The sequence below is a fragment of the Dendrobium catenatum genome, unplaced genomic scaffold, assembly GCF_001605985.2.
Source record: "Dendrobium catenatum unplaced genomic scaffold, ASM160598v2 fragScaff_scaffold_1580, whole genome shotgun sequence".
Taxonomy (NCBI): Eukaryota; Viridiplantae; Streptophyta; class Magnoliopsida; order Asparagales; family Orchidaceae; genus Dendrobium; species Dendrobium catenatum.
Window position 1 is genome coordinate 90,341 of NW_021320042.1, and position 72,089 is coordinate 162,429.

At 35.4% G+C, this 72,089-nt stretch overlaps 2 protein-coding genes and 1 non-coding gene across 3 annotated transcripts; 2 read left to right on the forward strand and 1 right to left on the reverse strand.

The window, feature by feature from the left end:
• The first annotated feature begins 4,095 nt into the window (after nucleotides 1-4,095).
• LOC114581181 lies at nucleotides 4,096-4,202 on the forward strand. Its single transcript, XR_003703045.1, has one exon. It is a non-coding gene; the product is annotated as a small nucleolar RNA R71 (small nucleolar RNA).
• A 9,806-nt stretch (nucleotides 4,203-14,008) lies between these two features.
• LOC110099356 (translin) lies at nucleotides 14,009-55,819 on the forward strand. The gene is made up of 8 exons (XM_020826475.2): nucleotides 14,009-14,446; nucleotides 14,524-14,620; nucleotides 14,709-14,824; nucleotides 27,078-27,122; nucleotides 42,915-42,940; nucleotides 55,048-55,183; nucleotides 55,327-55,429; nucleotides 55,527-55,819. Exons 1-7 carry the CDS (start codon nucleotides 14,041-14,043, stop codon nucleotides 55,410-55,412), a joined length of 912 nt encoding a protein of 303 aa, XP_020682134.1. The 5' UTR covers nucleotides 14,009-14,040; the 3' UTR covers nucleotides 55,413-55,429; nucleotides 55,527-55,819.
• Nucleotides 55,820-62,307: 6,488 nt separating this feature from the next.
• LOC110099359 lies at nucleotides 62,308-62,925 on the reverse strand. Its single transcript, XM_020826477.1, has one exon. The coding sequence runs from the start codon at nucleotides 62,923-62,925 to the stop codon at nucleotides 62,308-62,310; it is 618 nt and encodes a 205-aa protein (XP_020682136.1).
• Between the last annotated feature and the right edge of the window lie 9,164 nt (nucleotides 62,926-72,089).

Genomic DNA, 72,089 nt, shown 5'->3' on the forward strand with positions numbered 1-72,089 from the left:
ATGATTCAATGCTGAAGATAGAACATTTGCTGCAATAACAGAGCTCGAACTAGCCTTCTTCCCATGGACAATCTCATTTCTATTTTTCCAACACAAATACACCACAGTGCAATAAAGTTTGACCATATTAGGAGCAAAAACAGTAAAAGTTTTAAGCTCTCCAAACATTCTTCCAAAGAGTAAAATGTAGGAATATAAAATCCCCACTCTTGAATTTTTTGAAAGACCTCCAGCAGATACTTACACCGAACAATAATATGCTCAAAGCTTTCCACCTCTTGACAGCCTCTTGCACATAAATCATGATTTTTAAGCTTCTTATAATTCAAAAATTCATTAGTAGGAATTGCAAATTTGCTCATTCTCCACCAAAATAGCTCCACCCGAGAGCTTAATTTCAGCTTCTTTAACCATTTTGAGAATCCAAAATCTTCCTCCTTAATATCACGGTATATGTAGGATTCATATGCTCTAACACTAATAGTTCTTCCTGAAAGATGGCAAATCTCCTCCAAATAATCATCTTCAGCATTGTTATAAATCGAAACTTGCAGTATTAAAGAGATGAGATTCTCATGGAAGAAACGTTGCAACTCCTCCACCTTCCATCTTCCATTTAAATTAATGAAATGATTGAGCATTACGTCTTCCAATCCTAAGCAATCAGCAGTTGTTGGACAAACATCAAGGCATTTGTCTAACAACCAAATGTCTTTTAGAACATTTATCTTCCTTCCATTAACCATTCTCCACCTTAATAAAGGTTTTAAGTATCCAGCACCTTCTATTAAAATTTTTCAAGCAATTGAGGATCCTTTTCGGTAATCAGCATTGAACATATTGTCACCATATTTAGCAATAATGTTTCGATGAAGCAACAAATATGGATTTTGGATCAGCCGCCATGACAACTTGATCTAAGAGTTCCATCTCTACTAGCAGCTGAATGAAAATTCAGCCCACCAGCTACTTTTGGCTTACAAAGTTCTTCCTAAGATATGTAATGCATTCCTCTTTTACCATTTCTCTTATGCCAAATGAACTCTCTACAACATTTGTCAACTTCATGAAACTCTTTCTTTGGAACCAAAGTATGTGTATATATGAAACTTGGAAGAGATAGAAGCAAAGATTTGGCAAGAATAATCTTACCAGCCGTAGAAAGACATTTGCTCCCCCAAGCATTCAGCTTTTGTAGAATATTATCTAGTAAATAATGAAAATTAGATTTCATCGGTCTTGTCAACATCATTTTAATGCCCAAGTAAAGCATCTCCTTCATGATTTTGAACTACAGAATCTATTTAACCTGTTGTTTGTTGGATCTGCTAGCTGCCATGCTGAAAAGGATTTGTGATTTTAAATTATTCACCTTTAGCCCCATCTAGGAGCAGAAATCTGATACAATATTCTTCAATATATGGAAATATTGTTCCAACATACTTGAGTAGTGTGCTTGTCATTCCCTACTCTTCTCATACAATTCAACCATCCCCCTCTATCTACTTCCTCAATTCATCCACCTACACAACTAAAGATTTAGGACTTCTAGAACTCCTACTACTACTACTATTGCTAGGCCTACTAGTCAAATAAGTTTCACTAAGGCCACACTTATATACACCAAATCTTTTAAAGATCTCATTTTTTTTAAGTGAGGGATAAAATAGGCAAAATTTTCTCTTCATCAGGATCTCCCTTGACACTAATATTTATACATAAAGCATAAATAAGAGAAGGATGCCCCAAGCCCATAGAAGTAAAGCATCTAATAATGTAAGTCAAGAAAGAATGAATAAGCATTCCCACATCAATGGTATACCCAACATAAATAACATAATTAAGAACAACATGGTCCTTAGTTACCACACTAATGTTTTTGCTAGACAAAAGTCTAGCAAAAATAAAGTAATGCGAGGCCTTTGAAAATTGGGTTAAACAAGATAAATGAAAACTAATTAATTTTTTCTCCCTCCTCTTCCACACTGCCTCACTATTGTGCTTACATAACACTCTCAAAAATTTTTCATAATCAAAGGCATAAGAAAAAGAGGCATGCTCATCAAACTAAAAAATTGAATGTTTAAAAAGATGGTTGATGGTTATAAGATCGAAGTGTCACTTACCTCGCACATAACACTTATAGTCCATAACCTCTTTACAATTGGCAAAATATCACCTAACTACATTGACAACTGTTGCATAGGATTCCTCAATAAATTGTCCTAACTCTTGTTTATAATCACTTGTATTAATTTCCCTCCTTGGTTTTGGAAGTCTCTCTCAGGGATCAACTACATGGATACCACTATCATCCCATACTCATGCTCAGCCTCAATAGAAATGAATATGCTTTTATAATAGGATGGTGAAGATCAAATTTTGCCAAACATTTTTTGTGCCATTTCTTATAAAGCTCAAATAAATAAAATATAGAAAACTTGGAGAGAATGAATGAAAGAAATAATGCAATTAAAAAAAATTAAATAGGTACTAAACATATATATACACACATCATGAGCATGAAGGTGCTCAAGAGAGGAGTGTTACATACTTAAAAATATAAAAAATGATAAAGAGCCAAACAAATAGACATTGTAGTAGTACAGGACACACGGTGCTGCAACACAGGCGTCAAAAATGAAGCACCAATTTTTTTATTAGAAAAATGCGGTGGTGCTACACACACGAGCGATGTGATGCTTAAAAAAACTACCACCATAGTGCATTAGTTGTCATAATAATGATTTTGACCTAACATTGAAATGATAAAAATAGTTTTTTAGTGCTCAATAAAGTGTCATAATGTTAAAGATATGAAAGTATGACATATTGACTATACTACTATAAGCACTATAGAGATAATAAACCAATGCTGCAGCGCTTAAGAGAGAAGTGCCAAGGAGCTCAGTAAGGCAACATAGCATTGTGGCTTTTAATAATACAACACTACCATGGTGCAATTTTTAAACTTTTCATATGAATTCAGTACTATAATGTTATTTTTGAATGCTGTGGTGCTTGGCTTACAAATGCTGCAATGCTTCAAATAAAAACATTGTGGCATTACTTCAATTTTTAATACAATATTTTTTTTGGAAGAAGCTTTTCATAACTTAGTCAAAATTAATATTAATAACTCTCAAAAACAGTACCACACACACATAACATAAATTAAAAAACATAACATAAAAACATAAATTATAAAATAAAATATAAAAACACATAATAAGATTGGGTTCCTCCCAATAAAATGCTAAATTTATAGTCATCAGCCAAATTTTCTTATATATGTCACTTTGGTTGTAATGAATAATAAACACTTCTCAAGTGGTCTCCACCATGCTCTTTTTTTTCTCCTTTGGAATAATTTCAATATTATTTGGTAAAATTTCATGAGGTCTACTATCAAAAAAAGGTTGCAAACTATCCTAATTGATTTTTTAAATTTTTAATTGAACTAGCCTAACTTTGCAATTGGGTTCCCAACTAAATCTCAATTTCTTCCAAAGGTGATTTCCTCTCTCTTAATTGATTATTATGGTTAAAACCTTGGGGATACAAAGGTATAAGATTTAGTATAGATTGCCAAGGATTATTTTAATTTTCTACTTTATTAGATTAGCTTGTGTTCCATTGATTGTTACCACTAATAATATTATATAATCAGCTAAAATTAGGGTGGATCCTCCAACCAAGATTATATGTATTAAAATAGAGATTTTTTTTCCAATCAAATTCATATTCTCAATTCATAGTGCATTAATATCATCAATAAAATTTGAATCATGTTCTTTCAATTGCATAGATGATCCTGCTTATAAACTAATTCTAATGGCATCTAACTTTTTTGAAGTTATAGTTACATATGTAGTTAAAATAGATAATACATTTGATTCATACACACCTGCTACTCTCTTAGGATTCACCCTATGAGAAGGATGCTAAAAATTATTTTTAGTAATTTTCTCAATTAATTTATAGGCTTTCTAAGATAGCTTAGACATTAAAGATCCTCCAGCTTTTGCATCTATGATAGACCTAAAGGATCCTACAAATCCATTATAAAAAAAATTGAAAATCAACCAATCAAGTAAAGTATGATGAGGACATTTCTTAAATATTTCTTTAAATCTCTCACAACTTTCATAAACTGACTTTCCCTCAAACTGAACAAAAGATGTGATATCATTCCTAAGTTTGGCAATTTTAGAAGATGAGAAATACTTAGGTAATAATTTATGTGCCAACTCATTCAAAGTGGTTATAGAGCCTAGGGGAAATAAATTCAACCACATTTTAGCTTTACCCTTGGAGAAAATATGAACAATCTAAGTCTAATAGCATCATGACTAATACCATTATACTTAAATGATGCATATCTTTCTAAGAAGCTAGCTAAATGTAGGTTGAGACCATCAATAGGAGCTCCCCCAAACTAAAAAATTTGAATTATATATGTTATGATATGTTTCAGTTCAACATTATTGGCATGGATAGTAGGTTTATTGATACTCTAATGAATTCTTTCTACTGCATGGTTCAATCATCTCTTAAAATTTTTTAATTTTTGAAATTTTTATAAGGTTATGTTCTATCTTAGAATCAAATAACAAGGGCTCCTTACTAGATCTACTAATTATGCAATAGTGATGAAATAAAATAAAAATTATAAACTAAACATTCAAAAAACAATTTTTTTTTACTTTTTTTTTTTAAATTATAATAGACATAGAAAAAAATAAAGATTCATGATATAAGTAGGGCTATATATACACTTATTTCAATAATATAGTTTAAAATTATAATACGCATGTTACTTCCCTCGTAATGACTCCAAAAACTTGATTAATTATGGGTTGGACTATGCGGCCAATGGTGTGAGCTACATACATAGCTAGTGTACAATATGAATAAGCTTAATTTTTTTAGTAAAAAAATAATGAAGTTCCACTAAATATGTAAGTATACTTTCCAATCAAGTAAGAAAGTGATAGAGAAGAGTATCGATTCCATAAGAAAGTGTTCTGCTTAATTACAATTAAGCTATTATTATTTATTTTAAATGCATAATTTATGCTATTGAATATAACATAGATATTTTTGAGTTTTTTTTCCCACTTAGTGGAGACTTGCAAGAAAATTGGATTCTAATGTAAATAAAGTATTTTGAACTAATGAATGCAAAATAAAATAGTTTCCTAAAAGAATTTTAATTTAGATGTGGATCAGAGAATATGCATTCATAGATATATGTCAAAATTATAGAGATGAAAAGGGAGGTTTATGGCCTTCCTCTAATTATAATATCTCAATAGAAGCTAGAAGGTTTAACACCATATGTCTATGTATAACAATATTCTATTTCAATACTTCTATTTATTCCAATATTATTTCATCGAGATAATGCATCACACTAGATAGTAACTACACACATGGATATTATATGCATTAAATTAAAAATGAGTGATATTGAAAACATCTATAAAATAATTCTAATCATAAGAGTCTACATTAATACTTGATATGCATTTACATTATTAGCCTGAAACTTAGAGATTCTGACATACATGAATAATACCAAAAGCAAACTCATGTTCACTTCATTCATATAAGAAAAAAAATACATGAGAATTAATAAGATAAATGTTACCCGAAAGGATCAATTAATATTATCCACACACATTCTTCCTCCAACAATAACATTACTTATATAATATAGGCTAATATCTCCAAATGAAAATATCTTACATTTTTTTTGCCTCCCTTAGACTTTACTTCAAAGGAGAACAAAAGGAATACACTTAAAAGTACAAGACAAAACTAAAAAATAATAGAACTCACTAATAAAATAATCGAAAACTATTTATACAAGTATAGAAATAATCTCAGGAACCGCAGTGCATAGAGTATGCGTATTGCAGCGTTGTTAAATAAATTAGCACCCCGGTGTTATAAAACTTGCTCTTCTGCAGAGCTGTACTAACCATGCATGGTTAATGGTTGAACTATCATGTATTTTGGCTAAGTTAGCATTGCTTTTAATTTTGGCAATAGCACTATCTCAATGGTGAAAATGTTCAGCATTAAGACACTTGAAAGTGTAATATAACACTATGGTATTGTGATGATCAGCACTCTGACATTCATTTTCCTGAGGCTCCAGTACTGCGGTGTTGATTTCTAGCGTGGCATTGCTAACCTTATCTCTTTCACAACGTTAATTTTTCCTTAAATTCATGAGAGGTCGGTGCTAAGGTGTTGTAGATAATAATGCTATGGTGCTAGATCTATGGGCATTATAATGCTCATTTAATTCTGATGAATATTTCCTATATAATAACAACTAAAATAATATATTTTCACTAAATTTTAATATAAAACATGATAAAAAATTTATGCTTAATAATTAATTACTATTTAATATTTCACTTTGGATATTGATATTTATGATGAGTTATGAAAGGAAGTCTACTAAGCTAGTGGTGCTTATCCTATGATGCTTTCTAACATTTCAGGAAAAGGAAAAGGGCCAATGGAATAGAAAGGTATAAAGGACTAACCTTTTGAACCTATTTGATTGAGGTATTATTTTGTAATCCATTTTAAAATCATTTTAATGTATTGATGAGTAAAGTTAACTAGGTATTTTACATATACATTTCAATAAAATGAAGTCTGATGAGTTTCTTTAATTATATGGATTTTATAATATCTTTAATTATTTCTATTTGTGGTTAAGAAATTAAATTATAGGTTTAGGGTTTCAATCATTCCATTAGATTTTAGGGAGTCACAATTGATCAGGTTAGGCTCTAGGTCTAGGCATGTTCAATATGTACATGTATTATTTTGTCAATCATGAGTACATTTATATTTCGATGAAATAAAATTGAATTATGATTGATACACATTATTCTTTTGAAATAACAGTTGATGAATTAAGACTTATTTTTTTCATTTCTATGTATATTGAATGATTATAAAATGATTATGTGTTGTGTATTGAGAAAAGTGTGATGTAGGAAAATAATTCTTCTAATCAGGTTTTGGGAAGTGGTAAGTCCACTGTCATGACTTTTACACGTTACAAATTATTCAGTTGTAGCAGGTTATGATAATCTATAACTCCAATAAATGGTTACATATATCCGCTTCAAACCCCTTATATATAAAATATCTCAAATACTTATTGGGGGGGGGGGGGGGGGGGGGCTCTTTCTTTTACTGGTAGACTTTTATTTGTGATATTTAGCACTTGGGCTATGCTTATATATAGGAACAGAGGGGTAGTTATACCAAAGTCCTTTTATAAATTCTGAAATAGAACATGTGCTAGATTTTTATGTCATGGGGTCATTAATGCTAGAAAATTACACCTTATCTTCATGGAAAAGCACTTATAAACATAGGTATTTAGGTGGTATGGCATTCCTGTATACTTAAATTCATGCTTATAATTACTCTCTTAGCTAGCATAAAATATCTTTTGATGGTCTTTTTTGCTTGCTAGTGGAAGAATAGTCCTTCAAGAAATTAGATGTTCCATTGCTTCAAGAACTTAAAATTGGTTGCTGAGTCTATTAAAGGAAACATCTCTTTATATATCTCCAATTATAATAATCATTCACTATTCTAGGGCTCGTGGTGCAATGAAAAAATTTTATATGAGATTTTATATATTACCTATATACCCCCTTTTTTCCACTAATTCCTTGCTCTATATGACATCATACTAAATCACAGCCAGTGTAACACTCCACAATACCTCTTAACAATACTGTAGAATGAACATACATTACATAACATTTTTCCTCTCTTTTTAAATTTAATATAATTTCTCACATTTGATTCCATATAAAACATCCAACCATATTTCATTTGATACATCAACATAAGTAACTAATAAATTAAAACTTCAATAAAAAAACTTAGAAACCCACTAAGGAAATCCAAATAAAACCCATTTCTTAAATATTTTCATACCTCACTAGTGGACTCACTAACAAAGATAACTTTAACATGAAAAGAAGAATTAACATGCATCTATTAATATGCAACAATCTTCTCCTTTCCTTTTTCTATAACAATAACTAGTAATTTTTTTTTTTTGGTGAGCTATGAGACTTAGTAAATTATGGCAAAGTAAATAATAATTATAATATAATATTATAAAGAAATGGAATATTAAGCAAATCATTGAATTAACTTACTATCATTTGGAAAACATTATAAAAGCATACCAGACATCATCTTTTATTTTATTTAAAGTTGATACTGATTTATTTTAGTCTTTTAAAAGATATGGCTATACTTTCATAAATATATTCAATGGAGCCCAAGTAGCCCAACATTATAGCCATTAAAAAATATAGAGGTCCATTTTACCTCTTTAGGGATTCCTTTTACCCCACCTATTATATAAGTATCAAATTTTATAGGGTCCCTTTTTCCCCATCCACAATATAGGTTTTATATTTGGGTCCTTTTTGCCCACCTGATATTCCAGATATGATAACATTAAATAACCAATATTTACTAATTGAATATTCATTAATTCTCATGATCCATAATTCATATTTTTACATTTATATGGTTATACAAGTGTTGCAAGAAGAACTTAATATGCATTACCTAAATAATAGAACTTCTTTAACATATTACTAAAAATATTGAAACAAACATGCTTGTTCACATAAAATGGAATTTCTTATACATAAGGACTTCAATGAATCCTTATGGTGATGCATAAAACCTTCATAATGTACCTGAACCCAATCATTCTTAGAGTAGATCAATATGTCATCAATAAACATAATTACAAATTGATTCAAATAAGGTCTGAAAATTTTCTACATCATATCCATGAACACTGTAGGGACATTGGTAAGACTGAATGACATAACAAAAAATTCATAATGCCCATATATGGTACCAAAAGCAGTCTTCTTAATATCACATTATTTCACCCTAACCTGATGATAACCATATCTTAAGTCAATCCTAAAAATACATAAACATTTGCTAACTAATCAAATAGATGGTCAATTCTTGGAAGATGGTACTTATTTTTATTTTAACTTTATTTAATTCTCTGTAATATATAGATTGTCTCATAAATTCATCCTTCTTTTTAACAAATAGCACTGGTGCACTCTAAGGAGATGAACTGAGTCAAATAAAAATCTTTTCAACCAATTCAGCTAACAAACTTTTTCAACTCTTGTAATTCCTTGGTTGCCATTTTGTAAGGTGATTTCACAATGGGATTTGTTCCAGGTTAAAGATTTACAGAAAATTTCACCTCTCTTTCTGGAGGTAAATCCTTCTATTCCTCTGAGAATACATCTACAAATTCATTGACTACAGAAATAGAATTTATATCATCACCTTTCTCTTTAGTTGCTTTTAACTTTGCTAAGAAAGCCAAATAACCCACTTTTAGACTTTTATATACCTGACTAGAAGTAATCGATGAGGAAACTACTCCTCTTTCACGGTAAAAGTAAAATACTTCTTCCCCATGCAATTCAAACTTGACCTTTTTCTTCCAATATTCTATGGTGGCAAAATATTAACCAACCAATCCATTCCCAAAATTACTTCAAAATCCACCAATGGAAGTACTATTAAATCTACTTGAAACATTCTACCAGCTATCATAAAATTAATTAAACATAATACATTGACATTTAAATAATTACCCGCATGTAATCTAAAACTCAACCCATGAGTAAAATTGATAGGTTTCATAAGTAAATTTTGATAAAATATCTCATATACGAAAGAATGTGAAGCACCAAAATAAAAGAAACACTCTAGTAGGTAAATTAGAGATGATTAAAGTACTTGTCACCATCTCAGACGATTCTTTGGCCTCTTGAAAAGTTAAGGTAAATACTATAGCTAGTGGTGATCTAACTACTTCACTCGAGGCTTCTCCTTTTATCTTCAAAGCAGGTTGATTGAATTATTTCCTTGTACCTCAATATTGATATATCCTCTAATTACCTTTGAATTATTTTCCCCCTTGAACATTCTTGGGACATTTTCTCTTAATATATCCTGATTCCCCACACAAATAATATTTCCTTGAGGTCATCAAACATTTTTATGGATGTGGTTTTCCACAATTTGCACAAATTGGTATTATAAGAAATTTCATAAATTGCTGTTGTTGACTCTATTGGAATTTCTTCCTTTTTGATGATCCTTCCCTGTGATCACCTTATCTCTTTCTATCATTATTATCCTATTTCTGCTTGATTTCCTCTATATCATTCTCTAACAACCTATCACTCTCAACCAATTCAAAAAATTCCTTTATTTGAAGAGGAATTAATGCCTATCTCAATGAACCCCTCAAACCTTTTAAAAATCTATAACATTTTTCCTCCTAAGTATTGATCAGTTGTGGAGCATAGCTTGATAACGCTAAAATTTTTGCTTCATATATTATAATATTCTTTGCTCTCTGCTTAAAGTTTATAAACCTTTCCTGCATTGCCTTCCTTGTCGATGGAGGAGCATACCATTCTTTGAAAATTTTCTCAAATTCTTCCTACATAATCTGTTCCTTTGATCTCCCTGTGAACTTCTTCAGTTGTTGTCCCCTCCACCACCTTTCTGCTTCACCTTCTAGCATAAATATTGTTAGGGATACATGTCTATTTTCAAGACATCTCATTCCATTTAAAACTTTCTATATCTTGATGATCCAGTCTTCAACACTTCTAGCATCCATTCCTCCCTTAAACAATGAAGGTTTTAAACTTTGAAATAACTTTAAATGCTTATCCACTTATGCTCCCACAGGGTCACTTGCCTCAACATTTGCAGTACTAACAAGAGTGATATGTGTGACTTATGTAATAATAGGTGGAACACCAGGTGTTGTAGATCCTACCATAGACTGCATCTTTTCCATCATCTACATCATCAAATTTATCATCTGGTGTTGCATCATATTCCCTGATATCATATTAATAGAATAAGGCATTACTAGTGCACTAACCTTCCACTACTATTTCATTTTCAGGATATTTAAAGATCCTAATAAGCTAAGATGACTGACCCTCTTCCCTTTAAGGTATTCTTTCAGCCATTATATCTGCAATGCACTACATCAATAATTATGCATTTATGTAATCATGTCCTTTTATTTAGATACTAATTTTCATATGCTTATATATAAGCTAGATTGAATTTAAACATGTTTACAAATAAATTAAATGAACTTAGACATATTACTAAAACTACACTTTCCTAGACTCTGTAATAAATCAATCAGATTCAATCTTATTCTATTAGATAATTCACTTTATTTATGCTTTCATAGTTAATCCCTCAGAACCTTAAACATTTGCTCTGATAACAATTTTATAACACCCCACAATACCTTTTAGCAGTATTGTAGAGTGAACATACATATCATAACATTTTTCATTTCTTTTTAAATTTAATACAATTTCTCACATTTGAATTTCATATAAAACATCCAACCATATTTCATTTGATATATCAATGGAAGCAACTAATAAATTAAAACATTAATAAACATACTTATAGAGCCACTAAGGAAATCCAAATAAAATCCATTTCTGAAATATTTTCATACCTCATAAGTAGACTCACCAACAAAGATAACTTTAACATAAAAAGAAGAATTAACTTGCATCTATTAATCTACAACAATCTTCTTCTTTTCTTTTCCTGTAACAATAACCAATAAGAGAATACCAATGAGGTGTGACTTAGTAAATTATGCCCAAGTGAATCACAATTATAATATAATATTATGAAGAATTACAACATTGAGCAAATTATTGAATTAACTTACTATCATTTGAAAAATATTATAAAGGCATATTGGACATCATCTTTTATTTCATTTAAAGTAGATACTAATTCATTTTAGTCTTTTAAAAAATTTGGCTATACTTTCATAATCATATTCAATGGAGCCTAAGTAGTTCGACATTATTGCTATTGAATAACATAAAGATCCATTTTGCATCTTTAGGGGTCCCTTTTACCCCACCTGCTATGTAAGTATTAAATTTTTTGGGGTCCCTTTTGCCCCATCTACATTATTATATTTAGGTCCATTTTGCCCACATGATATTCCAGATATAATAACATAAAATAGCCAATATTTACTAATTGAATGTTCATTAATTCTCATAATCCATAAATCATACTTTCACATTTACATGGTTATATAAGTGTAGCAAGAATAATTTAATATGAATTACCTAAATGATGGATCTTCTTTTTAACATATAAATAAAAAGATTGAAAGAAAAAAAAAAATACTTGTTCACATAAAATGGAATTTTTTATACATGAGAACTTCAATGTATCCTTATGGTGATGCATAAAACCATCATAATGCACCTGAACACATTTAAAAGATATTCCTTCAAAAGGCTTTGCAATATACTTAGAATTTATCTACTTGTATTTATAAACTAAATTACATAACTTAACTTCCACACGAGTTGGTTCTTCTAATCTTTCACTTCTTCCTCTTATTCGATTATAAGCAACCTCAAATCCTCTTTTCTGCATAAATTCAAGTAATTCCCAAATCCAAAGTAACAATTGATATAATTACAATGGAAGTCATTATTATCTTTAAAGAAATTTACCACTTAGTTAAAAATATACCAAAAATACTTACCTATCTTCCCTCTTATCTTTCCTTCACTTCACTGATTCCTCAAATAGTTTGTACTTACCTCCCACTACAAGTCATTACACCATTTCACATTAATCACAACCAATCCTTATTACAGTTTTACGATATTCAAATAACTTCTATTTCACTTACTATTACTGTTGCTTTCCTTTCCTAGAAAGTCGCATGTAATCTTTCCTTAATCACTATGCCGAATTGCTCTATGCACTGAGCCGAATGGATCTACAACCCTCAAGCAATCACCTTGCTGAAAATCTCCTATGTCAAATACTGCTACAGTGCTTCATACACTATGCCGAACTCTACTCCTCAATTCCCTGTGCCGCAGCCTTCTTCTGGCCGAACAAGGCAACAGCGCAAGAAGCACTGTGTCGACAATTTTCTTCAGGAAATTCTGCACCAATCCGATCTCTCTCTCTTTGGATTGCATGCGGAATTCTCTTCCAAAAAGGGGTCCATGGTTATGATGGAAAGTGGGCCTCATCCTTAAACCGCCTACTCCAATAGTCACTACAAAAATCATCCTTTCATAATTCTCAAATAGTTTGTACTTACCAAGGACCACTGTTTAACATTGCTTCTATAGCTTCAGATTCTTCAAAAGCACATAAAACCCAACCTCCTTCAAGCAGAGTCATATGAAATATGCCATACTGACTCCACTACCTCCTTAACTCCAGCCCGATCATATGATAAGTTGCATTGCCCAACACCTTAACAACCAAGGACTTCTGTAATTTAGAAGCGTTATCTGCCTCATTTTGCTGATGTAATTTTACCACTCTATTTTCCAGTAAATTTTCCCCAAAATCAAAGTCAATACTTTTAAAATTCAGCTTCACATTCCAGACATTAACCATAAATTTCTTCCTTTTAAGACAGAGTGTGCTGCAACCTTTTGGTTACGTTTCAGACATGACTATTTAATCTATACTAAGAATATTTTCTACCTCTCTATTTTCATCTTAGGAATGCCATTGATAGCCAATCTATATTTTGTTTCAAAATTAAGAAAGCTATCAATCTCAAAGTTATTGAATAGAGCAAATATCAGGAAATCGAAAGCTTAATTCAATGATACGTTGGAATTTGGTGGGTGAATTTGGACAACGATGAATGATTTTTTATTATCTTATTCATTTTAATTTACTTATTTTGCACCTTTTTGAATGATTCTTTGGAAAATAGGGGTATAAATTTACTTGATTGGTTGAAATTTTTTTATCGTGTTGGGTTTTTATTTTTTAATTATTTTTTATAGTTTATGAAATGAAAAGAAGTACATGCTGTACTCGACATAAAATCAGCGGCTATTTATCACTGTATCAATCGAAACTCCGATGAGACCAGCGCTTCGGTTCGCCCTCTTCTTTTCCGTCTCCACCACCAGCTTCTCTTTCACCCGTCTTCTTCCTCGAAATATTCACCTCTCCTCACCCCTTCGTTTCTCCTTACACCTCCACAGCTTCTCTAGCGGTTCACCGCCGCCAATGGGAAACACCACTCCATCTGATGCCGCTGCAACCGTAGTTGTAGCTGGTGGCTTAGATGGCGACGGCGGCGTTCAGGAACCATCCATTCCATTCTCTTATTCCATGGAGACACAGTTTGAGCACTTCCGCGCCCAGATGGAGGAGTCCGGCAACATTCGTGAGCGAATCCGATCAGTGGCGTCGGAGATAGAGGCCACCCTTCGGGTCATGCACGCAGGTCTCCTGCTGGTGCACCAGTCTCTCCCTGCCCCAGGTGCCAGGTTTGAGAATAAAGTTTGGGTTTTGTTAGGGTTTAGGGTTTTTGATTTGGGATTGTTTTGATCTGTGCAGAAGTATTAAAGAAGGCTAATGCTCAGATTGAGGTACTTAGGATTCTCTATGACCGGCTTGCTCAGATTCTTATTGAGTGTCCTGGGCAATATTACAGGTGAATTCGCGATTCTTCGCAGTTAGACAGTGTCATGCGCCATTTCTGCAAATTTGCTTTCGATATTTTAGTGCTTTTGTTGGTTAAGGTATCATTCTGATTGGAGGAGCGAGACACAGACAGCAGTTTCTTTGTTAGCTTTTTCATATTGGTTGGAGACGGGAAGTCTACTGACCCATGCGGAGGCTGAGAATGAGCTTGGATGTGAGTTATTCTCTTCTTGCACCTTCTCCGTCAATGTGCCTCCTGTATGTCTCCTTTATGTTTTTTTTTTTTTTCTTGTTAAGGTGCTTTACTTTTCCTTAGAATGACTACTGGCTTGCTGCTTGGATTCTTTTTCCTTTGCCCGTATACTTGACATTACTCCCCTTTGATTGTGACATTATTTCATGTCGTTTCCCCAAGCATTTTAACTCTATTTTGCATGCATTATTTGCATTTGTTGTCGCGTTGCAGATTTTTGCATATAGTAGCCTTTTGGCATTCCATCTGTTTTGTGGATACCATCGTTTTTTCTTATTATAATAAATATACTATGGTTGTTGTTCATCACATTGCAGTGCAGAAATGGTTAAATCAAAAGTGCCTATTTTCATTTTTCTGACTGCTAGGTACTCATTGCACTTTGTTATTGGTCAAACTTATCATTGTTCAGAGTTAGGCTTTTTAAAGAGGCCATTGTTTAATTTTGAGGCTATCAACCTAGACCTTGTGGGGGAGATCGTGATGATTAAGTTCTCTTTCTTGCTTTTACTTCTTCCTTATCTTTGAATTTGTTTGATTTCTTCATTTTTATTGAATTCAATCCTTCAGATGTTAGAGATTTGAAGAGAAGAAAGTTTGTAGCCATAGGAGTAGAGACTTCTCAATTTCTTCAAGAAATTCAGAGAGGATCTGAATTGGTGTTTTTTCATAGGAGAAAAAAAGAGGACCCTTGGGAATTGTGCATTTTTTTTATTTGAAGAGATAGAAAGGGGATCACATAGCTCATGTAAATCTTCATCGAATGATTTGCTAGAGTGCGACAAATGGCTAATAGAGGAGATTTAGTGGTGGAAAAACAAGGAAAATTTGAATATCTTTCCAACTATATATTGAGGTGGAGGAATTTGATTGTGAAGCAATAGCCTCAAGTTGAACATGATTCTTCTCAAGAACATTGGTTGCCCTATCATCCCTACCTTAATGGTTTTACCATTGGGAACTTTGAGAAATTGCTCATTAAAATTTTAAAACCTGAAGACAGTGTCCTGCAACTATTATTACAAAGGAGAAAAGTCCTTTTAGATTTCACAAGGCTTAGCCTTTTAGTGGAGCCCCTCCTAATATATATGTGCGTGAATGCAATCTTTGCTTCAATAGATAAGTGGAAGAAACCAACAATTACACTAGCACCTCTTTGAACTTGAGCCAATAAAGTGGCAGATCATAGGGGTTGTTTGGTTGCCTTAAAAAGGAATATAGGATACAAGGAATACTTTGGTGCTATTTGGATGAGTGAAAACGGAATGCAGAACTTTGCTTCAATAGATATGTGGAAGAAACCAACAAGTACACTAGCACCTCTTTGAACTTGAGCCAATAAAGTGGCAGATCATAGGGGTTGTTTGGTTGCCTTAAAAAGGAATATAGGATACAAGGAATACTTTGGTGCTATTTGGATGAGTGAAAAAGGATTGCAGAACTTTATTTTTTTTGGTTTGAAGCAAAGTGAGCTATTTAAATTGTACGAAGTTTGTGACTAGGGTGGCTGGAAGCTGGTGGTGGCACGAGGTGACGGTGGCGGGTAGTAGGTGGCGGTGGAGATGGTGGCCATCATGGGTGGTCAAAAAAGCACTTGAGTTGTGTAAAGCGTCCCCGCTCATAATTGGGTGAGAATGTTTTACTTAAAAAATAAACTAAAATGAAATACATTGCATTTACTTTACGTTGGATTTACTTTTCATCCAACCAAACACCAAAAAGTGAAAAAGTAATGCATTTACTTTACTTTGCATTCACTTTTCTTCCAACCAAACAACCCCATAGTCACATCTCAAAGTGTAGCTGATTAAGGGAATACCCATTCAAATGATATTATATTCATAAGATTTTTAATGACCTTATGAAGGGGGGAATACTTCAACTCCTTGTGGTCAAAAGGGCCAAATGGGGAAGATCAGCTCAACTATTGCTAGTATCACCAAATGTTGGGACACACCATTGAAGATTACCATATGTTTAGCATGTTGAGTTGAAGTACATCTCTGTTGAAGTACAATTGTATCATAGTTTCATTATCGTGCACGTTGTTTTAGAGTCTCATGCATCTACCACTGCTTGTTCATCTTCTTCCACTGATCTTGGGTTAGAATGGCAATTAAAACTTCCCCAAAAGACCAACACGATGATCAGGGTGAGGGCTCTAGAGGGTGTGAGGGAAGGCCCCAACAAGTCAAAAGGCAAAGGTGGGCAAATTGATGACTCTCCTTCCACCAGCCAAAGAATTCTACACTCTTCTACCATCTTAGTCTATAAAAGATGCCAATGTAATCAGAAGAATGGAAGTTATAAACATCAGGAGAAGTTCATTTCCCTTCCAGCACTCATAATGAGGGACATCTTGCTTAACTTGGAAATAAAGAAGACATATATGCATTATGTATTTTTTTGTAGTCTATTTCTTCTACTCGTGATGATATTTTTTATTATGGTTTGCATTCTCCAGAAGCTTTGGTTAAGAAAGAAGAATTAATTTATTCTGACTTGATTGTATTTTGGTTATGCTACACATCCCATAGTGATTCAAACAAGGTGGTTAGAGCTAGCCAAGTCAAATCTTCTAATGACCTAGACCATAGTCGTTTATAGTCAATTTCTTCTTTAGAATGTAAGGTCGATGAGATAAAAAAAGTGCAACTATGTGGTGGAAAAATGTTTACTTCAAATTGTCAATCCAACCAATTACAAGCATATTATTATTTAGGAAGATGATCTAGCCCCTCCATAAGCTCAACCTCCGAACGAAACCAATGATAAATTGCCCATATCTATTGGGGTTTACTACAATGTCCTAGGTCATTTGCGGAAGTTGTCTTCTCTCCTCAGTAATTATGATGCATTTATGATGCCACCTATGTTAAGGCATAATTTTGTTGAGGTGTTGAGTGAGGTAGAGGTTTATCAAACATATTTTGTATAAGAGACGATGAAAGAATCTTAGTAGATAGAAGTTCACTTATTCACTTTATTCAATTAGGATCTACTTTCAGGAACTCTATAGTACTATCCAATGTTTAAAATTGCGCAATTGGGTATTGAAGAATTTTTTGTTTGTGAGGCAAGGCATAAGCCTCAAAATTAAAAAAAAATTGTAAAGTTAAAATGAGTATTTTTTTGTTTAATAACAAAAAATTATATAAAAAGTGAATATAAAAATAAATTGTCATATATATGAAACATAAAAATGCACAAGATATAAAATGACAAGTAATAAACTATATGAAATTGAATTAAAATTCAAACACCACAATAATAAAATAACCTAAAATATAGTTCAACTCATAATTTTATCTTTCTCAATATCTTGTTCATTAACATTTAATTCAAAAAGGAATTAGTAATGCATAGGCTCATAGCAAATCAGAAGTCATTTGCACTGTCATCACTGAGAGGTTCTTTATTTGAATCATCATCATAGTGAACTGCTCTCTCTTGCCTCATCACCTGTGGAGTCTAATGCCTCCCAATATTCTTCTTCTTCTTTTATATCAGTTTTCTTTCTCTTTCCTAAACACTTTTCATCAATATAAAGATGAGTAATTCTTTATGATAAATAAGCTCTAACAATATTATTTTTCTATATGCCTTTTTTGGTTTTTTCTTTTTGTGCTTGGGTTGTGGTAGATGAGATGCTCTATTTTTATCACCATCAAAGAAATTAACATTCAAATTTTCCTCTCATAGTTCATCTAACATAACCTCTACTTCATCATGTATAGACCACTTATCATTTGATGTTATATCTTCACAAGTCAAAGGATCTTCATAATCCTTCAAACCTTTCTTTTTCAATTTTCTGTCTTTAAGTGTTTTATTTATATAATGTATACTAAGGAATTCATTCTTAAGGTTCTTAGATGATTTATCTTTTTTGTATGCACTTGGTTGTATGTGCTCCAATTGCGTTCACATTCTAATGAAGAGCACGTTAATCTCAAAACTTTCATAGTGAAATGCTGCAATTCTGGAGTGTCATCACTCATCACCAAATTGAATTCACCCTGCCTAGTTGCATGTTAGTATTTGATCTTTCAATTGAATCAGCTATGAGTCTATCCATGCAATGATACATACAATCCTAATTTTATCCAGGATTTGTAGACTTATTCTTTGCATATTGATATTGAGGGTTCAAATAATAGCCTGTTTCATGTAAATGTTGATAAAATTGTTGTTGCCATCTATCATCAATAATATTTCAAATTTCTTTGTAGCTTTCTTCTTCACCTCCAAAATTGTGGGAAATTATTTCTTTTGCTTCATCCATAGCATTGTATATGAATCCCATAGCAGGCTTCTTCTTGGCATTAACCATTCTAAGAACTTGCACAAATGACTGAGTGGTTTTGATTGCATTCATGACACTTTGCCAAAATTTATCATTTAGAATAATTTTCTATCCTCTTTCCCTTCAGATTTCTTTGCCAAAGTGCAGCACAACCACAATCACAATTCTTAGAGATAAACATAGACTCCAAAGGTTGCCCAACATCCAACTTTTGTAGTTGCCTCCAACGAAATGTGATTAGTTTTTTGTTTGCGTGAGTGATAATCAAACTTTTTTTACAAAGTTTTTGGAGTGGATATTTAATCAACAGTTCAAAAATATTTTGTAAGTTCATGATTGTTTTATTGTAATAGAAGGGATTGTTTGGGCTGACATTGAAGTGATTGTTCATTTGGAAAATTCAATAGAAGATACATAAGTAACTCTTCAATTTTGTGGTGAAACATTCAACATAAAAAGAAGTTTGATTGTCACTCAATAGAGTGCTCTTTAAAACAAAAATAGAACTGTGCTTTTAAAAAAATCTTATCAACTTTTTCAAAAGTTTTGTGATGAAACATTCAACAGAAAACATTGAAACTCTTTAAAATTTTTTATTTCTGCTTTCTATAAACTTTAAATTAAGTTAATAGTGATCTATTTTAAGTAAATTGGAGTATAAAAATTAAGTCTATTAATTTTATAAGTTATTTTAATCAGTCATTAAAATTATTATCATATAGAGATATTCTGATTTGATTTATGAAGTTATATTATCAAATATATTAAGCATTTTATATTAATAATGTAGAAGATAGTATTGTCTCTTGCTTTTATTTTGAAATTATGCATGTCAAAAATAATAAGAGAAACTAAAGACACAAGAATATAATTGAGAGATTAGCCACAACAAAATGAGAGACCAGCCACAGCATAACTTATGAAAATTGAGCAAATAGAGATCAAAACATAAGAAGACAAGATAATAATTATAATAAATAAAAGTGTAAACAAAAGATTAAAAACAGGGTAGTAAAATAGGAGCTTTCCGATTACATACGCAAGATCCAGTAGAAAAGCAAAACAATACAAACACTAAGGGCTACTCATAACACAAGTTCTTGAACCCCATGAAAGCCGTTGCAGCGAGCAAACTCTTGTCATTACTTCCGATCCAATATGAAAAATGTTGTCGAACATTCTTGACTTTGGATCCAATAGGGAATGTCGTCGGAGAAGGCTAACTTCAAATCAAGCACGTAACGTCGTTGAAGAAGGAGAAAAAGATGGTGTGGTGCAACAAATGAATTTAAATAGCAGATGAAGTCGAATAACAAACAAAGTCAAATAGGGACAAAATGAGGTTTAGATGCCGCTCGACATTAGGTTTAGGTTTTAAATAACTTTGTTTCGTGTTATTTCGAGTTGAACGCCTCACATAAGTGAGGTGAATCAGGCCTCAATGCACGTTTCAGTAGATTTGAGGCATACGCTTCATGAAACGAGTTTAGTGCGTCTGCCTCGACATGCTGCGGTAATGAATTGCACTGATGTGCAACTCAGGCACACCTCTGATTATGCGATTTTAATAGTGTTACAATCATTTATCGTATATCATTGCTAATGTTAATGTCATGCAACTCAACGACATTCTTATAAATCTTGGTGCATTGATCAACTTGATGAATGTGGCGACCATGAGATGCTGGGTTCCATCGTACTATCATTGCAGTTTGTTGAACTTAGTATGTAGTCCAGTTTTGCATAGTTAAGGTCAATTCCTTGTACAATGATCTTCTATATTGTTCTTTTTTTTAGAAGTATGAAATAGTTTCGTCTACTCTCTATTAGATGTAGTGCATTTGTTGGTTGCTGAGTATTTTATTCCTATTGATGCAACTTTTTACAGGTTATGAAGCCAATATTTCAGAAAGATATCGAAAACTAGCAAGTCTACGTTGACACCCTTATCGTTATCATGGAATAAATCAAGGGAGACAAAGTTGAGGTAGAAGGGGAATGAGCCTTCATGTTGGAGCTCACCTGCTGCATCTATGTGATAGAAATGTACCCCTCAAACTTAAGGGAAAATTCTATAAGATGGTAGTGAGGCCTGCAATGCTTTATGGTGCCGAATGTTGGCCATTAAAAGAGAAGCATAATACTAAGTTAAGTGTGGCAGAGATGAGGATGCTTAGATGGATGAGTGGCTTTACCCTTAGAGATAGGATACGAAATGAGCATATACGTGAAAAGGTTGGAGTAGCTCCAGTAGAAGATAAGATTAGAGAGAGTCGCCTTAGATGGTTTGGTCACATAAAAAGGCGGCCTTCCGACGACCCAGTTAGGAGAGTAGAGGTATTAGATTTGACTTGTGTTAAGAAAGGTAGGGGTAGACCTAAAAAGACTTGGTTAGAAAATATTAGGAATGACATTTCTTTATTAGATTTAAACGAGAATTTGGCTTTTAATAGGACACAATGGAGAAAAAGGATTCATGTAGCCGACCCCACGTAGTGGGATAAAGGCTTGATGTTGTTGTTGTTGTTGTTGTTGTAATTAATTTAGCAACATCCCTCAACTATTGTTGGTAGGAGAGCCTCTAGATTTGTTTTCCAAGCTCTGGCATCGCTTAGGAATTTTACCTTCAATTATAGTTTATATGGAGATTCCAGCATGTGATGCCATGCTGAATTAGCATAGACTTATATTACTCTAAAAACTTAAATGCCCAACATACAGGTTTGTGATTGAGAGTTGATAGTGACTTCAATACCCAGATACCATGTGTGGAAGTTGACCCCAGTTGTAGAGGATACAATAATCTAGATATGTTCTTTTTTCTTTTATGAGTGCAGGATGGATGATATGATATTTTGTTCTTCATAGCGTCCTGATTATGTAAGCCTCGATAAGAACGATGATGGTTGCCAAACTCTTTGTCATCCATGTTGGTTTGTTTGTGCCATATACTATGGCGTACTAACAACCCCAGGGAGGGCATGGGTTTTACTATTACCATCCTTTGACAATTTTTGCAGCCTTAGACAGTAGCTCACCTCATCCACCAACCAAAATTCCACCTGGACTCGCCTCCACTGCAACACCAACTATTAGCTCTCAAAACTCTAAGAAGCATGGCCAATAATATGGGTTGCCTATTATGTTAGCTGCTGCAACTCTCAGATCTCTCTCTCTCAGTCTCATGGTCACCTAGTTCAGGAGCAATGGGGTGCTAATAAGTCTTCTTAGTTGCATTGCTGCTATTGTTGGTGTGCCATTCCTCTGGGTTGGCCAAAAATCAATGCCGATGGGGGCATTATTGCCTTTTTATAAGGTCGACATCGGGGCTATCATCTGAAACGATAAAGGGGAATTCATAAAAGCTGTTGGCACTCAATTTTAGTACTGGGATAGCTTGTAGGTGGAAATTGAGGCCATCTTATCCATCAAACACATTATCGAGCCATGGATGTTTGAGGCCAATGGAGTGATCATTGAGGGGGACAGTACAAGCTTCGGAAGTCTATTCCAAAGTGCCTTGAAGAGCTGCCAAAATAACAACCTTTCTTTGGCAAACTATGACATTGCATTCTTCCACCAATTCCATCAGGTTATATTCCACTATATCCATATGGATGGCAACAAAGTTGTCAGTTTTTGTGCAAACCTAGCTCTAAATTATAATTTTGTGTAGAAGCATTATAACAATGAAGACCTTCCCTTTTTTTTGATTTTGTTGAAGAAAGATTGTGATATAGCCATACACATATAGTTTTATTTTTTGTATCTTTTGATTTTTGACTAATGCAAGTTGCAATTTTCAAGGGAGGGAAAGGCTTAGGGTATGTTGTTGATGCTTCTCATATGTTGCTACTTATCTCGTTATGATGAGCTTACCTATGATTGTCACCTTTGAATGAGTGTGAAAACCCAAATGATGGTGATCTGAGCATCCAATAGGTCCTCAAAGAATATGAAGAGGTTTGCTAATCCACCATCAATGAAGTTCACAAAGTCAATTTAGGCCTCAAGTAGATCATTGACATACTTATATCAATACCTTACTTTTTGATCCCGATACCCATGAGTTGGTGGAGCACTTGTTTGAGCATTGTAACTGCTTTGTATGGAGTTCTGTAGTGAAATTAGGTCTTGCTTCAAAGATAGAAGTTCATAGGCTTGCCATCAAATCAAAAATAATTTTTATTAAATAATCTCATTGTCAAATGAGGTTTAGAAATTGATGAATAAGTGATCGTCGAAATTAAGAAGTTAATTGAAGTTGGTCTTATTTTGAAGGAGAAATGCCAGACTTGGCTAGCAATGTTGTTTTGGTTTGAAAGTATGCATATACAAGTGTACATCAACTTACGAGATTTGAATTAGTCTTACCTAGAGGATGAATTCTCTTTTGCTTATTTTGGAGCTGATGGTTGATATTGCTTCATCTCATAGCATATTTTTCTTCCTGGATGGGCCATTTGGATATAATCAAATTAAGTTAATTCCTAAATATGTGCAATTTACTTCTTTTTTGCACCCTTGTCTTCTTTTATTGCTAGAAGGTGGTGCCACTTTGCTTTAAGAGTGCCAAAGCTAACTATTAGAGGACTATGGCTCATCTTTAACAACCTCATCCATCAAGAGGATGAGTGTTACATATATGACTTGGTGGTTAAAAGTCGGGTATGAGATGACCACCTTCATGATTTATGGTGTTTAATGAGTGTATGCATCGGTATGAACTCAAGATGAATATTTTGAAGTGTGACTTTAGCAAAAGTCTTGGGTCATATTTTTTGCTTTCAAGATATTAAGATTAGCCCCTCGAAGATTAGTGCCATCTTGGATATGCAAGCAAAAAAGAGTCTTGCTCAATTGATATACTTTCAAGGAAAGCTTGCCTTTTGTCACATTTCATTTCAAACATGTCTAAAAATGTCAATCCATAACCGTACTTGCAAATATCACATGCTTAAAGTGGGATAAAAGCTGCCAAAATGCATTTTAAGGCATTAAATGCTACATGATTCAACCTCCCAAGCTTTCTACTTGATCTCAAACAAGCTTGACATTTAATATAATTGTTTAGGATGAATCCCTTGGAGCTCTATCAACTTTGGTTAATGAAGGGAAATATTATATTTTATACTATCTTAACTAATTTGTTATTGTGATAGGGTTAAAATAAATAACCATCAATAAGTATTGTCTTGTGTTGATTTTTTTTATCATGCAAAACTTGTACTATTCATTTGCATATGATTAGCATTTATTTTCAGAGTATTTCCACTTAGATATCTTATTCTCCAACCAATATTATCAAGACATTTAATGCATTGGTCCTCTTGTTGTTCAAGATTACTCTTGTTCCCCATTGATTCATCAATGGACAAGCTTTAACTGATCTCATAGCAGCTGATTTGATTTATATGGATTATCTACATTGTGATGATCCACCTACCGAGCAAGTCTTAAGTATAGAGGCCCAAGAAAAGAGTTCCCTTCTTAGGAGTTTTTATTTTGATGGGGGTGACTTTAATGAGGGTACTAATTCCCCACCAACTTTCTAGAGTGAAAGTAGGCATTGTTTTTTTTTTCTCAAGTATGTCATCCTTCTTTATTCTTATTGTGTCTCAAAACCACACATAATTAATGTCTCAAAACCACACATAATTAATGAAATGGTGTATGAAGTTTTGTTTATTAGCTTAGTTCTTGCCATCTATGTGAGTGTCAATTAGGATCTTGCTAGATTCACAAGTCATCATCAATTAGGTTGTTGGGATGTTTTGGGTCCTCGAGTTTGAACTCCTTATGTAACATCAATGAGTTATAGAGCTATTGCAAACTATTCCCAATATAACTTTGCTAGAACACCCCTTCATTGCAATGACAAATTGGATGCACTCGCTAAACCTAGTAAGGAGATGGTTGATAGTAATGGAGATCCTATGAATGTTAATTGCTTATTATCATTAGATTCTAGTCCTTATCGGTTGTCAAACTTTAAATTTTATCTTTATCAGTGTTAGTGATTGGGGATGAGTTCGATTGGAGAAACCTCTTTTTGAGAATCTTCACTAGGGGAAAAGTATTGATGATCCTTTTCTTATTGTTCAAGTTTTTTGTGATTTGCATATGTTAACACCACTTTGTATTGGTTTATCTAATCAAATATGTTTGCATTGCCGTGGAAAGGAGGCCTACAAGGTCATTGGTGAAGTTCATGCAAGACTTTGTAGATATTGTTGGTCTCCTATAGTTTGGCATTACATTGGGCATGCTAAAAAAGGCCACTTGTTCTAGATGCATGAATCAATCTTTCACTAACTTTTGAGTTCGTTCAATATAATAGCGGATTATGGCTCTTTAAGAGCTAGAGTATGGATATTGTTGATCTTCTTGACCCTCCATCTATAAGGTTCATGGATTCATTCTTGTATTGACAAATTGCTTCTCGAAGTTGGTGTAGGCCATACAACTTGGCGAAGTAAATAGACAATTTGTAGTTTGTTAGGGACCACATTATATATGCATGGGTAATCCTATCTAGATTGACTCCATTCCTACCTACTAGATAATTTAAAATCAAATCTAAGGTTATCCAAAAGGTTTTATTCAACCTACATAAAAGAAAATAATCAATAAATTTTAAAATAAATTAATTAATAAAATTCAATTGAATTTCATGAAATAGATTGGTTCCATCTAAATTGTAGTGTCCTTGATTTGGGTTCCTATGGCGCACCAATGTTTATTTAATTTAATTGATATTCAACCTACATAAAAGAAAATAATCAATAAATTTTAAAATAAATTAATTAATAAAATACAATTGAATTTCATGAAATAGATTGGTTCCATCTAAATTGTAGTGTCCTTGATTTGGGTTCCTATGGCGCACCAATGTTTATTTAATTTAATTGATAAATATTGCAAGTAATACTCACCTCCAATTTATAGAAGCAGGGTTTAAATTCAAATTCAAATTAAATTATAGATTTATCTTAATTTAAGATAAATCTATTATTCGATCATCTAATTTAGATAAAAATATATTATCCTTAAAAGAATAATTCCATTCTAATCTACATAAATTTAATGAGTGTTGTGATATTGTTTTTGGCAGAACTTGGGTTTTGGTTTGGGCCTGCATGTTGCATTAGCTTGAAAAAGTTGAATAAGTTTTTAGTATTCTCGCAAAATAGAAGGGGTACCTCTTATGAATATACACACACATGTATGTGTGCGCACGCGTATGTGCGTGCCGCAAATTATGTTTATTTATACAAATATATAAATTCACATTATAAAATGAAGAGATTCAAGTTTGTGGAAGAAGTCATAAAATGTTCACTTTTATCTGTTGTATTTGGCCAATCAAAATAATGTAGACTAATAGTTACATTCAACTTATACATTAAATTTGATGTCATTTAATGATTCTATGCTTCAAGCTGAGGAGGATTTAGATTTCCCCAACTTTGATGAGCTGAACTCAATTTAAATTTGGTGCAATAGGTAATTAATTGAGCTGGACAAACCTTAGTCTTCAATCTCAGCTCATTTCAATTCTTTTCACCAAACCTAGTTGGTTGGTCTCTGGATGGCTTACTATTCATGCTATTAATAGATTTTTTTTAATGAAATGACTCTAGCCACATGAAGCAAAGTGGTTGGATATTTTGTTTTTTGAATCAAATCATTAACGTTATTAGATTCAAGTTTTTATTAAACTCTATTGAGTTGCAGTGATTTTTGCATCTCATAACCTGTCTCTCATTACTTCTTGTATAGCCTAGTTAGTTATTTTGCAGTATTTTAATTTCCCATTTTATTGATGCATACCGCTGAGGTGCCTTAATGTTCATCATAAATGGTGATATGGCACTCTATGAAATGCTAATTTTGAGTTACGTGCAGTGGATGCTTCTGAATTTGGCCTGGACATTGAAGATTATCTTACAGGTTAGTTTCATTTAAAGATCGACTTTTAACTAAGCATTTATATCCAAAATTGAATTATGTATTCAATTATTCCTTGTATATTGACAAAGTAAATTCTTTTAGCATTCAATGGTTTTATCTTTATTAATAATCTCCAGATAAGAATATTATAATACTCTAGGATGCAACCATCGAAAATGAGGAATCTAAGGAATCACATAGAGTTCAACAAAGGATCCTTGTAAAAGCCAAAATAACTGTAAGATCCATCTTTGTTTGCAGTCTCGGAAAGGCTCAACAAAAAAAAGAAATCATGTTTCAGTACATAAAATCACAGTAGAAATTTCCCGCCAACATAATAGTTGTAGCTACATAAGAAGCCACCTGTATACAAAACTTGACTAATGTTTTAATGTTTCAGGGTATTCTTAATTTTTTCAGACTCGCAAAATTTCAACTCCGGCAAATTATTTTTTTGATATTTGTCCAACATAATTTTGGCTATGAAAATATCCATAAATCATTACCTATAGGTTTGTATTTCATGTTATAAGGTACCTTTGATACTATTACAATATATTATAGTCCACTCTTTTTATGAATTATTTTAGTGGTGTATCTTTGGGTACACACCAGATGTCACGCCTTTCTTTTTCTCAATTTTTTTTAAATTTTTTTTTTGTTTTTCTTTCTGTAGATTTTTATGTGGTTATTTGCTTTGTTCTCTATCTGGACCTTTCGATGGTGGATTCTTGGACACATGGTGAAAGTGTCACATTCGTAGCTAGGCTTTTGCTACTATTATAACATATATATGACTAGCAAATATGGAAAGAAAAATATTTCCCGATGGAGTCACCAGAAATTTGTAAGCTCCCCTGGCTTCTCCACACCTTTTTATGGACGGGGAGAGTTTCAACCGGATTTTATTTAGAATGAGCAAAATTGACATAATTTTATCTTTTTAAAATAATATATATTTATTTAGATTAATCTTACCTCTATTTGCTCGCTAAATTGTCGTCGGTTCAACTCGACCTCGATCCGCACACACAAAATTTTGATTTTGGTTGATTGACATTCTTGACAAATATGGGCGTTGCTCCTAGCTCTTTTAGTTGCTTCATATGCGCTGACACTATTTGTTTTGAGAACAAAGGCCGTTTCAGTGATTTTTATTTTTGGTCAACCGGCTTCAAGTGGCTTTTGTGCGATATCGCGCCCCTTCGGTCGTCTTTTGCGTCATGCACGATCGGCTCGACATTGGAGCTAGTATTGAGGCCAACAAGTATGAAGAAGAAAAGTGGATTTGATTGCAAAATTTGAAATAGGAGAACATGCAAAGTGTGTAAAATCTTAAAATGGAGTTCAAAAGATATGAAACTACTTCAAAGATTTAGTTGAGTGAGAAATCAATCTTCATGAGTCATGTCGTAGGACTTTATAAGAGTTTGTGTACATCAAAAGTAGATCTTTAAAAGCCAACACAAAAGCAATAGCATTGGACGAAAAAAAACAAGTCTCTTTCTGGTGCAAGAAAATTGTAATTTGTAATTACAAAGGAGAAAATAATAGGAGCACTTAAACATATGCAGGACACTAGATTATTGTAGCATTATTACTAAAAGTTAGGGAACAAGCTCAAAGATTGCCAGTAATTGTATCCAGAAAAGAAGCCAATGCTGGAAGACATTGGAAGATAGGTTGAAGAAGACTATTTTCACCACCTACGAAGAAGTAATTGAAGTTGGATCAATAGACGACATACCCTTTATTGGCTCTGCTATTACATGTACATGAAAATAAAGAGGATAAGGAGGAACTTTCCACCACCTGCTTTAGGTGAAGTCTATTATTATAAATTTTATTTTAGATCCAAGTAGTGAGAAAAATTGATTTCTAAAATTTTAATTAAAATATGGGGCTAATCACTGCCGAGCATCCAAAATCTTTTCTCTGACTTAGTTTTAGAATATTGATATTTGTTGAATCACTAGATAATTTACTCTTATGTTAGTTTTCTTAAGAGATTTCATTGATGAGGTAGTTTGTGTTGTTATTCCACTAGATCTGTTATGTAGTTTTGAAAAGTCCTTATTTGTAGTAAAAACATGTTTTGTACTTGTAAAAGGTGGGGCAAATTATAGAGTCAAGCTGTCTATTATTCCCACCTTCATAGTTGATGGGGAAAACGAGTAAACCATAAGGTCTTGAAATGGGTTTAGAGCTCTCATCTTGATAAAGCACCCCAGAAAGACCCATCTTAATTGATAAGCCACAGCTTGTCCAACCATTAGCCTAAGATTTGATCATAGGCGAAGGTATTAGGCACAATATGATGCACAAACATACATTTGAGAGGTGTTGGATAACAAACCGACACCTCTACACGCATTGAAATCCTTTCCGGACCCTAACATGAGAGCCAACAAATGGAAATCACCGAATTTCCACTGTTTTTGCGAAGTGGACAGCCAACAAAGGGATTTTAAGAGACAAAAAAATCAAAGTTTCTAGGGACCTAAGGCTTTGGATCGTCAATCACATGCCATTGGCTAGGGACCCTTAAGGTTTTGCCTAAGTTTTAGTGTTATACCTCTCCCGGATTGTTCTAACGCTCCTATCCAAGCTCCAAGCACTGTCCAAGTTCCGATTCAAGCTCCAAAGTCGCTCCAAGCTGCTGTCCAAGACTTTCCCAAGGAGGAAGACTGCTGTCCAAGCTTCTCCGGACATCACCGCCGTTGTCCAAGGTGCTCCGGATGCCTCCTTTGCTATCCAAGGTGCTCCCAAGCCTCCCAAGCCTCCCAAGCACTGTTTGGAAGCTTCCGACAGCCTCCAACCTGCTGTCCAAGGCGCTTCGAAGGATGAATTTGCTGTCCAAACTGCTCCGGACAGCAATTTTCGCTGTTTGAGTGCTCCCGGAGGCAGTCACTTGCTGTCCAGACATTCGAAACAGCAGTTTTTGTTGTTTTAAAGTCGCCGGAGTTGATTTGGAAGGAGAAACCCTCACAGCAAGTAGACAGCATCCAAGTCTCTCTACTATCCTCCAACACTCCCCTTTTTGCTTAAAGGAAAGAAAAGAGCAGGTCTTTGCCCTTCCACTTGAAGAAATGGTGGAAAATAGAGAGAAACTTCCCTCTTTTGGTCCAAGGAAGAAGGAAAACAGTAGCAAGGATGTGCATACAGGTTCGGCTGGCCTTCTTCTTCCCTTCGGCTGGACTCGTTTGGGTCTCTAGATGAGATCGGCGGCTAGGTAGGGCTGCACGCAGGAGGACCTCTGCTCTGCCTTCCTCTTCTCCCCCCTCTCTTCGGATTTGGCTGGGACGGACGCAGAAACAAAGAGCCGAAAGGCTCTCTCTCGTGCCCTCCCTCTCTTTCTCTCTCTCGGGACGAGAAGAGCACGCACGGGGGAGCCGAATGCTCCCCCTTTCTCCTTTGCGTGCCCTAAAGCAGCAAAATGGACCAACCCAGGCCTCTCACGCGTGAAACCAGGGTTTATGGTAGGAATCGGGATGAAATTTGAGCCATTGATCTCAATTTCTGATTTGAGAATCAAATTCAGAAATTAGGGCTGAAATTGAGTCCGAATTGGACTCGACCCGAACCAATTGGGGTCGGTTTGGGTCCGATTGTGTTGAATCAATTTAATTTCATGAAATTGAACTCGAATCGGTGTCGAATCACGTCGAATTGGGTTCGACGACGCTCGACTGGTTCGATTTAAATTGATTTGATTTTAATTAAATTAAATTGGGTTTAATTTAATTAAATTGAGGCTCAATTTGGATCAATTTTGCCTCGACGATGATCGATTGAGTTGATCGAGTGCGATCGAGCCTAGTCGGGCTCGATTGTGGCCGAGTCAATGCGAAAATATTCGTCAATAAAAGGACCTCCAATATGTGTGGTGAATGAATAGAAGTACGCCACACATATTGGCGTTGACCAAATAATGATTAAACAAGATCTTCCAAATCAAATAGGGTATGATTTGAAAGAGGAAGAGAGATCTATGAAAGCCTAAACTTGGATTTAGGTAAGATCTACAAAGATAAGGAGATTTCTATATATCACCTTAAGGGAAGAGTTTTAGATCACTCTTGGAAGAGGATTTAGAAGTATTTTGACAACTACTAAAGAGGTTTCTAAAGACATTTGATATCTTTAGAGAGAATTTGATTGGAATAGAAGTATTTTGACAACTCCTAAGGTGAATTCTAGAGATATTTGATATCTCTAAAAGGATTTGGTTTGAATAGAAGCCTTTTGGCAACTTCTAAAGAGACTTCTAGAGATATAGGGTATCTCTAGAAAGATTTTGGATCAATTAGAAGTATTTTGACAACTTCTAAAAGAGATTTTTAAAGATATTTGGTATCTTTAAAAAGAATTTGATTTGACTAGAAGAAATTTGATAACTTCAAGAGGAGCTTAGGGATATCTTACTATCACCTAAAGGTTAGGGGTATTTTAGCTACCACCTACAAGATTTTCAAGGATACTTTGGCTATCACTTGAAAAGAGATTAGAGACGTTTGGAGTCTCTAAGAGGGTCTTAGAGATATCTTGCTATCTCCTAAAAGTTAGGGGTATCTTGGCTGCCACCTAAAGGGTTCTCAAGGATATTTTCACTATCACTTGAGAAGGGTTAGGAACATTTGTTGTTTTCTAAAAGTCAAAAGGCATTTGACACCTATTGGCAAGCTCTAAGAGGTATTTTGGTAACCGCTTAGGGGTAGAGTTTACCTTATTTTGGTAAGATAAAACTCAAAAGAGCTAAGGCTAAGAGTGTTTTGGCTACTACTTAAGCCTTGAAGATATTTGGTGTAAGATTATCCATTTTGGCTAGATAAATCTTAACATTTAGGAAGACTAAAGGGTATTTTGGCAACCACTAAAAGTCTAGATTTAGGTAGATCTATTGATGTTCAATTTAGGTAGGATAATATCTAAGGAATGAGCTAGGAGAGACCTTAGAAGGTTTGAATTCTACCTAAACTCAAAAATTGATAAGAAGACTCCTATTTGGGGATGTCTACGCTTAGCATTTGGTACTAAGATTTGCATTTGACTTCCATTTGATGAAATATAAATTTGAACTTTCCTTCATTTGGAGAAAGAAAAAGATGAACTTGATTTTCCATTTAGAGAAAATTGAATTTTCTTTCCTTTTGGGGAAATATGAATTTTCTTCCCTTTTGGGGGAAAGATGAAAGATTTGAAATTTTAGACCAAGGTTTTGGTAATCCAGACCCAGTCCACAACCGGATCGGATGAACATTTCTTCTTGGAACTCTGCTCAAGCAGCACAAAGCATTTTCTCCTTTTTTTATTGTTGGGTTTGGGCCAACAAAGTTTCAAGAGATTCATTTGACATTGTTGTGAAGAGAACTAACAGTCTCCTTAGAATAGGAGTGGCCAAAACAAGTGGGAACATGAGATAGCATTTTGTACTATCGAAAGCCTGTGGTGGCTATCATCCAAGTAGAATTTTGATTCCTTTGAAAGGGCTGTAATCTACCAGACAAATTGAATAAGCGTCTTAGATATGCCAACCTATCTTGAAAAGGTTTTAGTTGAGTAAGACTTCTAGGAGGTTTCATTTTTAATATCGCCTTGATTTTAGTAGGGATAACTTCAATTCCATGGTGTCGAACAACAAACCCAAGAAAATTTCTGAAGTCACCCCAAAAGTACACTTCAAAGGATTCATCTTGAGGTCGTACCGACAAAGCCATTCGAACACAACCCTTAAATCAAACAGGTGATCCTCTCTTTTTTTGCTTTTGACCACGAGATCATCAATGTAACATTCAACTTTGTCATGAATGAGTACATCAAATATTCTAGTCATTGCACGCCGGTAGGTTGCACCAGCATTTTTAAGGCCAAAAGGCATGACCTTAAAACAGTATATTCCAATGGGTGTTCTAAAAGCAGTATATTGCACATTCTCGGGGGCTATTTTGATTTGGTTGTACCTTGAGGACACATCCATAAAGGAAAAGAGACTATGAAAGGAAGCAATGTCAATAAGAAGTTCAGGGATAAATAATGGGAACTCATATTTAGGACATGCTTTATTCGAGTCTCTAAAATCGACGCATACGCGAATTTGTCCATTCTTTTTTTTTTTAACCTGGACAATGCTAGCCAATCAAGAGGGATATTTTTTCTCTCGAATGGAACCAGCTTCAATTAATTTTTTCACTTCTTCAATCACATGTTGTTCAATCTCCAAACGCATCCTTCTAGAAGCTTATTTGATTGGAATAACGTTTGGTTGAATGACAAGTTTATGGAATGCTATATTTGGATTTAAACATGGCATTTCATCATAACTCCATGCAAAACAGTCCCTAAACTCTGTCAGGAGTTGTACCATTTCATTGGCATCAATTTCATTTAACAAAACACTTATAAAAGTGGGGCGTGGATTTTGTTCAGTATCCAAATTAATTTCTTTTTTTTATCAATCATTGATTTGATTTCTTCCTCAAATTCAAGGGGTGCATCCGTAATTTGAGGGTAATCTAGGTCGTTGCTAGCCCTAAACATGAGCTGTTGTGAGATCTTTGTAAAGATCATATCAACTTTCAGATTATTGGTAATAACCAAATAGTAATCATCATCATCTATTGGTCCGACAATTCCAAAGCTAAAACCATATCTATTTTCTTCAATTTGCATTTAGAATGCCATAGATTTTCTAAGTGTTGAGTTTTTCCTTTGGACCACATAGGAGTTAAAGCTCTTTTGATCAGGTTTTCAACACAAGTGGGAGTTCTACCACTTTATTTATGGAAAGTTGTCAAGTTTACACCCACTTTTGGACTTTGGGGGAGCGGATATGCCATGAAAGACACTCCTTCCCTACATTTTTTTTAATTTAGTGTAATGCAAACATTCAACTCTTCCACTGTATTTTCAAACAATGAAATGCTTCTACACATTCATTCAGTTTTTTTTATACTAAGTGAGATTAGACACCTCTTTTTGAGAGTTATGTTCCTCACATGGGAGATTTTCTTTAATGTTCCAAAATAGGCTTTTCAGCGTCTATCCATTCTTGAAACTGCATCTTTGATTTGTTGAAGCTTCTTTGTTGCTTTGTCAAAATACCCATCAAATTTGGCTCAGTCTTTGAATCGGACCCTGAGCCTATATGGGTGATGGGCCTTCTTGGAACAAATGGTGGAGATGGGGCTTTGGTACCCCTCATCTTTCACCCTTCTTAACTTTTGTCATGAATTGTATCGCGAACTCATTGTGTCATCCTACCACCTCGTTGTGTTGAAGGAGGGGCAGAATTCTATTTAATCTTTTCCTCATGTTCTTCTTCTTGAGGGTAGTCTTGGACAGTTGATGGAGACTTTGTCTTTAGTGTACTGATTTCTGCTTGATCCTTAGTTAGTATCACAGGTCTGAAAATACTGATAGCCTCTTTGGAACATAGCAAGAAACATCTTCGTATCTCCCAACTTCATATACACTAAATGGTTTTAGAACTCCCTTCAAAAGTGGAGTAATGGAGCCTAAGACTCTTTGTCCCTTTTTTTTCTTGAAGCCACGCAACATCATTTTGTCAGAATTTAATTTCTGTGTGTCAACATTGAGGTGGGCCAAAGTTCTTAGATTCATTATGTTGACCCATGCACCTGGGTCAACAAGCACTCTACTCATCAGAAAATGTTACTCTAGGTATTCATTGAAGTGTAAAGCCTCCTTAAAGGAACACTCTGCAGGTTAAGCAAAACAAATTTAGGATCAAGTAGAGCCTTGATCAAAGCCTCTCGCATTTCAGGAGAAAGTACGAGTGCATCACATATACTCAACCTCGCAAGGAGTTTCCTAAGGTGAGCTAGTACATTTAAATCCACTTTTGGTGGTCCACCACCCACTTGCACTTGTGGAGCAAGCGTTGGTGGAATCATGCCCTCATTTTGATTGAAAAGTTCTTTTCATTTATCTTGTTTGATGCCATTGGAGATGATACAATACGATCACTTATGATATTTACTTTTGTTATTTGTTCAGGCTCAGAAGTTTAGGTCATATCAACCAAAACTTCAGAATTTGATTCTTCTTCCACACTTGATTTGTCTCTAAGTCAAGTGACTCAGGCTCAATGACAATCTTTGCTCCCTGCATTTTGTGCATGGGTGGATCACCACCAAAACTTGATTCACTTGGTTCAAAGAATTAGAAAGATTCATTTGTAGTTTGTTTATTATTAGATTCAGAACGGACAGATTGCACGTACGCAGAAGGATTTTTCATTTCATTAACACCTTTTGGAACATACATGAAATCAGAAAGAGAGATTGGCTTGGGGGATTTCCCTTGCCATTTAGAAGGATAACCTATTTGAATTTGGAAATGATTCTTTCTTTTTCTCCCTTCACAATTGAAACTCTCTTTCATGAAGTTTCAACGGTGAAGGACCTTTTCCATCCATTGAGTTATTTAAAGGAACATCAAAAGAGGCCTTTTTGTGGGCATTTGAGTTCCTTTTGGAAACTCCAATGGGATTTTGAGTAGTTTGTTTGCAATCTTTAGGAAAGATTTAGACAAAGACAACTGCCAACCATTTACAACTGTAAGCAAATCACTAGTGTTGTTCTTTATGACCACACACTACTAAAGGCAAAGAAGCTGCACTTGTTGATTCTGCTTTCTTTGTACCGGTAGAAGGCTTATCTGCTATGTTTGAAACCTTTTAGGGCCCCAAATGCTGAGTAGTAAGAGTTATCAAGGTGGATGTCATCTCATGCAACCTCTTAGACATCTTTTGCTTTAAGCTGTCGTTGTAGAGCACAAATCTAAGGATTTTCACTCCCTTCCTCCACTTCCAACAACTCATTTGCATGAGGGTCTTCTGAAAGAGAGTATCCTCTTATGTCATAGTGGATGACAAAGATATCCTCCTCATCCAAGAGATCATCCTCATCAGGGTTACAATTCTTAATCAATTTTCTATAGTTTTCTTCCTCCTTTTCCCTCCTTTCATCCTCATCAATTTTCTTGAGACTTTCTTTCAAGTATTCAATCATTTCTTCAACAGTTTTACCTGTTGAGAGATTGATAGGAGAAGGGTAGTATTCTTCATAGCTGTTAATTTCTATGGGTGCTTTCCCATTGACTTTGGAATCAACACCACTAAAAGGGGAATGTACCACAAATGGAGCCACCATCTTGGGTCTCCATTCTTCCTTCACCCTAGATGAGGAGGTATGGAATTTTTGGCATCCCACACCTCATCTAAAGGTGGCGTCTGAATGTGACCCCCATAGTGTAGCTCATCGAGAGGACTAGAAGGTCTATTTTTTTCGTAGACCTTATAAACCTAGTAGGGTCTACCTGCTAGACCCACCTAGTCGATTTTAAAACTATGCTATCCGGTCTTAATGCAGATGTAGAGTGCAAGGTTCTTTTATTTAGAAGGTATGACTTATAGCTTGGCTTTGAGGCCAAGATGCCTAATTATGTGGGTATGCATATGCTGACTCAAACAAAATCGATTTTTGTTATCTAATCCTTAAATGAGGGCTTTCTATATGCAACACATTTGGGGTATGCATGATTGTTTTAATTTTTTAGTAAACTTAGCTCCTTGAAGGGAGCCATGCAAGACTTTCTTATTTGTTAGAAAATCGTGAAGCTTAAATCAATTTTTTTAGATTAATTACGTTTTAATAGGTAGAAATCTTATTTTGTCCTAAGAGCCTACCGTATCAAAAGTCCAAGCCACACCCAAGCAAAAGCAAAGAAAGAAATTTAGGAAAAATATGCATTTCTATTACACAATCAGGTAAACAATCAAATAAGCTTTTATTTATAAATAAAGTGTATGTAATGTAAATAGAGTCCAAGTTATTACAAACATGTTTGACAGCTGAGTTGTCTGTCATTATATAACTCAGTCAAAATTACAGACTTTACTTGTAGGGTCTTGAAGCTTTTTTTTTCGAGTAAACCTCAAGCCTCACCTTCCACAGGTACATCCGTTTGGTTCACCTTCTTTTGATCCAGACCCCCACAAGTTTTACATTCTACTTCTATCAAATACATTTTCAATATAAAAGACTAAAACCTGTAAAATAGAATTAGCCAGCAGTTTATATAATCATCACATTATATTCCCAAAATTGGCCTAATTGGTCATGCCTCTTGGGGGATTTTAAGCAATGCCTGCAAACAAACAGCATTAGCATAATCATGATATTTACCTCCTTCTTGGACATGGTCACCTGCACAGAAAATCATTTATATTTTTCTATACTAACCACTTAAGGGCAAGTGCCCACAACGCAGACAATCCAAAAGGCAATCACTCAACAGCATCAATCTACACAAAGAAAAATGTTAATCCTAGCATGCCTAAGGGGTTGTGCACCTAAGTGTGTGAGGCTTGTGTGGTATGTCATAGTAAGGGTCCTCTTAGAGTTTGAGTCTAAGGAAGAAATGTCCAATATGTGGCTATTGAGCTCAATGTTGGAGGGATTCTTCTTAGCTTTTGGGGCTAAGAAGAGAAAGGAGGAATATAACTTTTTGCTTTTGAGCTAAATTTTGGAGAATTCTCTCTAACTTTTGGAGTTAATGAGAAGAGAAATCTCCTACAACTTTGGAGTTTGAGGAGGATTGAGGGAATATGCAACTTATGTGTTGCACATTCATGAGTGCCCTTGAACATTTGGTGTTCAAAGGGTATCACCATTCCCCTAAATTTAGGTTTAGGATAATCAGAGGACTTTCTATAACTCTTAAGTTGTAGAAGAGAAAAGCAACAAGCAACTTTTGAATTGCATCACTACGGGAAAACACGCGAATACCGGCGGAGTTTCCGGCGGAAACTTTTGGACGGTAATAAACGGCGCAGGTACCAGCGGATTTGCTCGACATAAAGTTTGCGTCAACATTACCGGCGGAACATACGTCGGAAATTCACCGACGCCTTGTCCGCCGGAAAACCCGACGGTATAGGGATGCCTGAACCATTTCCGTCGCATGTTACGGCGGAACTATTCCGGCGTACGGTTCCGGCGGATAGTGCGCCGGCTTATTTAAACTCAACGAAATATATCCGACGGATTATACGTCGGAAATTATACCGACGTCATTATTAAAATTACCGGCGGAACGTCCGCCGGTAGAAGCCCTATTTCGCGAACTCGAACCCCTCTGGCCGTCATTCTTTTCCTTCCATTCTCTCACTTCCATTGCTTCGCTCGTCACCCTCCATCGCCATTCGTCGCTCGCCGTGGTTAGACGTCGCCGACGGTCACCGGACATCGCCGTCGACGATCACCGGACTTCGCCGAGCCTCCTTCCTTGTCGCGTCCGGCCTCTGTGCTTCCTAGTCGCGCGCCGCCGAGGAACCGAAGGTATATGTTTTCAAATTTTTTTGCGATTTCGGTTGGATTACAAATATATTAGCCTTTAGTCCATATCTTTTTGCTATAGTCATGGTTGTTATCACTAGACATTTGCTAGAGGATGTAGTTTGGTGCATGCTTTTTGTTGATGATATTGTTCTTCTTGATAAGACTAGAGAGGGATTTGAAGGTTTTTGTTTTCAATTTTTTTTGCTATTTCGGTTGGATTACATATAGGACTAGCATTAAGTTCATATCTTTTTGAATTATAGAGAAAATAAAAAGATGTCAAATGAGTGAAGGAGTGTGATGTTTACAATTTTCAAGAATTAAGGTGATGTACAACAGTGCATGAATTATAGAAAAATTAAGTTGATGTGTCATACATTTAAATTATTGGAGAGAGTAATTGAGCATAGATTACGGCATGATACTATTGTTTCTCAAAATCAATTTGGATTCATGCTGGGTAGGACTACGTATGGAAGCGACATATATTTTGTGAGGTTTGATGAGAAAACATGTGATAAAGTTCTAGAGAAGTTCTCTTGAGAGTTTTAGGAAAGAGAAGCGTTAATAATACCTATATTTAAGTTTTTAAGGTTATGCATGTTGAAAGGAATTTCTTGGACATTGAGTGTCCAAGGAGGATCATTCATTTGCTTAATAAGTGGCTAAGCAAATGAGGAAGACTAGAATAATTTCAATCCTGTGTCTAGATGATTATTCGTTGGTTTGTGTTCCAACAAATAAATGATTTGATAAACTTCCTACAACTTTGAGGTTGAAGGAAGAAGATGGTTTGTTGGTTGTAGGTTCCAACAAAAGGATGGGTAGCTTAGAATTTAGTTCCAAGCTATAATGATTCATGTACTCTAACACTTGGAGCTTCGAGAACGCTCCATGGATTGTACATGGGAAAGGATGGTTCATTTGTTAATTTCATATCTTAACAAAGAAAGGATTGGACTTTGGATTTGGTCCTAAATCTCTTAAAGATTCATGTGATAGAATAATTTAGAGCCTTAGAGGGGCTCCAAGATACTTCACATGAAGGGAAAAGAGTGCTTGGGTGCAAGCTCTTTATATTTGTTGGAACTCATGCAACATAGAGCTTAAAACTTTGAGGAAGTTCTAAGCACCAAAATTTGAAAGGGGACATGCATGAGAGAGGAAATTCCCTCATTTCCCCATGAGTGTTTTGGACTCAATTAGGAGAGGGTAGAAAGATTTCCAATGCTTTGGAGAGGTCTTTAGATCAATTTTGGCATGATCTAGAAACTTCGATAGATGAGATCTATCCTTATGACTTCTAGGAGGTTTAGGATCAAATTGGGCAAGATCTAATAAGAACCTAAGAATGCGTGTATGTGTAGATGATTTCCAAATTCAGGAATTTTAGCAATCTCACCTTAAACATTCAATTCTGGAAGTTATAAAATAGCGTTAGATAATTTCGAAACATGAGGGGTCATGGGCCTTTGAGGGTCCATAAAACATCACAAGTTCATTTCTTTGAATTAAATAAGCCTATTTAATTATCTTTCCAAACTTTAACAAGTTAAGGATTGCAATCCAAATCATGCAAACTAATTTAGTTAAGTATGCAAACATTTAGCTTGAAGATATCCACCATTTGTCTTTCATTCCAAAATTGAAGATGTATCGAAAGCGAATTCAAATAATTTCTTTTATCATGGGATTTGAAACATGAACTTGAGGTTCATGAAAGACCCCACTATTTGTTTGCAAGCTTCCAAAATCAATTGAATTCATTTTTCTTGACATTCAACAAATTTGGACAAAATCACAAATGTTAACGATGTAATTCCCAAATATCTAAGTGAATTTTGTCATAGCTTACAATTTGCTAGAGGTGACATGCATGCTACAAGATGTGAGAGTCCCTACACATTGTCATTCAAGGTATGGTTGAGTGACAATACTTAGCCTAAGGTTTGATCATAGGCGAAGGTATTAGGCACAATATGATGCACAAACTTACATTTGAGAGGTGTTGGATAACAAACCGACACCTCTACACGCATCGAAATCCTCTCCGGACCCTCACATGAGAGCCAACAAATGGAAATCACCGAATTTCCACTGTTTTGCGAAGTGGACAGCCAACAAAGAGATTTTAAGAGACCAAAAAATCAAAGTTTCTAGGGTTTTAAGGCTTTGGATCGTCAATCACATGCCATTGGCTAGGGAGCCTTAAGGTTTTGCCTAAGTTTTAGTTTTATACCTCTCCCGGATTGTCCTAGCGCTCCTATCCAAGCTCCAAGCACTGTCCAAGCTCCGATTCAAGCTCCAAAGTTGCTCCAAGCTGCTGTCCAAGACTTTCCCAAGGAGGAAGACTGCTGTCCAAGCTTCTCCGGACGTCACCGCCGCTGTTCAAGGTGCTCCGGATGCCTCCTTTGCTATCCAAGGTGCTCCCAAGCCTCCCAAGCACTGTTTGGAAGCTTTCGACGGCATCCAACCTGCTGTCCAAGGCGCTTCGAAGGATGATTTTGCTGTCCAAACTGCTTCGGACTGCAATTTTCACTGTTTGAGTGCTCCCGGAGGCCGTCACTTGCTTTCCAAACTCTCCAAACTAGCAGTTTTCACTGTTTGGAAGCCTTTGGAGGCTGCATGGTTGCTGTCCAGACGTTCCAAACAGCAGTTTTTGTTGTTTTAAGGTCGCCGGAGTTGATTTGGGAGGAAGGAGAAATCCTCACAGCAAGTAGACAGCATCAAGTCTCTCTACTGTCCTCCAACACTCCCCTTTTTGCTTAAGGGAAAGAAAAGAGCAGGTCTTTGCTCTTCCACTTGAAGAAATGGAGGAAAATAGGGAGAAACTTCCCTCTTTTGGTCCAAGGAAGAAGGAAAACAGTAGCAAGGAAGTGCATACAGGTTCAGCTGGCCTTCTTCTTCCCTTCGGCTGGACTCGTTTGGGTCTCTGGATGAGATCGGCGGCTAGGTAGGGCTGCACGCAGAGGACCTCTGCTCTGCCTTCCTCTTCTCCCACCTCTCTTCGGCTTTGGCTAGGACGGACGCAGAAACAGAGAGCCGAAAGGCTCTCTCTCGTGCCCTCCCTTTCTTTCTCTCGCTCGGGACGGGAAGAACACGCACGGGGGAGCCGAATGCTCCCCCTTTCTCCTTTGCTTTCCCTAAAGCAGCAGCAAGCCACCGCATAAAATGGACCAATCCGGGCCTCTCACGCGTGAAACCAGGGTTTATGGCAGGAATCGGGATGAAATCTGAGCCATTGATCTCAATTTCTGATTTGAGAATCAAATTCAGCCCAAATTGACAAATTAGGGCTGAAATTGAGTCCGAATTGGACTCGACCGAACCAATTTAGGTCGGTTTGGGTCCGATTGTGTTGAATCAATTTAATTTCATGAAATTGAACTCGAATCGGTGTCGAATCACGTCGAATTGGGTTCGACGACGCTCGACGGGGTTCGATTTAAATTGATTTGATTTTAATTAAATTAAATTGGGTTTAATTTAATTAAATTGAGGCTCAATTTGGATCAATTTTACCTCGACGACGATCGATTGAATTGATCGAGCGCGATCGAGCCTAGTCGGGCTCGATTGGAGTCGAGTCGATGCGAAAATATTTGTCAACAAAAGATATTACAGTTGAAAGGGAAATGAAGAGCATAAATGTAGAGAACTATCTTTCTGTCTTCCTTAACTTTATGAGGGTTGCACGTGATTTTGTACGGTATTATAATTCTCGGAAAGAGGTGTAACACATGACAATGAAGGCCATGCTGGCAGGAACATATGAATGGGTTGTTTAGCATGAATTTTACACAATATTTTTTTATTGACACGAATGATTGTTAATCACAAAATACTCAAATAATCAACTCAATGGTTTGGCAACTTAGTACCTTTGTGAATTCATCTGTGGTCTTTCCGGCACTTATCGTCATCCCATCGTAGTGTGTAGAAAGGCTATGAGTTATTGTTTTTTTCTATTTCTTATCGTCGCCTGCTTTGAATTAATTTAGATGGATCATTAAAAGCTATCATCTGCACTAAATCTTTCTTTGAGAATTATAACTAAAACTGTCTCTTTGAGAGTTAACTCCCTAAGAACTGATGTGATAGAGGAGGATTCATCGTTTCTTGAGAACCACTCTGCGATTTTCAATGGTCCTGTAGCATAGGTTTTATTTGGAGCTGAAGCTGCCTGTAGAATTTAGAAAGCAAAGTGCCTGACAAGTATGAGTGAACAGTAAATTATTATTTGCAGGTGAAACCTCCCTTTGATTAAAAACTGACGCTTAACTGTTTACCTGAACTACATTGGTAGTTGATTTTTTTGGTTCAATTCTTCTTTTTGGATAAAAACATTACTGATTTTGATTGCTGTAATTGTTTTGAAAGTATGTCATTTGTATTATTTACTCAGTTCTTCTTGAATTTTCTTCTACAGGTCTATGCTTTATGTCCAATGAATTGGTAACCTTTCTCTACCCATCAAATAAAACTTTTCTTTATATAGGTTATATAGTTTGTCAAAACAACATTAGTATATATTGTTCCTCTTCAGAAACTGTTTTCTTTTGTAATTGTTGTACTACGTTTTTTGAAATGGATGATCGTGGCTGATTAATTTCCCCGTGTTCTGGAAATATTTTTTGTGATTCCTTTGTATGACCAACTGAAATATGCATATCATGGTAACGATGAATGACAGAATTCTATACTTTTAAATTTATTCTTTTCGGTTTTTTATTTTTAATACATGCATTCCCTTCTCCATTCTATGATTTGTATTATGTATACCATCAGAGAATTGCTTGTATAATCAGTGCAAGCTTGGATAAAGTGGAATTAAGGAAGTTTTGCTATATCCTTACCTCTGTAGAATGAGGTTCTATTAGTTGACTTATATTTATGGATTGACAAGATGTAAATATGAAACATAAAAACATGTGTCTGGATCCTTATCATTATCATGTTGGAGTAAATCAATTTCGTCTTCATCACAAACTTATCACGTACTAAGGATATGATTCCCTCATCAATAAATCAATCCCACTTTTTGTGTCTTTTAACTTTGAAATGCAACAAATTTATCAGCCCTATAGCTTTGAATGGAAATGAGTTTAATAACCTTACCTAATGGCTGGCAACTTAGGTTCGTGACCGACTTCGATAACAATGAAAATTAATTTTGTTCTGTGTAATTGATGTATACTTGTAGTTAATATGAAAGTTATTATACAGTCCATCTAAAAGAGGTTAAGCTAGGTGGAGAATTTCAAATTATATGAGATAAATATATGGCCGCATTTCTAGATTGCTTCATTATGGATCAGAATTGATTATTTCAATTTCAGTTGTAGTACTTTGAAGCTAATGTCGATTATTTTAGGAGCCTGGGAAAAGGGGAACGAGGTCATTGAAATATGTGAATCGCAGAAGTTAACATTCCAGCGCTGATTCCGATGCATAACTATCAGTCACTTATTCATTGAAGATAGCTTTAAAAAATTGCAGTATTTTAAGCCAGCTTTAAAACCTTTTTTTTTTCACATTTTTTACATTTTTTAAATGAACCCTATATATTGTTAATAATAGAGCTTGATTATTGTTAATAAGAACCAATTCAAGTTCTTGTTTATGGATAAACCCAATTGCAAATAATTTAAGTTTATCATATTCCCACGCCTTCTTAATTCATTTTTTTACTTGGATTCATTCCCAAAATTATATTTTTTCAGAGGTTGAAGTGGAATATCTTATTTATATATATAAAGAGCTCGATGTTAGATAAACAGAAAATCTATTGTAGTATTTATGTAAAGAGTTTTGTGAAGGTATTGAAGAATTCTGATAAGGTTTGGGTAGAAGCCTTGAATACACAAGGCATAGAGTTCGATTCAGGTGATTTGTAGAAGGAAACAAAGCTCTTTTGTCTCTTTGGATCAGCCATTCGCTGTAGAACAGGTGTTTGCATTGTGGTGTTGAGAAAAACAGCATGATGGTTCTAGTGCTAGAATGCGTTGGTGTAGCAGTGCCAAATAGTGATCAACGTGGAAGTGACAACAAAGTAAGATATAACATTAGTGAAATTGGAAGCCGAGTTACTGTTGCAACTAGCTTCCTATTTAAATCTCTATTTAGTGTTTATTTTGAATTTTGAGAACAGCTTGAAGAAAAATTGTGAGGTACTCCTTTGAACTGTTGTGGAAATTTGATAGTGGTTGTGGATGTAGGTTGAGTCATTGTGTGTTGTGTTGAATCATCAATTTCAATATTTTTTGGTTATTGTTGTGCTCTTTTAATCAACATTGGTCTTAAAGTTTTGATTGGAATTGAGTCTTTCATGCAGACTTTGGCTTAATGGTGTTCCCATAGGTTTTGAAAGCTTTTATCTATGATAGAGTAATGCTCAAGGGTTGGCGATTTTAATGTACGCGCTAAGTTACTTGGTGGGCTCTATGCATGATATTTAATGATATTAAAAGTGAGTTTAAAGGGGAGTGATGGACGATTTTAAACATTCATGTTAGAATAGATTATTGAGAGACAAATGCGAGTGGAAATAATTCCATGTCAAAAGTGAACAAAAAGAGTTATGATCATTATTTGCTAGTAGTCACCCTTACATATGTTAAGCCTCTTGGTTGATGGATATTCATCTATTGGTATATTACATTCTATTTGGGCCCTATTGCAAAAGAGAGTAATGTGGTCCAAGGGAGCAATTAGAGCAGCGGCTGCTGATAATGAAAAGTTCGCAGACGAATTTTTTTTCTTTTGTATTGAACTTAGAAGAAACTTCATCTATCTCTTTTGGAGATGAAGTCAACATTCATTAGCCAAGAGGATTAGGCTTATGCTAAACTAGTAGTTATTGTGAGTTATGCACCTATTGCTTACTGGCAACATTTCCTTTAACATAAAACATGAGAAGAAAAATATATTTGGACTGATGAAACCTCTGACCTATGTTGCACCGATACACCTATTTATGAAGGCGTGTTGTATCCAATACACGGATACACCTCTGATACGTGTCGGATATGGCTTTGCCGTATCCAATTAAAATACTATTTAATTTCAAAAGAACACGCGTATTCGATACGTGTGTTCGTTGAAAAACAAAAAAATCCGAAAAAAGACCCGTTGTATTTACTTCCATGGCTGCGAGCGAGGTTCTCTTATTTCGGAGATGGATTTGAGTCTCTTGATGATATGAGAATATTAGAAATTACTAATCTTTCACTTGATGAGCTTAAATTAGAAACTATGATATTTATTGAAGATGATATAAAAGTTCGAAGACAAACAATTGAAGAAGCTAATCATATTATTCCTTCTATTGAATAGTTGAAACTTCATGTACTAGACAATTTATGTTTATGCTTTTATTATTGTACTAGACATTTAATGCTTTCTTTTATTTTGATATTATAAGATACAAAGCTACAAATAATGTTACTTTCATTTTTTTTGTAATTTTATGCTTTGATTACTTTCTTAATTTTTATGTATGATTTATAAATTATAATGATGTGTCCGCGCCGTACCCATATCCTGTATTTTTAAGAATTGACGTGTCCCGTGTCGTCATATCCGTATCGGTGCAACATAGTCTCTGACAGATATTTACGAAAAGACATTTTTACTAAATTAAGTTAAATAGGTATATCTAATGAGATTTTTTTAACCATATTGGCGAAACATATCAATGTATTTTGCTTTACCATAAGTAAATTGAGTTTGATTGAAATTAAGTTTGATGATAAAGTTCATATCTTGAGCCTATTGTCACACTGCTTGAGAGCCATAGTGAAGATTCAGGTGAACTCTCATCTCATACTTTAAAAATTAAAGGTATAGGAAGAATTAAAAAGAAGTATAATGTAGAGTGATCAAAATAAATATAGTCAGCACGTAAATCAAATAAATAAGTTCATGGTCACAACCCCAATTTACTATGCCACTTTCATTGCTGACTCCACCAAAAATGCTGGGTTTAGTACTTTAGTTTATGAAAAATAAATATGATGTCCTCTATAATATTAGAAACTGGAATAGTTTGATAAAAAATAGATCTGATTCAAAGTTAATGTGCCTAAATGTCAAAAAGTATAGTGTGGTAATAAAATGGGATCCATATGGAGAATAATTTCATGAACATCCCAACAATATTTGATTTTCGAATACATAAACATGTCCATGAATGAAAGGGCTTGAAGCAGCAGATTACCTTATTAGTGGAGAGCCATCAGTTCCTTAATCGCATGAATTGCTGAAAGAAGTTTGAATTGATGATGAGGTAAATCTTTCTCATTTAAAGGATTTTGGATGCCTTTCTTATGTACTTAAGTATGGGTTAAACCTTAAGTCTATGAAATGCTATTTCATAACTTTGTCTATTGATTTTGAGAGGATTGAAATAATAAGGCTATAAGATGCAACATTGCTGTATTAATAAAATTGTCATATACTATGACGGGTCTAATGTTTCTAGGAAGTAGATTGGCACGATAAAATAGATTACACAAGGAGATTTCAGCAAGGATGTGTAAGGACGTTAGGTAATTGATGCGTCTTGGAAGTAAAAAAAAAAAACAGCAAGATAACAAGTATAAAATTATAGGAACACAAAGATAGGGAGTGATTTTTTATTATCACCTCACAAGAAAGAAATATACAATTATCTACTATGCGAGAGGTTGATCAGCCCACAAACACTAGATTCCACTAAGAAACTCACAAGAAAAACTATAGCAAAAAAGTAACTTGCATACCTCAAAATATCAACATAATTAGCTTTAAATAGGAACCCCTAATTCCCTCCGAAATCAGTCCCCTTTTCCTAAATAATTTCCTCTTAGATTTTGAATTCAAATTAGATCTCTTACCCTAAATAATTCATTCTCAATTGTAATTAAAACTTTCCTAAATAATGTCCCCTTAATTCCTCCTTACATAATGAATTATAGCTTGTTGGGCCCCACAAGATGGGTCGAAACCCCCTCCATGTTCCAACCTGCTGAGTCTAGTTCCTCTGAATTGGGCGTCTGGCTCCTGCCCGTAACTGGCATGGTCATAACGATACTCCCCTCCCAAAGATGTACTTTGTCCTCAAGGTGGAAGGATGAGAGAACTTTCTCCTGATTATCTCGTAGGGCTCCCATGTAGCATCGTGCTTTGACAAATTCTTCCACTTGATTAGCACCTTCTGTGCCCCTGTCTCCTCCTCCACACATACCTTTTACTTCTAGGGGTTCCAAAATGACCTCCATGTCTTCTGTCAAAGTCGGGTGTAGAGAAGATGGTGTATGATCTCCTATCGCCTTCCTCAGTTGTGAGACATGAAAGGCTAGATGCAATGCTGATGAATGTGGTTGCCTCAATCGATAGGCCACTGCTCCAATGCATTTCAAAATCTCATAAGGACCAAAGTATTGCGGGGACAATTTCTCATTCCTTCTCCTGGCTAGTGTCTTCTACATAAAGGGTCTCAACTTTAAGTAAACCAGGTATCCTGTCTCAAAGTGTATGTCTCTCCTGTGCTCATCAACCTTCTTTTTCATGATATGCTAGGCTTTCAATAGATTCTCTTGAGTTCAGATAATATTTTGTCACGCTCATTAAAGTATTGATCTACATTGGATTCTAGTATAGTGTTATGCTCGTAATGAATCAAATAAGGTGGATTTCTCCCATACAGAATCCTGAAAGGGGTGGTCTGTGCTGCTGAATGGTACAAGGTGTTGTACCAATATTCGGTCCAAACAATCCACTTTGCCAACTCTTTGGCATATCTGATATAAATCATCTCAAATAGGTCTCTACACTTCTATTAACCACCTTTTTGGGGCAATCTATATGGGGATGATATGTTGTGCTTCTCTTTAGGACTGCCCCCTGTAAATGAAACAACTCCTTCCAGAAGTGCTAAATAATATTTTATCTCTATCTGACACACTGTATTTTAGAAATCCACGCAAGTGCACCAGTTCTCGTAAGAAAGAAATAGCCACAAAGACAATATTGCAAGGATGCTTAAGAGGGATGAAGTTTGCATATTTTCTCAGACGATACACTACTACTAGTATCATTGAAGGTCCCTCCAAACATGGCAACCCCTTGATGAAATCCATTGTTACCTTCTCCCACAGCCTCTCTGGAAAAGCTAGACGCTGTAATAATCCTGCTGGTGTCATGGCCAAGTACTTGTGCCTCTGAGACACATCACATCTCGCTATCCATTCTTGTACATCATGACGCATCTCTACCTAGTATAATTCCGTTGACAACAACTGTAGGTTTTCTGAGCTCATGAATGTCCTCTAAATGTATTGCCATGGAACCACTGCAATAGCTTGAGAATGTATAATGACCCCCTGGTAAAACGAATTTCCCCTATTGTAGTAGTTGGGCTCCTCTCAGTATGTAATTGGGATGGCTGTTTGGGTTTTGCAGCAACTCAATTCTGATCTTCCGCAGTCCCTCATCTTGTTTAATCTCTTGTAGCAGAGCTTTCCAATCTAGGACCATAGGTACTGATAGAGCTATCATTAGTGGCTTGTTTGTCTTCTATGATAGTACATTGGAGGCCTTATTTTCTAGGCTTGGGTGATATTGAATCTTGAAGTCATTTCCTAATAACTTGCATAACCACCTCTGATGCTTCTTAGTCACCATCCTCTACTCCAAAAGAAAGTTCAGACTCTTTTGGTCTGACTTGACGGTAAAATGTTGTCCCAACAAATAGGGTCGCCACTTTTGGATGGCCAAGACAATCGCCATCAACTTCCATTCATATATAAACTTGAGCCTCGCCCTTGTAGTGAGCACTTGACTGAAATAAGCAATGAGCCGGTGATTTTGCATGAGCACTGCCCCCAATCCATATTCTGATGCATCCATCTCCACCACAAATTGCATGCCGAAGTCAAGAAGTGCTAACACTAGCACGCTAGTCATGGTTTTCTTCAGCTGCCTGAAAGCCTGTGTCGCTGCTTACCCCCAATTGAAACCGTCCTTATTCAGCCACTTAGTCAATGGCTATGCTATCATGCCATACACTTGCTCAAACTTTCGATAGTACCCAGTGAGACCTTAGAACCTTCTCAGCTCCCTCAGGTTCTTAGGTAAATGTCAATCTAATATAACCTTGTTCTTGGAATGGTCTACTGCTACTCTTGCTTTGCTCACCACATGTCCTTTGCACTCTACCTGTGGCTGTGCAAAATAACATTTCTTCAAGTTGGCATACAACTGGTGCTCCCTCAAAGTCTCCCATTCTTCAGGTGACCCACATGCTCTACCTCTGTACAACTATAGATCAAGATGTTAGAAAAAAATATCAAGATGAACTTTCTGAGGTAAGGTTGGAAAACTTGGTTAATGAGGGACTAAAAGTGGCTGGGGCGTTGGTAAGGCCAAAAGGCACACCATAAGCTCGTAGTGACCCTCCTAAGTCCTGAATGCTATCTTGTGCACATCTCCTAGCTTCTTTTTTATCTGGTCGTACCCTGACTTTAGGTAGATGTTCAAGAAGATGACTACAAATAGCTCATCCAACTGCTCATCGATTATGGGGATAGGAAACTTGTCCAGCGCAGTTTTTTTATTCAGGGCCCTGTAATCCACGCAAAATCTCCAACTGTTATCTTTCTTTCTCACCAGTAACGTGGGGTCGGAGAAAGGGCTCACATGGGTCTGATAATTCCTGCCTCAATCATCTTTCTGATAAGCTTATCTATCTCATCATTCTGAATCTGTGGGTACCAATATGGTTTGACACTGATAGGAGATGCGCCTCCTTTAAAGTAATGACGTGCTCATGCTCTCGGGGTGACAGTTACTCGTTAGGCTGTTGAAAGACCTTAGAGAACTGCTGCATAAGCTATTATACATAATCAAGGACCTCGATCGGCTTTGAGTCTCAGACCTCCTCTAGGTTCTACAACTCTACCAAGTAGCCCAACCCTACTCCCTATATCATCCTAACCATGTTTTTGAGTGAAACCATGGTTCTGCACAGGCTGTCTTCTCCTTGCAACACCAGCTTCCCCTTCCACCTTATTCTCCATAGTCCGAGATTTTCAATCCACCTTCGTCTCCCTAATTGTCTGTAACCACTTCATTCCTAAATCATATCAGTGCTCCCTAAATTCTAGGGAAGAAGATCCTCCACTACTTGTATATCATGGAGTGTTATCACCAACCCCTTGCATATCATCCTACTCCTCTCCACCTTTCTTGTTCCCTTCATAACTCCAAAGCTCCATGTATCCATTAACTTCAATCCCAATTGGTCCATAACCCAATTTGAGATTAAATTATGAGTAGCCTTCTTATCCACCAAGACCACCACTGGCTGCTCCTTGATCTGGCCCCTCACTTTTATGGCGTGACTTGTAGTAAATCCCACAACTGAATTTAGGGACACTTACGCTACATCTAGGTGTAAGTGCTTCTCTCATTCTTCTATTTCCTCCACTAGATCCTCACCATTAGTCTCCTCATAAACCATAAGGACTTGGAGTGTACGATCCTTGCACCGATAGCCTGGTGTATACTTCTCATCACAACGAAATCATAGACCTTTCACTCTCTTATCCTGCACCTTTGCTTCTATGAGGCACTTGAAGTTGGCCCTTGGGCGAACTTCCCCACTCTTCTCCCTTGGTGCCTCCTGCTAAAATGACACTTTTTGGGGTCCTCTATGATAGGGAAGTTGAAAGTTGAGTTACTTCTGTAAGAGCCTCCTGCAACCTTCTCTTACAGGTCCTCTCCATTTGTCTTCTATCCTCTGCAATCTGGGTTAACTCGACCTCAGCAATCAGAGGTTTGCTTGTATGTCGGGCTTGAGACCCTTCATGAAAGTCCCCTCTTAGACCGCCTACGCAATTCCCCTTAACCATCCCGACAACAACTCGAATTTCTTTCTGTAATCCATTTCAAGCCTCTCCTAAATGAAGATAAAGAATTGCTCGTGTAGGTATTCTTCATGAATGGCTTGGAAACGTTCCAGTAATGTAATCCTTAAACTCCTCCTACAAACGGATCAAATATTTTGCTTCCTTCCATTGGAACCAAGCAAGAGCTTTTCCCTCCAAACATAACTCTGTAGTTGTAAACTTCTCATCCTCTCTCAACCCATTAACCGTAACATATCTCTCAACCTGGTATACTCACCTATGGGCATCCTCTACTTCGACCACCGGCATCTTTAACTTCCTCACTCTAGCCTTTAGACCCCAACTTCTTCTCCTGCCAATGGGTGGTCCCCGTGTATTGAGGGTGGGACTCTCACCTTCTTCCATCTTCCTCCCTTGATCCGATCCCTATGGCTTAGTTCGTCCACCTCCTTCTCCAATTATCTACTCCCCTTGTCCAAACGGCCTCCTATAGTGATCGATCACCCTTCCACCTCCACCATAAAACTCTATGCCTCCCCCCATTCGAACTCCTTATTCTGCCCCTTATCGGAGCCCTAGGAGGTGGCTTTTGATGAAAGGAACTCTCTTCATTGAACTCTTCCCGTTTGATCTCTTTTCCCTTAGTTTCGGCCAAGGAAATTTCAGTCGATTATGGGTTGAGGTTGGTAATCGGAACAACCATTGGAGTTTTGGATTGCATATCCATGAGCTTCCTTATCATTCCTTCCCACCATGCAAACCAATTTTTCATAGATGAAAACCTATCTTCCATGGTTAAGAATTTCTCCTCCACGCCGAATTTGAATTGCTCCATCTCGCCTTCCAAAGCATCCACCTTCTTTGCTGTCATCTTTCCAACGAAGCTCGCTTAATGTCAATTTGATGCATCTTGGAAGTAAAAAAAAAAGCAAGATAGCAAATACAAAACTTTAGGAACATGAAGATAAGGACTGATTTTTTATTGTCATTTCACAAGAAAGAAAATACAATGATCTACTATTCGAGAGGTAGATCAGCTCTCCCACAAACCCTAGTTTTTTTTTTTTTTTTTAGAATTGCAAAATGCATTAAAAGGTAAACAAAAAACTATTACAAACTACAAGTAAGGTTCACATTCCTTCTTCAATAAACTAGATAAGGAAGAAGGAATATCACCAAAATCAAAATTATCAAAAAAGAAATTGTTCTCAATAGCCAAAGTAGCACAACAATCCGCCACCTTATTACAATTTCTAAGGATATGATGAAAAATTACCTTATTGAAATCGTTTAGGAAGAAGAGATCCTTATCCTCCCAGTTATTGATCCTCCACGAATTTTTATTCAAAGAATTTTGAATGCATTTTAATATGTTGTAATTATCACCTTCAATTATAATACATTTGCTTTCTAACATCCACCTTTGTATGTATTTCCGGATCATCATGATAGCCTCCATCTCTAGCTGAGCCACATCCCAATAAACTCTTTTCTCCCCAAATGCTAACAATAACCTGCCCTTAAAGTCACGGCAGACACCACCAATTCCTGCATTATTAGTCTTTAACAAAGATGCATCAATGTTTACCTTTATCCAATATAGAGGTGGAGGGTGCCATATCAATTGCGACTCCCTTGGGAGATTAGTACCCCAGCTATCTAGCATTGGATTAGCTTTTGTCATTGCAATAGACAAAATATTAGCTGCAATCATAGAGCTTCCCATAGTTTGCTTGCCATGGACTTTTCTATTCCTTTCCTTCCGGCATTCGTGAACCGAAGAACAGTACACACTAACAATGCTGGACCTTGATGCCGACAACCTTCTCAACTCCTTCAGACATTCCTCAAGAGAACAAAAAATTGGAATATTAAATCCCCAGCTTTGAATTTTCAAAAGGATTTCCTTTAAAAATTTACAGTGCACCATAATATGCTCAATATCTTCCACTTGTTGTCAGCCCCGAGCACAAAGAACATGGTCAGTAAGTTTTCTGTAGTGGAGAAATTCATTGGTTGAAATTGCAAACTTACTCAACCTCCACCAAAACAGCTCCACACGTGGTTGAAGTTTAGCTTTTTTGAGCCACATAGCAAAACCCAAATCTCCTTCTCCCCTTTCATTATCAATACTATTTTCATAAGCCATGACTGTAATCGTTTTCCCTGAAAAGTGTTTGATTGCCTCCATATAATCTTCATCAGCATTGTGATTAATTTGGATTTGTAAGATAATTGAAGTGAGATCCTCATTGAACACCTCCAGCAGCCTCTCCACATTCCATTCTCTGTTACGGGATAAGAAATGATCAAGCATAACATTCTCCAATCTTGCTGTCAACAAAAGTAGGCCACATCCCCAAGCTTCTATCAAGTATCCAAACATCCTTGAGCACATTTACCTTTCTCCCATTAGCCACTCTCCATTTCAACAACGGCTTCAAAAACTTTCCTCCTTCATATAGAATTTTCCATGCATCAGATACTCCTTGTTTGATACTACTGTCAAACAAAGTATTCCCATATCTTGTGGTTATAATGTTGTGCAAAGTAGACTCCGTATTGCTTAAAAACCACCAAGCCAGTCTTGCCTTCAGTGGTCCTGCTCTTCTAGTTGCTGAATGGAATCCTAACCCGCCATTTTCACGTGGTTTACAGAGCTCAGACCAAGAGACATAGTGAAGTCCCTTCTTCCCATTACTCTTATGCCACACAAACTCTAGCTGCCACTAGGAAACTTAGAAGAAAAGCTACAGCAGAAAAATAACTTGCATACCTCAAAATCACAACATAATTAGCCTTAAAAAGACTCCTCTAATTTCCTCCCAAATTGGCCCCCTTTCCCTTTAAATAATTTCCTCTTAGATTTTGAATTCAAATTAAATTTCTTCGCCTAAATAATTCCCTCTCAATTATAATTAAAAATTCCTTAAATATTTTTTCCTTAAATCTTTCTTACAAAATGAATTATAACTTTGCTGGGCCGCACAAGAGGGGGCCAAAACCCCTCTCTATTCCCATTTGTTGGGTCCGGTTGCTCTGAATTGGGGGACAGGCTCCCACCCATAACTGCCCTAGGCATAACAATAATATCTTAGAGTGTGGAGACTCGCTCAAAGCCAAATGGGCATGTTATGTAGGTGAGATTTCTGAATCGTTAAGCTTATAGAAATTCTCCTTCACTCTATTTTTATTGTTAATTGATGTTGTGTAATTCAAGCGTTTAGAAGAAGTAATGGAAATTATGAATTTTGAAGTAATGTAATTATAAACTGTCAATTGCAAATTGACAATGAAAAAGATGGCTTGTATAAAAATAATATTTGGATATTAACTTCATCAAATAATAAGAGAGCGTTGCAAAACAAATGGATTTTAAGGATAAAGGAAGAGCACAATGATTATAAAAGATCAATGATGACAAAGTACGTGGTCACAATAGAAGGTCCAAGTCATAGTTGCAAATAGTTCCTGTTTAATTACCTCTAGTATTTTTTGAATTTGGAGAATATTGTGATGCACTCTTTTGAGCTATAGAGGATGTTTTTTTGTCAGATAATCTTATTAAACTACATAATTTCTCATATGCCTTGTTTTGAGTTTTATTGACAATATTTCTCGGCGTTTTGCTCAATCAGTTATACAAACATGTATTTACATGCCTTTTTTCAGCCCAGGTACGTGGTAAATCAAGTTACTGCTGGGGACTATGACTGTCCCAGAAATGTGCTAAAATTTTTAACAGAGCTGCACTCTGCTTTTCGGATGCTTAACCTTCGCAACGACTTCTTGCGTAAGAAATTTGATGGTGGGTGGGTCTTCAAGATTTTTCTTCAATTTAACCACCTTTATTCTCTCTCTCTCTCTCTTTTTTTTTTTAACATTTACTCCGATGAAATAATGTTGCTATAACTGGATCATTCAACGCCTTCTCATAAATATCTATAATAGGCATGAAATATGATTTGCGAAGAGTCGAAGAAGTCTACTATGATGTCAAAATCCGTGGTCTCGCACCAGCTGAATCGACGACCTAAACTCTGAATACTTGGAGGTAGCTGAACCTTACTCGCCCATATGTTTTAATATTGGGAATATCTTGCGTCCCATTCTTGTCATAACCTTGGTTTACATTTTTCATTTCTATGCAGAAAATTGACCTTTCTGAGTTGCTCAACCTACTTGTCAGTGATGAAATGCAAATGAGGTAATTATTTCACTCCTAGAACCACAGACAAAGTGGTTTCTGAAAGCTTTGATAACAAATGGTCTGGGCTTCCTTTCCATGTTAAGGCTCATTGTCTTCCCAAGCTTATCAGATCAATGTGCTGACGAAATTTTTATCAAATTGGATAGTCTGAGCAAAAATCATGCTTATGAACTGCTTCATATGGTATTAGGATATAATAAACTTATGAAGTATTCAGTTTAATTTTTTTCTGAACTCACTAATGTATCAAGAAAACTAATATATTATATTTCCATAGTTTATAAATAATACAGCTTTCAATTTTTTTTAAATAATTTTAAATTTAAATATTTTTCAAAAAACAAAAATAAAAAAAAATTCCCTCAAACCTTTTTCAGCATTAGCCCAAAATCTCAAATAGTAGTAGTCTCCACCTAAACGTAGTGCCATCACCTAGAATCCTCTTGGATACTCTGAAAACCTAGTTGGCTCTAGTGTATAATTTTTATCTACATAATAATATATAAGTTTTTTTTTAAGAAAAAAAATTGAGGAAATTTTTCTTCTATCTGGAAGGTTCTATTTCTTTTCTCAAATCAACCGGATAAGAAGAAAGAAAAAAGAAATGTCTTAATTTTATAATAATTTAATAATATTCAAGATCATCTTAGTATAATTTTTATGAAGATATTCTGAAGTTTTTTTTATTAAAAAATCACTCGAGTAATTTTTTTGTTATATTCAAAGTATTTTCATTTTTTGAAAAAAATTCTAATTTATTTTCTAATTATTTGAGGCTGTAAATATTAAGTTAACAATAATATTTTCTATCTCAATAGATAAAACCTAGTTATTATTTTAACCTTGGAGATTGCCTCTAGACTTGTTGTTCTCTATCTACGTGGGATTAGTCTTCATTTTTATGTATCTCAATAATCTCACGTACACAAAAATTTCCATCACATTAATCATCACTCTCTCTAAAATAAAAAAATTCATGCATTAAGATTTTAAAAATCCATGTGAACAGGCCACTTTAACATATCCCATAGAGTCTCCCCTAACAAACCATAGACAATTGTGTGTTTTACTTCTTTTTAATTTACAGTAAAGTTATTGTTGATCTATATCATAGAGGATTTATGCCAAAATATTGATCTTAGACTTCACATGATGAGTACAAGCCGCATTTTGACTCTCAATGCAGCCCGTCAATAAGTTCTAATATAGTTGAGGAAGAAAAATATTAGAATGTATGGAGATTTGGTTTTTGATGCAATTGGCCACAATTTCGATAATATATCGAAGAGTCTCCAAATATGAAAGCACAAAACTTTTATGATTTATTGTGTGCTGCCAGCAACCAATTTGGGATAGGTGCACTACTCACTAAGATTTATCTATCATTGTGAAAATATTAAGCATAAAGACAAAATGCAATATCCCTCGAGAATATTTTAATCAATTCATGGGCTACTAAAAAGAATAGATGAGAACCGCCACAACATAACATAACACATGACCTTAAATCACACAGAGACGAGTTTCGCCAAAGCTCACATGGAGAAGAGTTCAGCCACAGCTCACACGAATATTAAATCATGACCATTCACATATAACAAACACAATGAATCACAACCATATGTGTATACATCACAAGGCTATAAATATCAAAAAATACGTAAGAATCATTGACAAATGCAATGAGACTTTAATACAATCCTATTTTCCCATAATTATCCTCTATCATCCTTCTATTTCAACTTTGTCGTTTCTTCATGGTATTAGAGACCGGTTCTTGGAGCAGATAGAACTGAGAGCTCTCAATTCTTGGAGCAAATCAAACTGAGAGGTAAGTCATCTAAAATCCTCTCATGGCCCAATCGCCCTCTTCCCAAATTCGAAATCCAGTAACAGACCCACCCACAGAATCCTGTGCTATACCCGCATCATTGAAATTGTTTATTTCAAACATCAAAACAATTGTACCCACCTAATTATTGAATGACAATTATTCAATATGGAAATCCCAAGTAACCAAATTACTAAGAGCAAATGGCTTGACCAATTTTATAGACCCCAATATCTCTCCACAACCCCGTCTGCAACAAGCCTCAGACGGATTAACCACCGTCAATCCCAAACACATAGAATTGGTTCTGATTGATCAGAACTTAGCATCAACCATTTGTTCCACAATAACCTCATCAATCTTACCCTATGTACTTCATTTAGACTCATCTACTACTATTTGGACTATAATTGGAAGAAGGTTACAAGCCTCCAATAGATCTAGAGTTATACAACTCAAAAATGAATAACATAATGTTTCAATGAAACAAAAATCCATGGCTGAATATCTTAATGAAATCAAGATTCTCGATGACGAGATTGTAAGTGCAAGTGCTAACATTGACAAAGAAGATATACTTCTATACACATTGAATGAATTACCCCCAACATGCCAATCATTTAAAAGCACAAATCGCACCATGGTGCAACCAATTAGTCTTGATGATCTATATGCATTCTTTTTAAGTAAATAAATCAATCTCAATGCTGAAGTAGATAGACAACACAATCTCTCAGATCAAAATACAACATTATACTCCACCAGAGGCAGAGGAAGAAGAGGATGAGTCCATTTCATAACTCAGAATACTCAATCAACAACTCAATCAGCACCTATATGCCAAATATTTAACTAAAAGGGACATTCTGCCATAATCTGTTGGCACAAATTCAATATAAACTATAACAAAAAGCCAACACAACTCTAAAGGCCACCAATAACAACTTCAACCCAAATTGGTATCTAGACTCCGGTGCTACATCTCATCTCACAAATGACATCAAGAGTTTAACATTAGGTGATCCCATCCCATACAATGGTGTTGCAAATCTAATTTTATACATTAGAATTTTGATGATAGCAAACATTCATGATTTTCTACGATATCCTTGCCTACTAACTTTTCAGATCCACAAGATCGAATGCAACTTAAGCCAGCTCAAGATTGGATAGATTAGGTCTGAGTTAGTTTGTAATTTTTCCTTTCTTGAGTCTATTATAAACAGTGTGGTTCATGATGCTAAGTAACCTTGCACATACACACATGGGGGAAAATTTTTGTCTGTTGATTAGAGTTCTCTATTTTGATCACATCGTCCGGGACAATCCTTAAATTATCTTGGATGATCAGCTAAAAATAAAAACCCTAATTAGGGCATCCTGGTTAAGGCAGTCGTTATTAAGCACATCGTCTTGGACGATATTCGTATCGGCCGTAATGATAGGCTTAAATCAGAAAGAATCTGCCGCCAGATCTATTTATGTATTATTTATTTTTGACATCATCCAGGACATCATCCTAAACGATGCAGCATAATTCTGCCTAAATTAATATGCTATTTTTTTTAGGAGAAATGCATCAATACATTAGAAAAGGAAAAAAAAGTTATTAGAAACTACTTAATACCATCTAACAAATTGAAATCTTCCTTCAAAATATACAAGAATGGAGAGATCTCAATGTTAGAAGTATCTTGACAAATAAAGCTCATTCTCAAAGCAAAATTAGCGCCACAATCTGCTAATTTATTACAATTTCTAGTGATAAAACTAAAAGAAACTTGATTGAATTCTCTTATGAAGGATAGGCCATCTTTAAAGAGATCTTTATTCTTGAATCTTTTAAAAGTTTGTTGAAGACTCTTGATGATGTTATAGTTATCTCCTTCAATAATAACATCTTGTGCTTCCACCATCCAATCTTGTATAAAAATCTTTTAACATGTATACCGCTTGTAGTTCCAAATGGCCAATATCCCATTGCAAATGTTGAGTACCAAATGCAAGTAACATTCTACCTTTATCGTATCTACAAACTCCAGCAGTTCCGGCCATATAATTGTTGCATAAGGATGCATCCACATTGATCTTTAACCATCCGAGTGGAGGAGGACGCCAAGAAGAAAACAGCTTACGCTGATTGACATCCCAGTTGTTCGAATGGATGTTGATTGTAGGAGATACAACATCCATAGAAATTGAGTTAGCTGCAACAAGTATATCTGAGTCTTCTCCTTTCATAAATCAACAAATTTCTACTCTTCCATACCAGAAAAACCGCAGAGCAGTAAATGTTTACAAGGATCTGATTTTTGTTAGACATACTTTTCAGTGCTTCTAAGCATTCAATATAACTTTCAAATTGAGGAACCTAAAATCCCCATCTATTTAACCATGTTATTGCTTTTTTTAATTTTCCACAAACTGCAGCATTATTCTCCTCTTGATCACATCCTCTCGGACATCCTATATACTGAGTTAATTTTCTATGAAAAAGGAATGAATTACTTGGAACAGCCTCATTGTGTAGTCTCCACCAAAATAATTCAACCTTTGGCCTTAGTTTAACATTCTTCAACCATTTCCAAAAATTGATGTCGGCCTCATCCTTCTGAATTGAATCTTGCGAGATTGCTGCTATGGACCGCCCTGAAGCTTTCCACTTCACTTCCATTTGATATGCACCTTGATCCAAATAAATTGGAATTTTTGAAATGGTTTCAATCAGCTGTTCACCAAAAAATATTTGGAGATGATCCTTGATCCATTTAACATCCGAGATGAAGAAGTCCAGGCCATAATTGTCGATCTCCTTGTTTCTTACAAATGTAGGCCATTTTGAGATACTCTTGTCCAGTATCCAGGTATCATGCATCAAGTCAACTGATTTCCCATTAGAGATTTTCCATCTTACTATATTAGTAAGATATTTAGCTCCACCGCATTAAATTTTCCATGTTGAAGAGGTTCCTTTCTTTCCTTGATTCTTACATAAGTCTTCTCCATATCTAGCTCTTAGAACACAATTGAGAAAAGAGTCCTGTTTCGTAGAAAATTCCAAAGCAAATTTGGTTCTAAGGTGTCCCATTTTAGCAACATAAAAAAAAAGCCCTCTTCCTCCTTTTTGCTTTGGTTGGCATAGCTTCTTCCAGTATACATAATGAATACCCAAATTACCATTCTTCTTATTCCACAAGAAAGATCTACACATTTTATCAAACTCTTTTAGGACTCCCAAAGGTACCAAGGATAGAGTTGATAAAAAGATAGGAAGTGATAAAAAAGCTGATTTGATCAAAACCATTTTTCCTTCCAAAGAGATAAAATTTTTCCCCCAAAATTTTAATTTATTCATGGCTACTTCCATAAGATTATTAAAATATGATTTCACCATCCTTCTAAGAGTAAGCTTTATGCCAAGGCAGTTCATTTCTTTAATTGATTTGAACTTCAAAACTTCTCCAATCTCTATTTTCCTTCTTCTGTTGACTATTTTCCCGAACATCATCATAGATTTATTGTGATTAACTTTTTGTCCAATCCATTTACACTAGTTATTCAAAATATTCTTCACCTTTTTAATCTTTTTCAAGTTTGCTTCAGAAAAAACCAAACTATCGTCGGCATAAAGAAAATGAGAAACACTAGGAGCTTTAGAATCAATTTGGATGCCAATATTCCTTCCACTTTGACAAAAAGCATCAGATAGTATTTGGGAGCACAATATAAATAGAAAAGGAGATAGGGGTCATCCTTGTCAAAATCCACTCCTAGCTTCAATCTAATTCAATTTTTCCCCATTGATCAAAATACTAAATTTTGGATTTGAAATGAAATTCATAATCAAATCAAAAAATTTTCTAGGGAAATTAAAATGGATAAGAACTTACCTCAAAGCTTGCCAACCCATGCTGTCATATGCTTGCTCCATGTCTACTTTGATTGCCAAAAAACCTTTACTTGCTTTTGAATGTCGGATCTTATTGATGACCTCTTGAGCCAAAAGAACATGATCCGACATAGATCTCCCTTTTAGAAAAGCCACTTGATCACTAGAAATCACTTTGTGAATCACCATCTCCAATATGTTAAGCAACATATTTGCTACTAATTTATAAGTAGACATATAAAGGCTAATTGGATGGAAGTTTGTTGGGAAGATTGGATTTTGCAATTTAGGAATTAATACTATCAACGTCTCCTTCCAATTATGATTCATAGATCTTGATTTGAAAAAATTAGCAATGGCATTCCAGACATCTTGTTGAATAGTCTTCCTAAAGCATTTAATAAAAGAGAAGGTAATCCCGTCGAGGCCCGGAGATACATTCTTACCCAAGTTGTTCACCACCATCTGAAGTTCTTCCTTTGTAAATTCAACATCTAGCTTAAGTTGATCATCCACCTCCAAGACAGCAAATGGTTTCGGCCAGCCCTCCAATAAGCAATCCCTATGTCTCCATTTTGATCTAAAAAATTATGAGAAGATTGTTTCAATTTCAGTTTGTTGATCCGTCAATGCTCCATTTCCATTTGTAATATGTTTAATCCAGTTAGAACTTCTTCTAGCATTTGCAAATGAGTGAAAGAAAGAAGAATTTGCATCTCCCTCCTCCAACCACCTCACTTTAGCTCTTTATTTCCACCAAATATTTAGCCTGGCCAAAGTACAATTCATTTTATTGACTTTAGATATGAGAACTAGCAATTTTGTCTCATTAAGCATTCCTTCAGCCTCTTCTAATTGAAGATCAAAGATTTCTTTTTTCAATGAGTCTCTTAATACATTTTGAATTTTGAATTTAGCCTTGCTCCAATAAAAATGAGCCTTTAGAGTTCTTTTAAACTTCAAGTTCAAAGAGGTTGCTGGATCACTTTCACTAACCTTCTTCTAATATTTCTCTACAATTGCATCAGCTCTATGGAAAGGTACCCATACATCTTCAAAACATATATCTTTGTAATGTGACTTCACTGGTTTGAACACCTCCAAAATGATTGGGCAATGATCTGACGCAATGCGTGACAAATGCTTCACCAAGGCTAACTGAATAGCATTCATTGCATTAGAGTTTATAAGACATATATCAAGTCTTTCTAAGATGTGGCCTCCTCCAGATTTGTTGTTGCACCAAGTAAATTTGGGTCCTATAAACCCAACTTCATGAAAGTCATTATTGCTCATAAACATCTTCATATCTTTTGCTCCTTGAGAAAATACAAATTTCTTACCTCCTCTCTTCTCCTCCTGAGACAATATATAGTTGAAGTCTTCCCCTATGACAGTCAGTTTAAAACCAGCATCCAACTTCTCCAAATTCTCCCATAAAGACTTCCTATCCAGCATATTTCTGCTCTCATAAACCGTGGAGACAAGCGAACTTCCTCTATTTATAACTTCCAGATTTCCAGTAATAACTTGAGAAGAAACATCCAACATAGAAAATGATGCCAAATCCTTCCTCCAAATAACTAAGACGCCTCCCGAAAGTCCTTCAGAAGGAACCATATAAGATTCCCATTTATCTCTCAGATAACCCAAAATATGTAGATTATCCAGTGAACTAACTTTAGTTTCAACTAGTCCCACAAATAAAACATCATTGTCTCTAACAAATTCCTTGAGATATAGAGCAGCCTATCTCTTCTTGGCCCCTCAACAATTCCAAAAAGCTAATGAAGTCTTTGTTTAATAAATGGGGAAGGGCCCCCACCTTTTTTACTTCTACCAACCTCCATTTTCCTGTTGTAATTAACAATGTTACCTGATCCCAAGGATTTCAGCTCTTTAAGTAATTTGCCTTTCTTGCATGAAGAAGAGAATTCCACTTCTTTCGTCTCCCGGGAAGCACCCTTGCTAGAATCTTCAGAAAAAGCCTTCAGCTCCTGATCTTTTATTTAACTGCTTTCAATAACAGCTTGTTCCAGTTCTATAATTTTGCCTTCTTCAACTTCTTTATTATGCAACTCTTCCACATAGCCATTCAAATTATTGTTTTCCATATCAGATAAAATACCAAATTTGTTTATTGTAGGAACAATAAAATTTGGAGCTAAAACCTGAGCCAATTCAGGTTGAGATTCATTAACTTCTGCTCTGACCAAGACTTCAACATGCTGCTCCAGATCTTTCTTAATTTACAATGGTTCTTCCTGAGCTGGATTATAAACTTTATCTGGAATAGTTTCTTTTTTCTCAACCATTTTAGAGTTTTTTTTGGGAACCAAAACTTATTTAGTAATTTGTTTATGCCTTTCAATAATTCCATATCTCCTTCCCTTCCTTCTATAGTTTACTTGATGCCACGACCCATATTTAGATTCTTTTTCTTCATGATTTGAACATCCTGCTACCATTGAATTTGAAAGTTTCCCATCCATGCCTATTGAATTAGGATCTCTACTACATTTCACATCCTTCTTCTTGTACTCCTTGCATTAAGTTAACGAATGACCTATTCTTCCACATTTATAACATAATTTAGCAATATCTTCATATTCAATTTTCTGGAAATTTTTTTCAGATAATCCCTCCACCCAAACTCAAAATGGAAGTTTCTCATTCAAGGGAACTCGAATGCAAACTCTAGCATATTCTCTTCTTCCCCATTGGAACATGTTTCCATCAAGTAAGTATGGCTTACCTACTTTAGATGCTATTCTACAAATGTTGATGTCATCCCAACATTGTAAGTGTAAGTTTGGTAACCTTATCCATAAGCGAGCTGAAATACCCTTTAATGAAGTTGGAGCCAACCATTTATCCAAACCCACCACATGGCCCCTAACATACCATGTGAAAGTGCTCAGATGATACTAGAAAGTGCTATGATACCACTTGAAAGTTAGTTAGGGATGTTAAGCCCTCATGAACTAGCCCAAGGCTAAGAAAGAGAGAGGTGAATTGGATAACTTTAAAATCAAAGATAAAACTCAAACCAAAATCACCACAGAAATCAAAGTGCGGAAGAAAAAAATGCGGAAGCAATAATAAGAAAGAACACACCGGATTTATAGTGGTTCGATCAAACCTTGACCTACATCCACTTCTTGGAGGCACCCTCCAAGTATTGCACTAAAACAAGTGTCTCTCCTTTAGCCCCCACAGCTAGGCAGAGAAGCTCTTACAAAATCACTTCCACCTTCCCTGGTGCGGCGGAGTCGTTGCGTCTTTTGACACCAAAGAGATCTTCTTTTTTGGTGAACTTCCCTCGAGACAAGCCTTGAATCCGTATTCAGGTGCGAGCTTGCCGGAGGAACCGTATGGAACCCCCTCCACATTCCCTTGAGTCCCCCTTCACAAGATCTTCTCCCTCTCTCAAACTCCACCCTTTCCTTACTCCCTTTCAAGCTTTCTCTTCAAGTTTCTCCCAAATGAACGAAGCTACAATGGCTGCCAAAGACATCTTACCAAGTGTCATGTCATAGCTTAAATAAAAGATCTCAAAATGAGCTCATTGATGCAAGTTGCCGACTTTATCGTCCAGGATGATACTAATATCATCCTGTATGATCAGTACAATTTAAGCCCAATCAGCTGGGATGATTTGAGACGATCAAAAGAAGTTTGGTCATATCATCCAGGATGATAATATATCATCCTGGATGATCAGTACAAATTATGGAATATCGTCCTCGACATCGCCCTGAAAAATAGCTATCCGATGACCAATCGTCCAGCATATCGGCCAGGACGATCTGGCGATCGTCCAGGCCGATTTGATCATGAAATCAAGTCATAATTTCTTTACTTAAATTTCAGAGAAATTTTGGTAAAATTGACCTGGATCGTCCTGGACGATATTTTATAGTCCTGGACGATCCACCTGGACGATGTCCAAAAATAGGTTATTTCTAAATAGATATGGTGACAGATTCTTTCTGAATTGAGCCTATCGTCCTGACCGATACAAAATCATCCCAGACGATGTGTTTTGCATAATGACGGCTACTTTAATGAGGATGCCCTAATTAGGGTCTCTACTTTTGGATAGATCATCCAGGACGAAATAAATATCATCCCGAACGATGTTACCAAAAATAGAAATATTTAGGGACCAACAGAAAATCTTCTAAGTTACAAATCATCAGGTGCCACACCAAATACAATAGACTCAAGAAAGGAAAAAAGATATAAACTGACTCAGACCTAGTCTATCCAATCTTGGGTTGATTCCAAATTGCAGTCCGATCGTGTGAACCTGAAATATCAGTAGATAAGGCAGTTGTAGAGAAAAAAGAATGTTTTCTATCATCAAAATCATAAGCCATAGATCCGCAACACCATGGACCTCTAGTTAAGACTTCTTCCATAGCTGCTGGATTTTCAAATGAACATAGTACCCATCCTGTGCCCAAACCAGTGATATGAAACTTCCCGATTTTACTCCACTGCCTCCTTAATTCCATACAAACTATTGAGAACATAAAGTTGTCCCCAAACACTTTCACCACTAGAGCACAATTCAGCTGCTTAACATTATTACTTTCATTTTCTGCATGAACCAGAACAGAATCTCCATCATCAGAAAGAAAGGAACCGAGATCTAGATTGTCCACTTTTATATTTTGTTTCTTCGTCCATACCGAAGATAACTCCCTCCTTTCACAAACCTCTAACGGAATGCCAACACAATCTTCTTTATTCTTCTATTTTTCCACATTTGTTGTAACTAGCAGAGGAAATTCTTCAATCACCTTGTCCACAAAAAGCTTATCTCCTATAAACAGAGCTTGTTCTACGATATTGCATACAATTGGAGAAGACGGAAGAGAAATTTATTTGAATTCTTTATCTAAGAAATTCTTCCTTCCTGCAGTCAAGGAAGCTTTAGAGTTCAGATTCTCCTCCACTTCATTACGAGCAGCTGCTGATAAAAGCTTCTTCAAGCTTAAAACCACATCTTCCCTGATAACATCTTTACCTTTTCCCAATACAAATGGTTTAACTTTGTTGATCAACAACCCTCCTTCCTTGATAATCAAAGGTTTCTCTTTTGACTTGCTACTAAAAATTGCTGCAGATAGCTGACCTCCATTAAACACCTCCGACGAAGGTCGTACAGGAACATTGATGCATCTTCTGATATTCACCCAGGCCTCCGACGAAGCCAGATGCCTTCCCTCCATCGTTGGTTATCCGACCGATGGCGAGAAGGCTGAAAATGACTTTCCAAAATGGTCGCGAAATCAACGGAACAGAAAAAATTTGAAAAAGATCAATGAGATCTTTTCAAATTCTCAGACTTTCTCTCACTAGACTTTCTCTCACTAAAGACTTTTTGAGTTAAAATGGATTAGCTTGTAATTAATATTGTAATTAAGGAAAGCAATTAAGATTTGATTGCATGATCACATCGACCTGGACGATCGCAGGATCGTCCTGGATGATCTCTTGGATAATTGACATCGGCCAGCTTCTATTCGAAGTGATGTTTAGGTCAATTTTCATGAATTTGACCTAATCGTCCAGGATGATCATGAGATCGGCCTAGACGATCAAGCTATTTTTTTATCGTCCAGACATCCTTTTAGAGCTATAGTCTAAATGATATTCAAGAAATTGTACTAATCGTCTAGGACAATATTATATCATCCTAGATGATATAACTAAAAGTCTTCTGATCATCCTAAACTGATCAGGCTGATTGAGTAAAATTTATGCTGATTGGCCAGGACGATATTTATATCATCCTGGATGATAAAGGTTGTTTGTATAAAATAAGAGCTATTTCAATCACCTTGTCCACACAAAGCTTATCTCCTATAAACGGAGCTTGTTCTACGATATTGCATACAATTGGAGAAGACGGAAGAGAAATTGATTTGAATTCTTTATCTAAGAAATTCTTCCTTCCTGCAGTCAAGGAAGCTTTAGAGTTCAGATTCTCCTTCACTTCATTACGAGCAACTGCTGATAAAAGCTTCTTCAGGCTTAAAACCACATCTTCCCTGATAACATCTTTACCTTTTCCCAATACAAATGGTTTAACTTTGTTGATCAACAACCCTCCTTCCTTGATAACCAAAGGTTTCTCTTTTGACTGGCTACTAAAAATTGCTGCAGATAGCTGACCTCCATTAAACACCTCCGACGAAGGTCGTACAGTAACATTGATGCATCTTTTAATATTCACCTAGGCCTCCGACGAAGCCAGACGCCTTCCCTCCATCGTTGGTTATCCGACCGATGGCGAGAAGGAGGAAAACAACTTTCCAAAATGGTCGTGAAATCAACGGAACGGAAAAAATTTGAAAAAGATCAATGTGATCTTTTCAAATTCTCAGACTTTCTTTCACTAGACTTTCTCTCATTAAAGACTTTCTGAGTTAATATGGATTAGCTTGTAATTAATATAGTAATTAAGGAAAGCAATTAAGGTTTGATTGCATGATCACATCGGCCTGGACGATCGCAAGATCGTCCTGGATGATCTCTTGGATAATTGACATCGGCCAGCTTCTATTCGAAGTGATGTTTAGGTCAATTTTCATGAATTTGACCTAATTGTCCATGATGATCATGAGATAGTCCTAGACGATCAAGCTATTTTTTTATCTTCCAGACATCCTTTTAGAGCGATTGTCTAGATGATATTCAAGAAATTGTACTGATCGTCTAGGATAATATTATATCAGCCTAGATGATATAACTAAAAGTCTTCTGATCATCCTAAATTGATCAGGCTGATTGAGTAAAATTGATGCTGATTCGCCAGGATGATATTTATATCATCCTGGATGATAAAGTTGGTTTGTATAAAATAAGAGCTATTTCAAAGCTCTTCAATTTAAGAGCTCTTGTTCTACCCTTTAGAATATCTTTGATTGCTGTTCTAACCTGAGAGAGCCAAGAGGAGAGGGAGAGAAAGGGAGCGAGAGAGAGGATATTATGAGGGGGAGTTTATGAGGGAGTTCACAAAGGTTTCTCCAAGCAAAGATCCATCGTCATCTTCTCCAGTAATCATCCTTAGTTCCTTGGGGGTTCTAGAGAGGTAAACTTTAGCATCTGATCAAGGTTCTCCGCCTACTTCAGGAGAAAGAAAAATGAGTTGGGTTCTCTTCCTGCTTTAAGAGTAAGCAAAAGGAGTTGGGTTCTCTGTCTACTTCAGGAGAAAGCAAAATGAGTTGGGTTCTCTGCCTACTTCTAGAGGAAGCAAAAGGAGTTGTGTTCTCTGCCTCACTTGGGTTGGTGGAAAAGAGGTTTGTATATGCTTCTCCGCCTTACTGTGGGAGTAAAAGGAGAGACAATGAGTTTAGTGCAATACTCGGAGGGCGCCTCCTGGGAGTGGACGTAGGTCGTGTTAACTGAACCACGATAGATTTCTATCTTCTTTATTACTACTTCCACATTTATTTTTTGCACTTTGATTTCTGTGATGAATCTTAGTTTTTGTTTTAAGATTATGTTTTGATCAAAAGATTTTTTAAATATCAATTCACCCCCCCCCTCTTGGTTAGCCTTTGGACTACTTCATAAGTGCTTAACATCCCTAATGAACTTTTAAATGGTATCAAAGCAGGATTCATAAAATTAAGTTTGAAAACTTTTTGAATTTTGATTAATGGCTAACTTTGGTAATTGTAATACAACAGAAGGATATTCTATTACACGTCCACCTTTGTTTGATAATATTCCTTTTGATTTTTGAAAAACTTGCATGTCTATGTTTTTACAATTGCTTGATTATCATATGTGGATGCTTGTTAAAGAAGGTTATACACCACCTTCTCGTGAACTTAATGGAATTAAAATTAAAATTCCTTTTACTAAATGGACTTTTGTTGAAAGAGATTTAGCACAACTTAATGCCAAATGCTTGAACTATGCTTTGAAATCTGAAGATTAAATGCGTGTTTCAACTTATACAACTGGTAAAGAAATTTGGGATAGATTGTATGTACCTTATAAAGGAACTAATGAAGTTAAACAATCTAGATTGAATATTCTATTGCATGAAAACAAATTTTTTCATATGAAACCTTCTAAATCAATTTCTGACATGTATATAAGATTTACTCAAATTGTCACCTCATTGCATGCTTTAGGAAGAGAGCTAACTAATTATGAAAGGGTCAATAAAATTTTGAGATGCTTGCCTTCTTCTTTTGATGTTAAGATCACTGCAATTTATGAATCTAAAGATTTAAACACTTATTCGATTGATAACTTACTTGGATCACTCATTGCTTACGAGCAGGGGTGAATTAAAGAAATCTTGATGCATGTGAGAAAAAGAAGGAGAAAACTATGGCACTAAATGCCAACAATACTATAACTGATTTGTCCGGATCTGAAAATGATGATGTTGCCTTCATCACTAGGCAATTCAAAAGCTTTCTAAGGAAGAAGCATAAAGACCATCATAAGTAGAAAAAAGATAAGGATAACAAAAATTATAAAAGTTATTCTGATGTTATTTGCTTTGAATGCAGGAAGCCTGGACATATTAAAGTTGATTATCCTATACTTAAGGAGCACCCAAGCAAGGAGAATAGTGAGGAGAAACCCAAATACAAGAAGAATAAGAAGCAGTACCAAAAAGCTTTCTAGGTAGATTCTACATCCGAGTCCCCTGAGACTGAAGTAGAGGAGGAAACCACAAACTTGTGTTTAATGGCGGATAATCAACTTGAACAGTCTGATCAAGAAGAGGTATGCCAACTAACTTATGATCAACTACTTGAAATATGTGAGAAAATTCATGCATCATATAGAAAACTTAAAAAAATCCATGCTAGTTTAAAATTGGAGTTTGTGAATTTACAAAAAAAGCATGAAATATTATTAAAAGATTATTCCCAAAATGATAGCAATCACATGTCTTTACTTGATGAGTTTGATGAATTAAATAAAAAGCACCCTGAGTTAGTTATTGAGCATGATTTATTTAAAGCATCCTACACCTTACTTGAATATGTTTTTAAGACAAACATTGATAAATCTGAGCATAGGGAGCACAATTTGGGAGTTGATAATGCAGCATTAGAAAGTGATAACTTGAGGATTAAAACTAAATTGAATACACTTGAGAGAAATTAGAATACATCAATACTTGATCTAAAGCCAAAACCTAGAAAGAGGCATTATAACATAAACATATTAGTAAATCCTTTTTCTGGAGTTAGATGTTTTTCATGTGGTATGCTAGGACACATTTCACACACTTGCACTATTCATCATAGTACAAATTTGGGTATGGAGACCAAAATTATATGTTTCACAGTATAACACAAATGCATTGCATTCTTTTTTTTCATAAGAAGGGACCCAAACCTATTTAGGTTCTTAAAATTGACGTTTGATGATTTTGCAGGTTTGCTCTCATAAAAGGCCTCATGAGAGCATATGATACTTGGACAGCGGAGGCTCGCGGTTCATAATTGCTTATACTTACTGCTTAATTAATTTTGGATTGCATGTTTACTACTCTATTGATTATTATTATTTTCTTTTTATGTTTATTAATTTTCTAGTTGTTTCATCTCTAATTTTTTTTTCATTTGAAATGATATTTTGTCTTGGTTTTTGGTTTTGGGATTTTTATAGTCAATGTCTAAACATCCCTAAATCAGTTAAAGGGAGAAACACCGTTGATTGGTTCCCTCCCTCTAACCTCTTTTAGTGGTATAATATTCTTTTCAAAATAAAATTCTATCTCAAATTAATAACTGGACTTTGCAATTAAGATCTTTTCTATCTTGCTATAGTAATCTATCTTATATATATAATGTTCAAAAGTCTTTATATTACTTTCATATTCTTTGAAATCTTGTTGTTGCATTTATCATATAAATTTGATTCTATTTTATGGTTTATTCTTCCCTTTATTAGAGAGTGTGGTTTTGTTTTTTAATAACTAGAAGATATGCTCACAACTGAGATTATTTAAGAGTTTTGAAAAGGGATATAGCTTGGAAAAATAACAAAAAAAGTGTTCAATGACGCCAAAACAAAAGATGCGTAATGATCGCAAAAAATTGAAAAATATATATAGTGTATCAAAAAATCAAAAGATGTACAAAGTGCGCCAATCAAATTGGTAAAAGGAATATAATGAGCCCACAAAAAGAAAAGCTTCCCTCTCTTTCAAAACCTTTAAATCTTAGAAGAATTAATGTGTCACTTGATATTTTGAAATGCTTGATTTCAAATTTCATGATTGTGATAGATCACTTTGGTATATTATTCTATAAGATATTTTTTCTAAAACTAAGTCTTGAATGGATATCCTTTTCCTTATCCAAATAGTTTTTTTTGAGATAGGTCTCTTATTTTTAAAAGATGATTTTGCCCTAAGAGAAGTCTGAGCTAGGGTTAGCAGGATTTAAAAAGATATTCTACCATTTTATGATTTTATCAATGTTAACACATTGGTCTTACAAGTCCTTAAATTCAATCATTTGGAGATTTTATTTTATTAATACCTTGTTTTTAAACAAAAAAAAAAATTCTCGTGTTCTTTTTTTATGTTTTTTTTTTGTATTTTATTTTTACCTTTTTTGGTTGATTTTCATATTTATTGGGCTTCTATGATCATCCCCATCCATCCTTTGATTTGACATTTTTTTTGCCACATCATCCCAGAAGATATTAATATCGTCCTGGACGATCTATTTAGTTCACTTGAGATACTTCCTCTCATGGCTATTTTGACTTTCTGCTTCTGATCG

Bases quoted from the DNA above. Each gene is read 5' to 3' on its own strand.
- LOC110099356 (XM_020826475.2), top strand. From the start codon at position 14,041: ATGAGACCAGCGCTTCGGTTCGCCCTCTTCTTTTCCGTCTCCACCACC. The intron at 14,621-14,708 runs GTGAATTCGCGA...TTGTTGGTTAAG, and splicing joins TGTCCTGGGCAATATTACAG to GTATCATTCTGATTGGAGGA. The intron at 42,941-55,047 runs GTAACCTTTCTC...GCCTTTTTTCAG, and splicing joins GCTTTATGTCCAATGAATTG to CCCAGGTACGTGGTAAATCA.
- LOC110099359 (XM_020826477.1), bottom strand. From the start codon at position 62,925: ATGGTTCCTTCTGAAGGACTTTCGGGAGGCGTCTTAGTTATTTGGAGG.